Source organism: Aythya fuligula, chromosome 12 (genome assembly GCF_009819795.1).
Source record: "Aythya fuligula isolate bAytFul2 chromosome 12, bAytFul2.pri, whole genome shotgun sequence".
In the NCBI taxonomy this organism is placed as follows: domain Eukaryota; kingdom Metazoa; phylum Chordata; class Aves; order Anseriformes; family Anatidae; genus Aythya; species Aythya fuligula.
The window spans coordinates 17,804,827-17,876,915 of NC_045570.1; the positions used below are offsets into that span (position 1 = coordinate 17,804,827).

At 38.2% G+C, this 72,089-nt stretch overlaps 1 protein-coding gene across 2 annotated transcripts; it reads right to left on the minus strand.

Annotated features, from left to right (window-relative positions):
• Window positions 1–23,751: 23,751 nt before the first annotated feature.
• On the minus strand, window positions 23,752–42,120 carry KCNG4 (potassium voltage-gated channel modifier subfamily G member 4). 2 transcript variants are annotated; one of them, XM_032195911.1, is made up of 4 exons: window positions 41,762–42,120; window positions 41,018–41,148; window positions 40,096–40,895; window positions 23,752–25,250 (listed from the first exon to the last, which is right to left on the minus strand). In XM_032195911.1, exons 3-4 carry the CDS (start codon window positions 40,843–40,845, stop codon window positions 24,465–24,467), a joined length of 1,536 nt encoding a protein of 511 aa, XP_032051802.1. In that variant the 5' UTR covers window positions 40,846–40,895; window positions 41,018–41,148; window positions 41,762–42,120; the 3' UTR covers window positions 23,752–24,464. The 2 variants fall into 2 exon arrangements, with proteins under 2 accessions (XP_032051802.1, XP_032051801.1); XM_032195910.1 differs by lacking the exon at window positions 41,018–41,148.
• Between the last annotated feature and the right edge of the window lie 29,969 nt (window positions 42,121–72,089).

The following is a 72,089-nucleotide window of genomic DNA, read 5'->3' on the forward strand; positions in this document are numbered from 1 at the left end:
TTTTTTTAATGCATTACATGGCAAGTTTAGTTGTCATTACCGATAGTCACCTGTCAGGGCTTTATCTGCTGGGATTTGCTTTCACTCTTTTGCATTCCTGTCTTTGTGCCTGTCAGTGTGTCCTTCAATATCTGTGTCACCCCACCCCACCTTGTGTCACACATGTATGCATTATACTCCTATAAATGCCTGGATTCTCTTGTCATCCTTTGGTCAGAGAATCTCAAATTAATTTCTCAAGGTCCAACCAAGTTTTCTGAGGTTAACAAATTCACCTCAAATGGATGTGGTTTGCATTCAGCTAAACATTCTTGTCCTGACACAGGCTTAAATAGTGTCTCATTTTGGCATAGCATTCCTTGGATGTCTCTTTTTTGGGCCCCCTTTTCCTGAACCTGAATGTGACACTCCATGTCTTAGGTCAGATGATACAGGAGGGTTTGCAGGAAAGATTGCAGCTGGCAGATCTGTTCCCGTTAAAGAAGCTCCTTCGAGAAGAAAGGCTGGGCTGGAAGCATGCACCCCTTGTTGCCACGCAACAGTCAGACAGAACCCTGGGTACCAGACACAGCTCATCCATCATTTGGTGATTTTTCTGTGTCCTTTGCAAATGTGGCTTCCAGAACTGCACGCAGTCTTCCAGTCTGTTTCAGCTGTGATGTAAAATAACTTTATTACTCCTATTTATTAGTCCCCCACACTCATATCTAATGATCTTTTTAGTTTTTTATGCTACCACACTCCATCAATTTGTATCTTAGTTTCAGATTATGACAATGCTGTTCTGTTTATTCATTACAAAGCAACAAGGTATTCTGATGTGAACTTAACTGCAGATGTTTCCTAACATTGGACATATGCCTTTTCTGGGATAAACAAGACTCTAAGAAATCAATGCAGTGAAAGTAATAAACATATTGCTGTGAAAGAGAGCGTCCACTGTTCCAACTTCCTTCTTTTTCTGTTTCAATTAAGCATTTCCTATGGGAAGCTGTGTTCGTGGTGGATTCAGTGTGTTGTTATATCTGTGATACAGCACTAGGAATGTGTTAGAGGGCTATTTCCTTGCCAGATATGAAGACTGGGTTTTACCATCTGCTTGATGTCTTTTCTCCCTTCTGTAGGTAATATGAGTGGCTAATATTGAAGAGAACTAGTTCTTTCTTAGTGTTGATAAAAATTGTATAAAGATGTTCAGAGCATTTGATAAATGCTCTGCAAGTGAGAGAACATATCTGCTCTTGGGGCTCAAAACATTCCCTGGTTTTAGACTGCATCAATAGAATATGATTATTTTCAGTCTACTACTGAAACAATTCCTAGATACAATACATTTCCTTTGATGTTCAGTAAAAAGTGCTTATTTATACAGTGAGATGCATAACAATATGCATCATCAATCTATAAAAGTTTGTTACTCTTTATTTTTATATATATTTTTAAATACTATTTTTATAATTTTGTGTTTATTCTACTCTGCAAAAAAATGTAAATCCTATGCCTAGTGAAAGGTTATTGAAAGGACCATGTAGTCATAGCCCATTTGGATGAAACAACCAGCAAGTTTAAGAAGAAATGAAATTAAACTTTAACAGCACCCTAACTACACGACAATAAAATTCAACTCTTATAATTCTGGTTACATTATCTTAGAAACTCACTTTTATGGTACCTCAAGCTATAAAAGAAATTCATTAGAAACATAAGGAGCACAATGAGGGCATCTTTCATTTCCCTGCTCTAAAGCTACATGGGCTGAAAAACGCCAAGCTATTTATTGTTTCAAAAACTGTATGTGCATGCATGACTGCCAAGGGAAGAGTTAAGGTTATGTACCATGAGTTTCCTACTTTCAGAGGTCAAAATATATAATTTGGGCAGGGTCAGTAATGCGTACTCGTATAAAAGATGGGAACTGTGAGAAAGAATCACATCTTGATAGTAAATTAAAACTGGAAAATGTTCTTAGAAACAATGTGATACATACTTGTGAATCAGTACTTTTCAAAGTGTTAGTTGTGCACATTGTGATTTCATTATTCAGCCTGCTGTGGTATAAACCTCATCTCAAGCTAGCTGCTGTTTTCCTGCACTTTCCATAATCAAAGCCTGCTGAAATTAAACTAGCACAGAGTTAATCATGCATGCTGACTGTTTTAGTTATCGCTTCTTTTCAGATCTGTACCAGTAGTGTCTAGGGAACACAAACAGTAGTAGACCAAGAGCACCTGTAATTATTATTGCAAATTAATAAATTGACCTTGCCAGAAAAAAAAAAAAAAAAAAAGAAAAGAAAAAAAAAAAAAAGGCAAAAGTTTCCTTTTTAATTAATTTTCTCAAATGCTTTTTAAATTTGTACATGTAGCGTGGAGGTAGGCAAGGAAAAAGAAAAAGCAAGCACAGAAAAGATGTACTTAAGGCAGTAAATGATGGGTTATATACTGTTACCAATTTGGGAACTGCTTTTTTACTAGTACTAGATCTGAGGACCACCACAATAATTAGGTGCCAGTGTTTTATGGTAATTAAAATAGACTTATGTCTTCATGACAGTTTGCAAGTGAGTTTTTTTTGGTGGCAAAAAACTTGAGGTGTATTATTGTTTGAACTGGTTCATCTTGGGATAGAGCAGTTTTCCTTTATTTGCCTCTGGCTTGCAGAATGCAATTAGCATCTACAGGTAACACCTGTCCTGTGGGAAACAAACTTCCACTGCTGTGGGCCTCAGGCAGCACAGATAAATGTGAAGGGACAAAAGCTTCACAGCAAAAAATGACACCAGATTGTGCTTCTGACCTGCTGTTCAGCTTCTGTTCTGTTTACAGTTACATATGGAGGGACTGCTGTTGTGCAGGACAGCTTGCAAGGTACTCTGCTGATAAACTGTGAAATCAAATGACTGATAATGTCCTGGGTATGTTTGGAAAGGTCAAAGGTTCAAAGGTTCTTCAGAATCTTTCCATCAGAACAGATAGACTGGTGATATACATTTATATATATATAAAAAATTGACTTTTCTTATAGGCATAGTCACAATGAGCACTATGTCCTGGGGCATCAGGGCAATGGAGCTCTGGCTGGGCGATGGAAAGGGTAAGCACTGGTGCAACTGGAAGGGAGAAGGAAAAGGAAGAGTGCATCTTTCATTCTTTAAATCAAAGCCCATGGTAACCATGTGAATTCATCAGGAAATTACTCTGCTATGGTCAGGAGGAAATCTAGGAACATTCCTTCCCAGAAGGTCCTGTGCTTTTGAAAGATGAAGCAGTTGTTTCATTTCACAAAGGTTCTTGCATTTAGTTTCCTGCTCTCCCTCCATTTCCTCAGAGTAGAGAATGCTGAATTTCTGCCCCTGCCTTTCTGTCCTGCAGTTGCACTGCCTCCTTGGCATGACTAGCAAATGGTGAGATCACCGCAGCCCTGCCTGTTATCTCTGTGGCAGAACCGAGGCAAGGAGCTGCCGAGGTGGATGTTGAAGCTGGTTTGTGCTTGCAGCAGAGCCCACTTCTTGGCAGAGATTTCTAGTGCTTTGTCAAACTGTCTGGCTGCATCAGTTAATTGCCTGTTCCAAAGTCATATCAGAGTGCTTAAAGATCTCCATGAGTTTAATTTGATTCTTTGACTAGTTTAGGGGAACTTGGTTGTGTTGGGGTCGCACAAGAACAGTCTTGTAATGTACCTGCAGCATGCCTGCCTGCCAAAGAGGAGGATAATCTATCAGTCTGTTACCACCACTATTGATGTAGTGTGAGATGGTCTCTGATTTGAAAGATGAAGAGGAAATTAAGCGTAACACAGTGATAATGGAATGATCAATGCTGCTTGCTGCAGACTTTGCCTGTGCACTGAAAAAGCGAGATATTTTGTGAATGCTAGCTGGCGATTTGTAAATGAGATGGTAAGTCTTGCCCGAAATACAAAGCTAACCAGAAGTGACTAATATAGCACTGTCAGCATCGGTGCTTTACCAACAAACTCAAGAATGATGAGGGGATGTCCCAAACCTTCTGCTTCATGAAGGCAGAGTTGTGGTTGTTGTCATGAAATTCTTTTTTCTCGGTCTTTGAATCATGGTTCTGTTTTCTCTTATCATCGAGTGTAAAGAAGGAATTAGTGGAGAAATCATTTTCCTCTAGCAGTTGTGTAGTCTGGGTTGTTATCTAAAAAACTGTCATAAAAGCTCTTTCTTGATATTAAAAGATTGCTTTCAATGGCAATAAACACTCAACAGTTTGGGACAAAATCTTTCCCTTCAATGGCATTTTCTGTGGAAGGAACTTTCAATATCAAAACTTTCTCCAAGTATCATGGGTCTCAGCTTTGTCTACTATGAAGCCTTTAGGTCACCAGAGTGATCCTGAATATTGGCATGCGGAGGAACACATTTGTAAGTGTCCCACCTTGGGAATGCCATGCCATCAATAGGATTGGTCTCTGCTGCAGGCGTGTTTACAAACTTCTCTATGTGTAATGCCAGTTTGAATTTTTTATGTTAATAGTTCCCCTAAGGGAAAACAGGACTTCTGAATGTCCGTTTATAGGATGAAGCATTTATTATTTATTCTATATGCATTTATCGATGGTTCTTGCTAATGAGATGTACTTGTACCCTCGGGTTTTCCAGTGCTTTTATAGAAAGTCAATTTCCTATGAAATCATTAAGGAAATAATTAGGGACTTTCATCTATTTCCCATCTTTCCTTGTATGTTAGAGCTTCAGTGTCACCCCTCCACTGTTATTTTCAGGATTCTGACTTAATGCAAAGACTAAGGACTGGATTTCCATACCCTGGCCCTTTTTCAGAGCCATTGAGGTCCTTATTCAGTGTCTCATCCACCCTCTGCTACTTTCCTCAATAGTACCAGATGATGAAACAGAAAATGGCATTACCATGCCCCAGTCATATGCTTTAAAATATCTTGCTGAGTCAAAATTTCATTATTTTAATATTCCATTGACCACCATATGAACTTTCAATGCTCTGTGTCTTCTCCACAAAATTACATTAAGTAACAGTGGCTTGTATGAAATCTTTTTTAATAGCCTTCATTAGTCAATAACTTTATAATACAAGATTTTGTTTTCAAATTCCTTTTCTGTATAGTAAACATTTATTCCTTGGCACTACTGTCTGTTCAAATTGCAGTGTTGTTTACCTATGTTTTTAATTTCATGTTAGCCTCAGGTTAAACCCAGTCACACATCAATCACCATTGAGCTTGAAATTTATGCAGATACATTCTGTAGAATTTTAAACTGTTTGACCAAATATCCACAGTGAATCATAGCAGTCTCCTAATTCAGGATGACGGTAGCAGTCTGACCACCACCTGAGCAATTCTGTTTCTGGTTCTTCTGGTGACTTTTTCTGGTTTTCTGTTCTGCTCTAGGCAGGGTGGTCTTTGGCAAAACAGGAAGTTTTGAAGCAGTCAGGACAGAACTGCATCCAGATTTGGGGGATCACTTGAATATGGAGGCCAAACTGGTTTCAGAGATTGTTCCAGTTTTAAAAGCCTTGGATGATTGTAGAAGTTTTTCAGATTGTACTATAGTGAAATGAGCATTCATGAGGAAACTCAGCCTTGAGCAAAGTCACAAAGGCTCTTCTCCATCAATGTCCTTCTTTCATGCTGTTTTCAACACACTCTAAATAAATTTCAATCTCCTATTACATGAGTGGATAGTTCTTTGAAATTCATTCATTTCAGAATTAGTATTGTTGTGGAAATTCATCTCTTTCTTTACCTTTGTGAAAAGCTATTTTTAAATATATAAATTTTTGACCTGTATTCAGCCTAAGACAAACCACTGGAGTGTTTTCATCCGGTCTTTGGATTTGGACAAGCACATTATTTTATATATTTCTATTTATATATTCAGATGACAGACACGGTAATTTTAAATCTTCGAGTATATCTTTATATTTTTTTGTTGTTGTTAGAGAGCATGCTTTCCCCAAACTTTTGTTTCTTTCCAGGGCATTTCAGTTGAGCCAAAGCCAGTGCAGAGTCAAATCCATTCTCATAGTCAGCATGATCTTCTCAATGTTGTCCCATGCCAGGTGATGTTTTCTGATAAATTCTAAGCATAGCCAGAAATAGGAATCCCTGCAGCACAGAGAGGCAAGAGTTCACCTTTTCTCCCAGAGTGATCATACCACTGTGCTCTTGCCTTGCATCAACAGATATATGCAGTATCTTGTCTTTGTGAAGGATGTGAGCACCATACCCCCAGTTTTTAGTATACTTTTCCCCTCTTGAATCATCAATGGTAGATAATAAAAAAAAAAATGTCACAGAGCTGCTCTGAAAATCCTGCATCTTTGAAATAAAGTACAGCAGGAATCACAGCAGATAAATGATGTTTTAACTGAGCTGAATCCTTGGAGAACTAGTCTGGTGATTACAGGGAGACTGCAGCTGAGTGTCTTTTTAAATCATGTAATTTGAAATTAACTCTCCCTTCCTTATCTAGTTAGTACAGTCCATTGTTCTGAATTTACGGCTCAAGTTGCTATCTGATGTTTAAAATATAACATTTCCCAGAGTGTCTCCTGATCAGTTTAATGTAATTTGAGAGCCTTTCATTCTTGAATGCTACAATTGCAATGAGATTAGAAATCACAGTGGTTAAAATGAGTTTCTTTTGCTAAAAAAAAAAAAAAATAAAAAATAGATATTGGTAGATAGTTCAGGATAAGGTCTCAAAAGAGAAAAAAATTAAAAGGCTAGAAGGTAAAAAGTAATCCATATTGAGAAACTACCTGCTGTCCAAGGCAAGCATGGACTCCAGCGTCTTCAAGCTGCAGTTCTCTGCTTTCTGATAACGTGCCAGATGTAACTTGAATGTCTCCCAGATCGAGTGTTGCTTGATTAAAATGGGTCACAGAAAAGAAAAGCAGTCAGAGCTTGCCATGTTCTACTCTGCGAGACTCACCCTGCCTGCCAGGCGAATGGGCAGCAGAGCTATTATCATTCAAACCGTAATGAGATGTGTGATTTAGGTTTTTCAGGTCTCTGCCTTTTATACTCTCATAATAGAAATCATTAGGGATCCACTGAAATATTCCATTTATCACAGTAAATTTAGGTGACTGGTGACATTAAGTGCTGTTATGGGTCTGGGTCCTGATTACTGCCAAGCTGAGTCCTGTTCTGGCTGAGTGAGTCTGCATTAACTCAAGTAGCTAGATTATTATCCATCATGGCTGATGATAAGGCCCAGTTTTTCTAGCAGCAGGGTGGTAGGGAAGTGTCCAGGAGAAGTCTCTACTTCTTGGATCTGGGGCTGAATTCAGGATGAAGTTTTCATGCTTTTGGTTGGGTAAATCAGAAGTCTTTAAGCTAATTCAGCCTTTCCAAATTGCACTTCTCTGCTTCTGCGTGTGCAGTGAGGCCAACTACAATTTATGCACTCGAGAAGAGTTATTACCTTTGTGCCTAAGAAAAGGAAAGCAAGAGGCAGGCCTTCCCAGACAATGATGAGGTGACAAGGAGATTACACTGCCAACCACAAACATACAGAATTACTACAAGCCATTAAGTGTTTTTCTCTTCTGTCACAGCAATCTTGCTCTGGAATTTGGTTGAATCTCAGTCTTTGACTTCCATCCTTTCTAGACAGGTTTTTAGCTTGAAAGCCAAAAATCAAGCAGTTTACAACATTAATTCACTATCTTGAGTTCCAAACACTGACTTTACAAATTGCACATTCATTATGTAAAATAAAGCGCTTTGCATCCATTGTCAGTAGATACAATGCTTCAGTGCACACTGTTTGGCTTGATCTGTGTGAAGGCTTGAAATTAGCTGCCTTCCAAATGTACACATCCTTGTACTGCTGCACAGTCCTCGGGTCTGTAAGAACTAGCCTGCTCTTCTAAAATGAAGTAGGTCCATTTTAAATTCTGAGTTTATCCACTTTAACCTGGATAGGATGTGACATTTATTCTAATTAAGATTTTATCTAAGAGAAAAGGCAGGCAACTATAATAGGCAAAAAATGAGGTATCATATTATCTTTAAATAAAACAAAATGGAAGCATGGATAAAAGAAGATAATTTGTTTGTCTTGCTGGTAACCTCAGGGCTCTGTTATTTTAAGACTGCTTATCAGAAATATCAATTCATGCTCTTTTTTTCCTTTGAAACAGTGGCAAGTTATAATTATATTATGACTTATTTTACAATCTCAAGATTTGTAATATTTACTCAGGCAGAATTAGAAACGAAGGAGAGTAATCAGTCATTCACAACTCTAATTCTGTCATTACCCATTTTGTAGACTGAGTACAGAATAACTCTGTTGTTGGAGTCTCTGAAAAATACGGAGCAAGGAATAAAATAAAAAAGAATGGCTATTCACTCTGAGCACTATCAAAGCATCTCAGCCTGAGTAACAGTCCTAAACAGAGGTTCAGTCTTTATCATACCAAGGATACAAGGTATTACTGGAAGTGGTAATAATTTGGGACCCCAATTACCTAGCTAAATGGGAGCATTGGACAAGGCTTTACCATCTCCTTCCACGGAGATGAGATGTTGGTAGGATTTCTCTCACCAGTCAGATCTACTCTGAAAGCTGCTGGTTGTGTAAGGTTGGGTTTTGGGGAGGGATGTGTTTCTGAGTTTTGCCCATGCTGTGCTAGTCACTCTGGAGGGATTGTAATTAGTGTGTATCTGCAAGACACTTAGAACTATCCCTGTTTTCAAAGCTTCATCATCTTGTAACTGTAAATCAGTATCCACAAAATGATTTTTCACGTCTAACATATATGTAGTAGAAATATTATGAAAGTCTCTAGATTCTGCATTCTTTTACTTTCCAGCTGTCTCAGGAAAACTAAGACTTGTCACCATAACTCAAAGTCTTGATGTACATTTAGGGAGTAAAACACTTGGTAATATCACTCCATAAGTCTTGACGTGACCAGTTTAATTTTCAGCTTCTTTATTCAAGTCAATGGTGAACTTAAAATAATAAAATACAATGGAAATGGTGTCAACCAAAATGATTATTGAATAAAAACTTAAATAAATGAGCACAGCTAACCATACCTGAATTGCAGAATGAGGTCAGCTGTGAGTCATCACTGTTTATTTTAATAGTTGCTTAGGGCTCAGTATGTATCCAGTTTAAAAATAATAATAATTCAAGAAATTCTTAGCTGAATATGAAACCGTTAGAAGCAGGTTCTATTTATTTCAGTGGAGGTGTGCTGGCTTACATCAGCTGAGGATAAACAGATATTTCCTTGTTTTCAGAAGATCTTCCACAAAACACTGCAAATATAGTGGTTTGAGAATACAAACTTTTGAATGTGAATAAAAATTTCTGACTGGGTTTTGAGATATCTTGGATTTGGAAGGACTCTAAGCTCTAATTACCAAATATATAGAGTTGTGTTTTGGCCAAAATACCCTGGAAATAATGCTGTTCATACCTTTCTGTTCAAAGTAGAAAGCACACTGAAATCAGAATGATACAAGTAAAATTTTGAACAGCTCTTCTGCCATCTGATTTTGTGTCTGTTAGGAAAGCTATTTTCAGGGGGGAAGGCGGGGGGGATAAAACAACAAACTTCCACCATTTCATCCAGACTAAAGGGCTGTTAAACCTCCCCAATGGCTGTTTGCAAACAGTAATGCTTGCTGTGTTCTTCCTTACCGCTTGTTTCAGCTGACCTGCACAGAATGCTGGTATGGATGTGCTCATCCATTACTCTTTTACAGATGCTACTCTGGCAACTGTCGTTGCAGCAATGTCCATCAAAAATGTCACTCAACACAAACAGTTGCCAGATCTGCCTGACAGCATGAGCTAAATCATCTCACCATGGATCGAATGGAGTTCATCCTTGTCTCTCCCTCTCTAAGAAAATCATTAGGGAGCTGTAGAAGTGCTGATAACTAGCAATGAATGACATGCAACAAATGCTAAATATTGTAACACTGATAACAGATAATTTTTCACTGTGAGATCTGAAAGCTTATTTGTTACTGAAGAGTCATTATTCTAGTTTTAAGGGTTTGGACAGAGGAATTTGTGGGAACAGAACGAGACAGTAAGTAGTATATGAGCTGATTAATAAATGTTCCATACAAGTCCTTAGCCAGGAGTATCTTGAGTTTATAGGTAGCTCACTGTCTGTTCCTACAATGATGCCTAGCACATGGATAGCCAGACAGAACCTCAGTGAAACTATAAGCCAGCCATTTGCTGGGCTCACTGAGCAGCTTTGTTCATGTTTATTGAGAGAGGTACAAGGCAGGTGCCATAAGTGGAGTATGTAAGAGATGGAGATCAAAACACAAAAGAAATAAAAGGAATGAGGACCTTTCAGTTTGTTGTCATATTTCTGATCCTGTTGAGGTGACTGTTTCACATACTTCATTTCTGATAAGTAGTCTGAACACTTTTCTCTTGCAGATTACCAGTATCTGTGGCTTGTCAAATCTACGCTGTTTCAATCTGAAAGGACAGACACTTGTGTGCTGCAAGGCTCATAAGAAATATTAAATTAACTCAGGAAATCAGAGTTGGTCCTTACATTTTCCTGCATAACACAACTGATGGGAACTTTGCAAACCTAAGGCCCCAATCCTGCTGCCATTTCCTTAGCAGATCACGGCATTCATGTCACAACTTGCTTGAAGACAAAAAGTGCTTGCTGCTTACTGCTGGGTCCAGACCTTGCCATGGGAAACATCTGACCCCTGAGCAGATGAGAAGGGACTTCTGAGTTGACCTCTCCAGCTGTCAGAGAGGTGCTCCCACTGCGCTGCCTTTGATCCCAAGGAAAAGCATGAACTGGTACATCACTGCTAGGGTAACTAATTTTAGCATCTGCATCTGTTTAATTGGGACTCTCAGCAGAACATGACTGCAGAGGGAGCCTGGAGGAAAGTAAGATCACTTGGCTATGAATTGCATATGTTTTAAAGCTTAACTGCCCTGTGGATAAATCCTCCCAGGAGCTGTGAGCTTTGTGCTGCTGCCATTCCTGACCAATCTTCTGCATTTGGATGGGAGTTTTTTCCAGTGCTGAAGATATTTGGACATTTCAGATACTTTCCTAGATTATTTTTATAACTTTCTGCATTAGTTGAGTGCTAAACTCCCAGATTTTTGGTTGACGGTTGTCAAAATTCTCTTAAATTATACTTAAAGTCTCCTTAAAATGTCCAGAACCTAAGCTAGCTTTCAAAAATCAACCACAGGGTGGGAGACATGTCAGTTGCTCCCTGTTTGTGTCTTATATTACCAAGAACTGTACCTGTCACTGTTATTTTTTCTTTTTTATCAGTGTCCTAAATGCTACTGATATTTCTAATAGAGGATTGCTGAAAATGTAATAATTAAATACAAAAGGCAAAGCTGATGTAGAATTATATTAGGTTGGCTCTAAATTCACCATCTTTCTCATATATGTATTTGTATTATTTAATTATCCTCCTAAATGTACACTTGTCTGTTTCATTAGTCTCTTGCAGAATGTGCCTGCTGCCTAGTCAAGAACTCCATATAACCCTTTCCATCAATATGCCTCACTGTCTACATTATAATACAATATTCATTCACAATATATACATACAGAACATAGTAAATTGCTTCTGGATTTAGGAGTGCAATGTTAAAAGCTAAGACATGAGCATGCATCTGCTTTGGATTAGTTTTACAGACCATCAAGCAAACACAACAGAAGAATAAAGACACATGGCTTATAACCTTGAATAATTTGAATGCAAAATTCAAATAGTTATTCTCTTCTAAAAATAATTAAAGGTTGGCAGCACTTTTAGTTATGTGAAAGTGACAGTAACCTTTGTAGTGAAGGACTTCTGGTAGAACACAATGTGATCTCATTGTTCTCTTAGAAGAGATCCCACAGTCAGTGATGAGAACCTGGAATATGCTTCATACTGTGCATTCAAGTTTGAAATAAATGTTGAATCTATACCAAGAGTTTTCTTTAAGATATACATAAACTCTTTGCACGGCATTTTGTTTCTTACCAGGAGTTTGCTGAATACCTCTTCAAACTCTGCAGCCTTTTCCATTTGTGTCCAACTCTGGCCACCAGTGCAACAAAAGACTAGCCTGTTTTATAGAGAAATTCATCACTGTTAGGGCTAAACTGTCCAAACCAAAAAAGAACAACACTAGCACTTCCCAATTCCTAACCTTATTGGATGTTGTGTTCCTCTGAAATAGGTGGATGGGCAAGTATTGCTTTGAGAAAAGCTTTTTGTCTTTCCAAGATCAGCTTTTGAGAACCTGCAAGCTGTAAATTCTTTTTTCCTGAAAAAGAAACAAAGGATTTTGTCCTACTTTTCTAGAGATTAGCTTTTGTTTAATCTTCTGGCATACTGAATCACTGACTACTCTAATAACAACATACTGGTTAATCCTTATGAAACATGTAGTGATAATTCAGCCTAAGAAACAATTCATGTTTTACTGGCTGTCAGCTGAAAGATTATGTTAAACTTTCTGCTGTTACAGAAAGAAAAAAAAAAAATAAATGTGTATTTCTCCCCTCAATTATTTTATTTTGCATTGAATGGTGTAATCACATTATTCTCACTTATTTCAGGCATCCTCATCCTAGATAGTCATTTTTTACTGGGTTTCATTTTATATTCTCTTAGAGCAGACCAAAAGTAGGAAAAGAAAACCTACCTTTCAGCTAGAATTTGTGAAAATCTTGTGTGATACTCCCCCAGGATTTGAATCTTAAAATACTGTCAATGACATAATTTTCTTAATGATTTTTCACTGTTCTTGAAGTGGGAAAAATCTACTTGTTAAGTAATACTAATGAACATACTGCTTCTGCTGTTAACATAACCCTACCATAACCTTCCTTTTTTTTTTTTTTTTTCCTGGTGTCACGTGGGGAAATGGTCACTTTGTTGTGTTCATGCCACACAAAATGAAGGCCTGACAGCAGTTCACAGACAAGTCAGCAGCACAGTGAAAATCAGCAAGAGCTACTGATGACTAGCTGTAGGACTACCATTAAAGCCATATTTCAAAATGTGCTTTTATGTCAGTGAGACAATTCTGCCTCAGTACATCTTTCAGCACAGCTCCCTGTGCATGGACTTGCCTTCTTAACTTTGTCCACTGTGCTTCATTTTTCTCTTTTTAATTTGTCTCCTTCAAATCTTCCCCCTGACTCACTTACTTGCACATCCTTCTGAGACGTTTTAAAAATAGATGGCTGAAAATAAGAACATTACATAAAAATGTGAAACCACAGAGACACATGGAAAATGTTCACCATAAATCACTCTCCCTCCTTTACCTTTTGCATTGACTCCGAACTCTTCAGAGCAGACAATTTTCTCTACAGCAATACACTCAGCATACAGTGGTACTGGGCCTACAGATGATTAGCAATGAGTAACCCTGTGCCAGGCTTAGTTTCAGTCCTTTTAATGAGAAGGAAATGTCTATAGAGCAGAATGGATGATCAAAATCATCCCCATTTAATAGGGTCACATTTGTTGGTGCTTATCAATGTATGATCATGCAGTAATAACCACTGTGCTCAAGAATAATTATTTTTAAAATTACATGCTGTACTTTAACTGGCATTAGATATCACTGCTCACTGTAAAAGCAAACCGTTTTAAAATAAATGCCAGTTATAGATTAATAAAATATAAAAACAAGGAATTAAAAATATTTAAAACATGGCATTTAATCTTCTACCAATATAAAGATGTGATTTCATTTTGAATATTCCCTATTTTCCTTTTGATCTTTCATTACTAACATTTCAAGAGAAATTTATCTGCAGAGAAAGGCCTGAGATCTAAGGATGAATGCATTTAGTTAGGTTTTCTTCCCACCCAGCCTTACAAGTGGGAACCAAAACCAATTTGTTTGCTTTTCTTTATATTTATTTGCAAATGACAAAATGCTATGCTGTTGTGTTTTATGTTAATAGTTATGTAACTTGGTCTACTTGCTCTGCTACATTTAAAAAAAAAAAAAAAAAAAAAAGTCATTTGTTTCACCAAGAGCTCCCAGGTAGCTCTTGAGCTGCTAGCTGGAGTTTCCATTCTCAGAAGGTCCACATCAGTAATCAAGTCTGTTTACTTCTTTGAGTACAAACTCTGAAGGAGGGCTGAGCCTGAGACAGGCCTGTGATTGATGCCTCTGAATTGTGAAAGGAGCTAGTGTAAGGGTCTCTGACAAAACCCGCTGCCTTTTTATAATAGGGGTTAAAAAGCTGGAAATTAATTTCCCAGGGTGTGTAACACAGCATCCTTTTGCTGTGCTATATCCTGGGAAGCATCATGTCATTTTCCTCTCAAGAGGTATTACGTTCCACATAAGATGCATGTTTAGAGGTCTGCTAGCCAAAACTCTTCATTTTGTTTGCCTGTGGGACTTTACAAAGAGATGTAGAGCCAGGGTGAGTGAAGAAATGTTTCTGTGTTGATGAACCAGGCTGGGGGGATGAAGGCCAGCTGGGCGTTATTATAGATTGCTATGAACAGCAGTGGTCTGGGCCTTATGGAAAGCTCAGACACCTGGGTCTGGGATGGGAGGTCAGAGTACTGCCAGACAGGAAGAAAGGTATCTTCTTTTTTCTGTAAAGAATTTGGGGTGGAGGAAATGGGGGTAGTGTTCTCTGTCAATCTTTAAAGTTAGAACCAGTAGTTCCTGCATTATTTATTGATGCTAGGGTTTCATGTATCTCTTCCAAATGCTAGAAGAAAACATTGCGTTCAAGTTCCCTACAAAGCACCTCTGCTGGGGAGAAGCTGAGGGATTTAATTAAGCTGGGTACTGAATGTATTGGAAATAAAAGAAAAACAAGGCTGAAGTCTAGGAAGCTGAGACCTGCTGATGTCCTTTTGTTTGTAGCTGACCAGAACTCCGCTTCCTACAGACCCCAGTTGCAGCATCTCTTTCTATCAGGAGCCCTGGGCTCAGTAAGCTGCATGATGCTACTCAGAGGGGAAGAAATGAGCTAATTTGACCAGCTACTCTATTCAGGGCCAAATCATGCTTTTGGCAATGAAGCTTTCCCCTGAACTGTATCAGTCAGTCGACTGTATATTCACCCCTACATGTTCTGCTGAAGGCAAAAAACGGAGGCAGCTAACTTCCCTTTGCATTTTATTTAATATATGGAATAATAATATCTGACTCTGAAAAGTCATGCTGACTCTTTAAATCTTTTTTATTTTAAACTAGTTTTTCCTTCCCTGAACACTGGAATACGTTCTTGCCCTCTGGATAAACCTGAATCAAACTTAACATTAATTTGCAATCTTCTTGCCTTCATGCTAAGCTAGCCAAGGTACTTTACTGCTAATTTCACAGCTCTCAGTACCTCAAGGCAATGCAGCTCCTGTAACGTTTCAAGCCTGGTGAATGATGTCTGTAGTTAGGAATGAGTGCAATGGTCTAGTGAGCTTAGAAATGTGCGCAGCATTACATGGGTTTCTGTTACTTTGTCAAGCAAAACACTTTGCAGATTGGTTCTTCTGGTTCTGGTTGCTTCTGCTGGGGATAGTGGAGGCTGATGGGGTCTGCATGGCTCACATAAAATGTTATGAAAGGGAGGAAAAAGCATGGCAAAGATCTCTAGGTGATTCTGAGGGCAGGTAGTGTAAATCTGAACATTCAGGATGCAAAAAGACATAACTGTCAATAGAGGGAGAAACCAGCAGAGCTCAGCCTGTTTGTTACTGGGGCTAGGAAGTCCTTGGAATCAGCTGTGGTTTACTGTAACAATTAACTTAGTCTGTAGAGGAACTCTGACAATTTCTCTTGTACCTGATGTTAATGGAGTTGCACAAGATGTATGCTTGAAAGCTGGGAGAGGTAAGGGGGGAGCTGGGGAGGAGACATCAGCTAAAGGCTGCTGTCAGGATCATTGCTGTGTGCATTCCATGATGAAAACCTTTTGGTAAGACTTTCCAAGAGGCTGCAGTGGTGCCTTCAGCACGTTTGTGTCCATGGACTATTTTATATAGGACAACTAGAAATAAATAAAGTGATGTGAGTATAGGCTATAAACTCCATCCTACCAGCACAGCTACTAGCTCCAACAGGAGAGGACCATACATCCATCTAGGCTCTGAGTTGTCTGCTCCTTTACCTTGCTGAGTAGTGCAGGTACCACTAGAGGGCTGTCAGGCAGAAGGAGTGAGGACCTCTGCGAGGGCGTCCAGGGCAGAACAGGGTTCAGTGCAGGTCCTCTACAGACTGGTTTTGAGGCAGGGTCCTAACTATCAGAAAGTTTAGGAAGTGGAAAGGGAAGAGTCATCCTGAATTGTGTTTCTATGATGTGAAACATTGATGTTCATTGTAAATGAACCTCCTGAGTCATTTTGGACTTGAAGACATGATTCAGAGGCAGGGTGCTTGTGGTCTGCTATGAGGTTTCAGAGGATGGAGGCATCTCTGTGAGCCACAGTTAGCAGTGTGCGTGAAGTCTTTTTGGGTGATTCATATGTTGAAGAGAGAGAAGTTCTGGAGGTAAAAGGGGCTGAATCTCTGTATGTGTTGTTTGTTTTTTTTTTGTTTGTTTGTTTGTTTTCAACTTGCTGTTCTAATTTGTATAAGTGTATAAGTCTAATTTGTATGGTGTATAAGAGCATTAGAAATGTATCTGAAAGCTGCCTTGCAGTGTTATAAAGTGTTAGTCTAAGAATGCAGTAACAAAATAGAAAAGATACTGAACAAGAAGGGGACCAGCATGGTGACTTGGCAGTGGGGGTCCTGCTTGGCCAGTAGCCTTTGGCTCAGAGTTGTCTAGAGCAGAGCTGGAACACAGCCACCGAAGCGCAAGCACGTTGTCTGTCCATGTGCGCCTCACTTCCTTGATGGGCTGCAAGAGTGGGAGAAGATCCTGAACACTGATGTCTCAATATTGGCTCAATACGCCAAAAGAACACGCCAAAGCAATGTTCCTGCAGATTCAATTACGCTCATCTGGACGTTTGGCACATATGTTGATGTTTCTTCGATAATTTTCTTCAGTCAGTAAAAGTGCACCCAGTGACTGTACTGGGAAGGAGACCAGTGCAGTGTTACAAAGACACATGTAAATCCTCAGATGTGCCACTGCAGGCCACAGCTGGGGAGATATTAGCTTAAAAATTGTCTGCTGTGTTATTCCTTACAGGTAAACAAACAGGTTTTGTGACAAAATACCTCCATTAATACCTGTTCCTCTAGACCTGCTTCCTTGCTATTTCATGAGACCCAGTCATACAAGCACAAGTCATCAGGACGATTCCCATGCATGACTTTGAGCAAAGTTCAGCTCTGTGCAGAGCCTTCAGCTTAGAAGCCACCTGACTTACTTGCCACATTTTAAAAGAAAACTTCTGAAACTGATAAGCTTGATTATTCAAAAGGAAAGTGGATAGGAGAAATGAGTGCTATTGCTGTCTTGTGTGCAGGGTGCTCCAAGACTTTTTGGCTTGTTGCTTTTGCTCTCTGATTAAAACGGGAGAATCGTATAAATATTGGCAGTCCTCAGTGCTGCTTTTTAGCCAAAGTTGAGGAAGCAAACAGCTGTGATTATGGCAGCTTTTCTCAAATGAGCATGCCCTTTAGGAGCAGGTTCAGCATCTCCCCATAGTTCTAATTAGAGTGTGTTCTCTCCCATGTACGTGAACACAACAATTATCTAATAACGATTTACAGGTTGGGATATTCCCTGTGGTGCTATTAGAGGGCCCTTTGTGGCTTCTCTTTGTGTTGGAGACAGGATGAATCAAGACTTGCTTCCCTATTTTTCCAGTTTCCCACCCAGAATGAGCCAGGCTGGAACTCTGGCAGGAGCTTTGAAGGTCCTTTGAAACTTCCTCCCTTTAGGAAAGGCTGGTGTTTGGGAATGCTTGGTGTGGCACTTTCAGAGTGTGTAGTCTGTAATTTTAGGAAGTTCATGGTATATATGAAAAGACAACCAGCAGTACTAAAAGTATAGGTAAGACTGGAAATACAAAGGCTTTTGTTCATGTCTGGTATTGCAATTCATGTTAACAAGGAAGTTGCAGGTGTCACTGTCTAACTAGACTTCTAAAGCCTGAAGTGTTGATCAGTTATTCGTAAACGGAAGGTCAGTCTTCAACTTTCTGATAATCTCTTTTGCATTTCAGAACCACTTGATGAAGCAGGAGAATGACAGCAAACATTTCAGCAATAGAGAAGTCCTTGAAGCCCTGTTCTCAACTGCGGTAAGCTGTTGAAGTCTATGAATTTTAAGAGTGATAGAGATTCACACCGCATCTAGGCTGTTTGTTGTGTTTTTTTTTTTGTATCCCAAGATGAGATACTGAACCTGGCAATGTAAAAAAAAAAATAAAGTCCTTTTAAAAAACAGTCAAAATCTGTGTTCAGTGAAATGGAAGCCTGAACAAATCTGTTTTCTCAATGGAAATCAAGCATAAAATTTAAGAGCTACTTAGAGTTTTAGTATACCGGGTGATTCAAGTTCTCTAGACTTCCACAGGAGCCAGAGGTACTTAGCAGAGCAAAGGAATTATCCAACAACCTGCAAAAACAGGCCCCTAATTTGCTCTTAATTCAACAAACTCTTATTAAAGACCAGCAAGCCCATTATCCTGTAGCGCTGACATACTTTGCTCTTTTGGGACATAATTTGAAACTGATTTATCTTTTGTTCTGTGTAGCGTTCCTTCCAATAATCTTACTCTTGGAATTTCTGTTTGTTTGTTTTTGTTTTTTTTTTTAATGTTACTCATTTAATAACTCAAAGGAACAGACTCTTTGTCACAATTTTACTCAGAAATACAGAACTCTGTAGGATAATGTAATTTTAAATTCTGTTAGAACATTTCACAATCTGCAGATCGCTAATGGCACAAATCTATTTGACCTTCATTTTCCATTAGCTATCTTTGTATTGGTATGAAATTAGCTTAATTTGTTTAAGCATGCATACTTATGCCTTCATGAGCTGATAGCATTATCTTTATCAACTCAGTAAATTACTGAACTAAGTCCCACTTAATATTAGATGCAGACGATATCCTAGGTATGAATCTATGTAACAAAGTTGGAATTATGGATGTTACTATGTTAGTGGTATTAATCAAACTGAAAATTTGGCACTGGGAAAGGCAGAGAACATTTCCAAGGTTTTACCTTCTGATTCCTAGAAATATCCTGTTAAAAACATAGTAATTGCGCTGTACAAGTCTATTCATGTATCTTTGATGAACTGTGTAACTCTTTTCTTTAATCATCAGTAGCTCCTAGCTCTTCCTTTTCTCTGAAGCTTTGAAATTTCCTGGAGTTTGTCTGAGATGATTTTTTTGAAATTCTAATATAAAAGTCTCTCAGAGCCAGAACAGTTCTAACTAATTTGGTGTGAAAGTAGGCAGTTTGGAAAGCTTCAAGATATCTTGGTAAAAGGAAAACACCAGACTAATGAATATTTTTATAATTTGGAGGAAAAGTAGTTCCTCGAGACATAAAGTTTTATCATTGTCATCTACTTTGTTGTTGTGGTGAAGATATTTCAAGAAAATGATTTGCAAGTGAAATTTTAAGAAAATCTGTTAATTTTCTCATTAAAAGACAGCGTTAGACACTTACAGGATGGTACAAGACCCGTTGATCTAAAGAAATAAAAGCACTTCATGTTTGTTTTATTGTCATTCTCTGTTCATGAGTGCAATTCAATTATCTTTGGTATTTGTCACTCTGCACCTTTAAGGTTATAGAATTTTCCTATTGAGATTCATAACGATATGGCTTTTTGTATAGCAAATGAACCGTTCCTGATGTGAGCTTCCAAGAGCAGGAAGACAAAAACAGAAGAAGTTGTGAATCTAGGAACATAACTGTTGAAGTGTAGGGAGTGATGTGTACCCAGATACAGACTTAAAGCCAAGTGGTGGAACATCAGCAAATGATCATTCAATTTGTTTGAATTTAACTGAAAAATCACTGAATGCTCACAAAGGCATTGCAAGCTATTCAATGCTGTGTAAGGTCAATATAAATTGTACTTCATCTACTTTAGGCAGAAGAAAATTTCTGTATCACTCCATTTATTCTTCCTGAGAACTATCAATTTCCTGAAAGGTGATAAAAAGAAATTATTTTGAATAAGTTGAGATGAAACCTGTTGATTTGTAGTTAGTGTCTAACTGACTAATTCTTGGCTGAACACTGGAACTGGCAAGCAAGGAATTTCAGAAGATATGATGACTTTGCCATCTGCATGTATGGTGTTCTATGCTAATATATTAAGTACTAAAAGATTTTTATTGTTTTAAACAAAGTTGTCAGGTATGAAACAGTAAACTGTCTCATTTAAGATTTAAAATTTTAAGTGCCATTAAATGTTGTATCAAGAAGATTACATCTTATTACAAGTTACGATACTTTTTACCAGTGGTATAACAGACTATCTCTTTCAGAAGAGAAGCAAACGGGTATTCTACAGCCCTTCTCTTATAGCTATATACTTTATCTTTACAGCCAGGCAGGAATCAAGTATAAAAATAATGAAATGGAGCTGGATTTTTACCCTTCCCTCTTGCTGAGTCTACTTTAATATTCCGCTAAGGTGGCCCTTAAGCACTCCTACTTGGCGTTGATGACCTAAGTAGTTTTCATTTGAGTTGGTTCCTTGGTCCTTGCTAGAACGCAGCTCTCGTAACGATGTAGCTTAGGGGTAAATTTTACCCAGGGAAGTGGTGAACACGCTGTTTAGCTCAGACAAGCTATTGCTACATAAGCAAAATAATTCACAGAAAGGAATTTTAACACTTTCAGTAAAAATGTGCTGAAATTCAGAAAACAGACTCCATTCAGGATACTTGAGTATTATATTGGCCTTTTATCAGTTTTAATTTTACCATATGGCTAGCTCATCAAAGTGGAAACTTTCTGTTACCCTTTCAGGGAGTGTGCTGTACTTCTCTTTTCCTTGACCTTCTAGGTTTTCATCATTTTTTATAGATAACTGCAATGTATTAGAACAAATTCCTGAAAGGAAAAAAAAAAAAAAAAAAAAAAAAAGGTAAAAAGATTGCATTAAAAATAAAATTAGAGGGGGCATAATCTGTATAACTTTTATCAGCACACATGCTTAATGGTTCATAATAACTGCAGAAATTATATAATTAGCTTTACTGTTTGTGTAAATTTGAAATAAAATATATATATATATTGACCAATATAAATTTAAAATAGCTCAGCTCTAATTTATGTTTAGAATATGCATAATACTTAGGATTAAATTACAGAATAATTCACATAAATAATGTACCATTCTCTCCAATTAATTCGTGACTTAAATAATAAATCTAATCTGAATTATATATGCATGCCAGTGACTGGATGCAAACTTCAGATTGTCAAATACAGATAAAAAGCAACTTTCAGGAGATCTAACAGTAGGCTGAAGTTATAAAATACTGACCCCATGAAAGTAACAGGACTTCATTACTAAAAGAATACATCCATTTTATATAAAGCTTCTCTGCCAGAGGAACTGATGAAAGTCAAAGAGGAGAAACAGCTGGAGAATGGCTGGGAGGTACAAGTGCTACAGAGAGAATTTGAAGTAATTTGCAGAATCCCTGAAGAAATTACAGTTAGGTCAGAGCAAAGGTCTTAGTCCCTCAGTACTATTCCAACATCATAGGAAACTTGCATTTAGTCCATGATCAAAACCAATTCACTGTGTTTTGGTTCTGAGTCAGACTGGCACTTGGAAGGGTCCTGTATTGCATTTCCCTGTGATCCTGTCCCTCTGTTTGGTGTCCCTAGCTGGTTTGCAGAGCAGGATATCTACTGATGGTCCCAGAGAAAGCAATCATTGGGAATTTTGTGGGTCCTTCATTATGCAGCAGATATCTTGTTTATCAGAGTTTCAGTTAGAAGTTTAAGAAGGAATGTAATGCCTTGATAAGGGCTGAGGAATGTGGTTCCCACTGGGTAATGGGTGCTGGTCCCCTGCATCTTCTAGGATTTAGATTCAGGGAAGAGGCTCTGAACTAAGAGAGGAGGCTGGATGCCAGGCACCTAAACTGCTCTTTTAATTAAGTCTAGTTATGAAATGATATGTACTTGGCAACGACAGTATCTGCTAATTGTAACTGCTTGTTCTGAATTTGTTACTCAGTTGAATTATACGGGAACTAAATGTTCCCCTCCACATATTTTTTTTCCTTTCCGAATAACACAGTGAATCATGAAGGACATTTTCTATGAAAGCTGGTGCAGGCCTGACCTAGCAGTAGGAAGAAATTTGGTTAGAAATGGAAATGTGTGGTACGGTCCTGATTCTGCCGAACATACCAGCATTTACTTCACTGTTAAACATTGGTGATTTTTTTTTTATTTTTTTTTTAATTTTACTCCAAGTTTCAGCACATTCTTGCACTGTCTTCAACTCTGCCAGAGCAGAGGGATAGACGTGTGCTGCAGTGGGTGTTTTGGTACTATGCGATGGTTTTTCCTGAGGAGCTGAAACAATCCTAAAGAAATACAAAATCCCTAGGAGAAATGCGGTTGGCATGACATGCCTAGGAGCTTGGAGGGGTCGAGGTCGTGGTCCTCATCTAGGCTGGGTTTTGTTTGGTTTCCTACCTGAGTAGTCCTGTGGTAGAAAATCACTGGCAAAAATAAAAGTTAATAAATAAAAATAAATTATCAGATGGATTTATGCATAAAACAGCAGAAATTCCACCTGTTATGTGACAAATAAAAATTCCTGTCATCTAGAGTCTACTTGCTCCAATTGTGTTGCTACATCCCATCTATAATCTGCTAGAGTTTCCCTGCTTTAGATCAGAGGGTCAATAGCAAGATAAACCCAAGAGATTAATTTGAGTCACGTGCTGCAAACTGTGCCAACAACTGTGGTTTTCTCTACTTAAGCTATAAAGCACAGTGAGGATAGCATCGAAAAACTGAAACTCCCAAATGCCTGCCCGAAGTTGCATAACTCTGCCGGTGACTGCTTGTGTGTCCACGTGGAAGGCTGGTCACATGCCTGGAAGTGTCCCCTGGGCTTTCGGGGACATGCCCTGCCTGAGCGCGGTGCTTGCTGAAAACTGGAACTCAAGGGTCATCTCACTGAGCTCAGCTTTGCTGCAAGGTCATAGGGAACCTGGCAGGATTTAGGAAATGGAATAATGAAAGCTGAAAATCTGATTAAAAAATTAATTAATTGCTTCATCTCAGTACTTAAATGCATGTCAAAGTTCTGCAGATACCACCAGGACTGCTTATAAGCTGAGGACCCATGAGCTGACCAGGTCCTGTACACATAGATGCATGCACAAACCCGATTTTCATGACTTGGCATAGATTTCCACTAACTGCATTCACAGCATCTAAAAGGTAGAATTATAAAATTATATTATAAAATAATATAATATATTATAAAATATCATTGAGAATATCTCAAAAAGTAGCATTTTTTTACTTCTATAGGCCTGTATTTTCTGGCTAGTCTGGTGTACACCAAGAGAGACATCTTCTATTTGCATTAGGAAATCACTCCCACCGCCTCCAGCAATCATTCCTCTCATTTTTGCTATTTATACATTTGAATACTTCTGAGCTGTCATTTTATTTTTGATAACTTTTAAAATTATTTTTCTTCTAGAAAAGCCAACACCATTCAACTAAAGAGAGAAAATAAAAATAAAAACACAAACTCAATTATATGTTCTATAAGTTTGGGGTTTTATTCCTTTTTTTTTTTTTTTTTTTTTTCATTTTTTAAATATATGAAAAAAGTTTGAAAACTTCTGTCTAGTATGAAATGTTTCAGACTGCAACTGTATTTCAAGCAAATTCTCTTGCAAACACTATGTGTCTTACAACAGTAGTGCAATTCGTTGTTTAGAAATTGATCATCTGATTACAGGCAAACTTTGAAAGCTTTCACATACAATGCTTTTATTATAAGCTTATTAGTAGCTTTAGATACAGAGCTCAGATTTATATTGAGGCTTCTTCTGTATGCCTGGCCAATGAGCATTGTATAAATAACACTGATGCATAGCCCTGAAAAAATCCTTTCTAATGCTTGGCTCAAGGTGTTAATTGCAAAGAACATTGGAAACTCAAAGGCAAATAAAATAACAAGTGTTATTTGTGCCAACAGAAGCGGTTTTGTTTGCTATTCATTCGATATTAGTTTTTCAGCAAGATATATAGCTGGCAGAGACAAAGTTGAATCTTACCGTTAGTCCTAGTGAAGAATGAGTATTTATTTATTACCGAATAAACTCTGACTTCTGACATTCTCAAAATCTCCGCCTTCGTAATGATGTGTTGGAGCCAGCTGCATTGGCTTCTACTGCTTTGTTATACCTATCCTGGCAGAGAAAAATAGTGTTGCAACCTAATTTTCTTGCTTTGCGTTATGTATTATGTTGACATACACATATGTATTTCTATTCCTATTCTTGGGAATGTTTTACAGCAAGGCTTAGTTCCCCGTGTAAATGTATTTGATCGGTGATGCTGGCTCTTCCAGGATCAAGCTGTCTGTGTCATTGAAGGTGTCACTTTCACCAGAATGATTGGCATTTTTTACTCTGTTTACCCGAGACTGCAATCGTTCATGTTCCTTCCTCAGCTCTGAGTAGGAATGGGAAAAAGTGTGGAATATTGATGTTGCAGGAAAAGACATGATGAGAATCCCACTGAGGATGCTGCTCAGAGCTACCATCTGGCCCGGGACGCTCCGTGGCACCATATCTCCGTACCCCACAGTGGTCATTGAAATGATGGCCCACCAGTAAGAGGCAGGTATGCTTGTGAATTCAAGCACCTTGCCTGATTCGTTCTCGGCAAGGTAGACCAAAGGAGAAAAGAGAGTGACAGCCACACATAAGAAGAGTAAAAGCAGGCCAAATTCTCTTGTGCATTTCCGAACTGTGAGGCCCAAAGTCTGCAAGCCCAAGGAGTGCCGGGCAAGGCGCATTACATACAAGATCCTCAAGGCACGTAAAACCCGTAGCACCAAACCAACCTTCTCCAAATATGTGTTGCTGCTTGGCCTGTCGTCTGCCTCGTTTGAGTCATCCTCTGCCAAGATGAGGGAAACATAATAGGGTGAAATAGCCAAGAAGTCAATTATATTCAGGGGCCCTTTGAAGAACTGACACTTGCTTCTTGCTTGTATGAATCGGAGGCAGAACTCCAGGGAAAACCAAGCCACACAGATGGTCTCTATGACGAAGATGTAATAGCACTTCTGGGAACACTCACCCTGACGCAAAACAAAAAGAGAATTAAATAAAAGAACAGTCTGTGAGACAGCATCCAAAAATATTAAAGAGGCAGCCATGCATACCTTCTTGAGTCACTAACATCAGAAATAATAAAAATCCCAGCTAGCAGGTTGTATGGTAGCTGTCTTTCAAGAGTGAATAGGAGGTAATAAGCACATGAAATATTTAGATAAACAGATATACTGCCTGCTTATTTTATTATTTTGCTTCTTCCAGTCCAAATGCATGAAACTCTTTTCTGAATATGAGAAAAACTCAACTCCTTCTGAGCATACAGCCTGTAAATTCCAACTTTCAGCTCTCAGACAAATTAATTTAAATTGACTGGTTCATTAACCTATACAAAAAAATGTCTCTTCAAAAGAAAGATTAACATTCAAAAGTCTCTGCAAACTTCTGGTGCTATTCAACGCATGGTGCGTTTGCAAAAGTTGGGTACTCTGGTGCAATTAAAAGTGGTTCAGAGAGATTCAGTAAGTCATCTGGATCCTTCACTCAGTTATCTATATACAAATCATGTTTTTATATTTATACGTGTTTTATAGCTACAGTTGAAAGGAAAATAAATACCCTCCTGTAGGCAGAACTTCTTGCCCTGAAGAATCTTCTCCCAGTATTAAGACCCTATGCTACGAGCAGTTCTTTCCTTGGTTTTGTTATCAAAGGAATTGCTTTAGTTTGCTACCTCAGATTCACACTTACTTTATTTTTTATTCTTTTTCTTTTTTTTTTTTTTTTTTTTTTTTGAGCTTAAATTAAATTTCTTTTGCTCTATTGCAGTGAAATGAGGAGGAAAATGTAAACTAACTCCTGATTAATTGGGTAAATAAGAGAATATGGGAACGGTTCCTTATACACTATTATCCATTGTCAGCCACATTTCACAAGCAATTTTGATGAAAAACACCATGGGAAACACATACCCCTATTATTAATTAAAATTGCTCACAGTGTTCAGTTACACTCTGTATTGAATGTGATGTTGTTTTGAGAGTGTCCTTTTTGATAAAATTACAGCTATTCTTGAGACATAATATTTTTTTGTTGTTCAAGCACTGAACTTGCAAAAGACAATATTATAAATAAACCTATATAAAAAAATATAAACCTGTATAAAAATAGCCTGTAGTTCTGTCATCATTATCACATTATGATCCTTGGTTATCTGAGATTCCACAAGTAAAATCATAATATATCCTGTACTTTTTTTTTTTTTTTTTTTTTTTTTTTTTTTTTTTGACACAGTGTCAGAACAATTCATCTCTCTGGGGATTTAGCACTCTTTGGGGATTTTTTCTCTTTCTGCACAGTAGACAAACGAGATCATAATTTCTTTCAAAATAGACATCTCAAGAGGTAACAAAGACTCAGTTCTGCTAGAGTTATGTGTAGATGATGAGGTTATAGCCCTATTTGAAGTCATTGCAGTGACAGTACCTAGAGTGCATTGATGTTTGCAGAGTTGCTGAGTTGGCTTGATAAGATTGCTTGTGATCAGCAATTGTGTTATGCAGTGTTCACGTTTTTTCTGTTTTAAATTATTTGTACAGCACAGCATGAACTCTTCACAGACCTGCCTGTGGTCACTCCAGTGACGTGGCCTGTGAATTATTCATTGGTCCCATCAAGATTTATTTTATTTTTTGTTAACTGGGCTGAATTTCCACTATATCTGCTATTTATACATTTACAGGTGATGCTGCTCTCAAATCATTGTGTAGCTTTTACTATTCCTTCCTTGGAAAATACAAGAAAAAAATTGTTTGCTGGGAATTTTAACTGTTACGATCTAGGATGTCTTTTGAACAGAGTATATAAGTTAAGGAGTAGTGTGGGAAGAACTGACTGGGAGTTTTTTTCTTCTCTCCAACCTCGGTTGCCTCAGTAATCCCCATGGGAAGTTATTTGTGCATAGAGAAAGCAATTTGTGCAGTCAGCTTCCCAAATGCATATTTCACTTTTCAGAAGAGCATTCTTCAAACCAAACTTTTCAAGAACATAACTGTGCATTTTATTTTTCCTTTGTGCAGAATTGTGAGTATAAAGGATGGTGAGTTCTCCCCTGTTAGCACACTTTGTCTTTTTTATATACTTTGCAAAAGACACTTCAGAAATGTCTGTGTATGATTCAAACCAGCCCCTTTTGCTTCTACTTCTGCAGAAATCAAGAGTTACAGTATCGCAGTCTCTGACACTGATTAATGCAGTGAATTCTGTGCTTGTTTTTTTTCTGTTTTTTTTTCTTTTTTTTCTTTTTTTTTCTTTTTTTTTTTCTTTTTTTTTTCTTTTTTTTTTTCTTTTTTTTTTTTTTTTTTTAAAGAGATGGAAAGAGGACGTGTTTGCCTCAGACATGCCTATGCAGGATGAAAGCATGCGGCAAAACCATCCCTGTTTATCTTGTAGGCAACTGATTTATCCATGCAGCACCATAGCTGTGCATGGAGGTGACTAGGCTGAACCCTAGAAATAACACAACTGGGCAATCATCCCACTGCAGGGCCATTTCACTCCATTCCATAGTGTTGCTATACAATTAGTTAGTCAATCCTTGTGCAATGTCTGCCAGAGATGTCCAGGCCTCCTTCTCTGCCTCTCTGCTTATTTCTCTACTGGCAGTGTCTAGAAAGAGTAAAACATCCTGGATAAGCATATGCTCACAAATTTCACATGGTGAAATAAATTTAATCCAAATAATTTCTATGTGAATGTTTTATGTATTAGGAATATTTGTATTTATTGTGTAATGTATGTCACATGTTTTATATAAGCTATCCCTCTCTAACACCAGTCATTTTGAAAATTCTTGGTCCTTTTGAATATTCCATTCAAAGCAGCAAATATTGTAGTAAGAGGGGAAAGAAGGAAACACCAAATACCATGGCCAATTTCTGTTTCTCCTGGTATTTTTAAGGATTTCAGACCTCGTAGTGCTTTATGTTCCACCTACAATTGTTGTTCAAAGAGCAGGCAGAATAGCACACTGACTTCAAATATTAAGTACTTACCAAAATACAGACACCTCTATGTCAATGGTAGATTTCAGATTTGCTATTGTCACCAACCTCCTATCAGATGTTAGCTACTTTCAGTGAATTGCCCAATTATGAGCCAAATATTCTGATCAATGAGAGGTGTTTTGCAAAAATGTCCAATAAGGGAGTTTCTGTGGATAAACAGCTTCTATATATCTCTTCTTTTGGAACAAAGCAAACACATTTGGGAAATTCTAGTGATCAAAGACTGCCAAAGCAAAACAAAAAACTCCCTCTCTTGCCCTCAATATTAACTAGAGCAGAATTCTAAGCTTTTATTTTTATATCTTTGAGTCAAATCTATCACTGGCTTTTTTCTCCTCCTGACTGTATTTTTATACCCATAGTATCATGGTGTAGTAGAACTTATAAAAGCACCAAACCAATGCAGCATTGATCATGAACATGGAGGGAATATGAGGTTTTATTTATAACTGACCACAAAATGTTTTGGGTGGGATTTTTCCACAAAATCCTCTGAGATGTTTTACACTATCATGACATCAATCAGAATTCATCCTGTCACTGACTCTGATGGGAGAACAGTTAGAACAAAGCTAGCCATGAGTGAGTATCTGACTCTTTATACTTCCTGCAGATTTACTTCTGACTAGTGCAAGAATTTATCAGGATTTATGGAACTAGTCTCTAGCTGAAGTCTACAACGTATGGTGTGAATGTAATAAAAAGTGTGCCTGGTATTGATCTCATGCATGAAAAGAACATTTGGTTGAGCAACAAAGGACACAATGATTTGTATATAAAAAATTGTATACTGAGCCTGATAGTTTGAAATATTGAATGATTTCTTAAATTTATACACCACCTCAAAGAAGTAAAGTGGCTGTTTCAAATTTCTCTGCCACCAGAGATAATGAGCAATTCATACTTCTTTTTCATTATTTCCTTCTGCTGTATAAGGTAATGGCTCATTTTCTGGGTTCTGTTATGTATTGGAACGTTTAGAGTGTTACAGTAAAAAATACTCATTTTACGATGCTTTTATTAGCTTCTCTTTAGATATGAAAGCAATGGGCTCATAATAAAAAGTAGAAATGGTCACAGTGAGTCCTGTTAGCCCAATGCCCTATTCTACCAGCCTGAGAAAGCATGGGTGCCCAAGACAAGTCTCCCGGCTTCTGTTTTCCACTCCAGAGCTTCCTATGCTGGAGGTGGTGTTTGTGTTTTTCATCTATAAAGTTGGGTCATTCTTTTTGTCTGCTGCCTACTGCATGCAGACTTGCTTCTTTCTTTGCTTTGAACTAAGTTCCTGTTGGTTCCATCTAATTCCCCTAAGCTCTCATACTGGAAAGGACACTTAATAGTCAATTGATATTTATTCATTTCCTGCTATTTACAATTTTGTAGACTTCTATCACAGTCCAGGTCATAGCTTGTTCCTGTCCTCAGGAATTCTGCCTACCTTAATGAAGCCATTCCATCCCTTTTGCCTTTCTCTGGCCCTTTTTTCTTGTGAGGTGCAAAGGACTGGGACTACAGTTTTAAAGCCTGGGTGAACCATGGGTTCATCTAGTCAAGTCTATATCCTGTTTATAATCAATAATTCTATATATTTATATATATATATATATTTTTTAATCTACTCTCCTTACAAAAGTTTAAGCAAATTGGATCTACACAGGGACTGTGCTTAGAATGTAGTATTACTACTACGGAAAAATGTTTGAATTCTCATAAGCTTTGCTCCAACTTTCTTGCAGTACATTTTTTGAAAGGATCTGAGGTTCAGGAATTCAGCACCTCTGATGCCAGCACTGGCTAGAGTGATGTGATGCATCTAAATCACAGGACTTAATTGCACAAGTGAGTTTAGAGAAGTGAAATTTATTCCCTAACTGTGAATTCAAGCTAAATGAACTTGGGATATGTGCCGCTCACAAGATAAGATAAATAAGATAAATTTCCTGGCCAAGTGCCCTCTTAGTTTACCAGGAAACATTAATTAAAGCATAATGACATCTAGGTTAATAAACAAAACCAGATCTTAGAATTATGCTGTACTATCCCATCTTACAGCTGATATAAATCTCATCTAGTGAAAATAATATCTGTACATGCATCAATAGCTGTAGCAATGCCCAGGAAAACTGAATCAGAATCTCCCTTGCAGAATATATATCTTGTCTGTCCACCTTGGTTTTCATATGCAATGTACTTGTTTACATTTTCTAGACAAGGAGAAATATTATTATTATAAACTCATTTATAGATAACTAGATAAGAGCACCAAGGAGCTGTTCTCATGTCCTCAGGATCTTCTTTGCACTGGCTAGTTGTGACCTACTTGGTTTCACTCTGAGGCATTTTATAATTAAAATATGCTAGGGAAAACCTGTTCTGAATCATTATCTGACCTGTTGATTAGTTTTCTACTGCTGAAGATTTACCCCAGTTTTTCTGAAGTGGATATTTATACTTTAGAAGGATAAGTAATATTACTTATGGATCTGAGGTGATAAAAGTCTTTAAACCCAGTTAGAAATCATGATTCAATCACTACATGCAAGCATTGCTATTTGCAGGGTGCATTTACGGAAACTAGCTGGCTCATCGACATAAAACAAATAAGTGTTGGACAGAAAGGATCTGAAACCTCTTCCCAGCTAGATCCACCCTTGATGCAGTTTTGATTGCTTCTGAGTAAAGGCTGTTTTGGTGTTCAGTCACCCAGAAAGACACTAAACAAATACAAAGCAAAGCAGAGAACAAACTCAATAAAGCAATATGCTTGACTCTTCTTGATTCAGCCTTCTCTTGGAGCTTTAAACAGTGACAGACAGGACCTGGACCTGCTTAGTACTCTGCAGTTGAGGGACCAGCTGCCAGTCATCTTTCACACCAGAAATGCCTGGAACCGTGATTGGTACAAGGTCACAGTCCACATCTGCTAAACTTACCCTGGCATGTCCCAATTTATTTTGGCACATTCAGATACAGCCAGTTACTGCTCAGATCCTTCTCTCTGGTCCACACACTATATTGTAGATGGAGACCAGTGGCCACAGAAATGACAGCAGATGGGATCAGTCTGTACTGAGGCTACTGACCTGCCCACTGCCTGTTTGCTCAGGCTGACTGCTGCCCACCACCTGGCAGGGAGTCTTATTGTAGCCAGGTGCTCCTGCAGGTTGGCCTTTTGGCCCCCACAGAAAAAAATAAATAAATAAATAAAATTAAAAACAATAAACCCATTCAGCTGTGCATGTATCCTCTCTAAGCCCAAGGTTGACTTATTTCCTGGGCAAAGTGCTGTTTTCCAGCCTTCTGCACTTCTCAAGGTTATATGTGGGCACTGCATCATGGGCTGTAGCTTGTCCCCAGAGAATTCCCTCTGTGGATAAAAATGCACGGTAATGTAGCAGTGAAAAAATCAGCTTCAGCTCTTCTCTCTCAGACAGTGGGTCTACAGAGTGAGTCTACAAGTCTGGAAAGTCATTAAGGTGAAGTGGAACCAAACCAAGACCTTTACATAGATCTTTGTATTACCAAGACACCAAACCATCTCCCAGGTATTCTTATCCCACTCTGTGTCAGGAAATGAACAGACACAGGAGAGAAATTTCTTTTGGCTGTAAAATGACAATTCAGTTAGTAAGTCTTGTACCAGTCTGCGTTCCCTGCCTACCTGGAGCTGTGGGATCCAGCTGCAGTGCTGGAGGTACTGCTGAATCACTGCGACCGCATTGCTGCAATTATTTGAATAATGAAACCATGCTCTGCTGAATCAAATGATGGTCAGGGAGAACTTGAAAACTCCATGTTATGGATCACTTCAAAGCTTGGATTTATGGTTACAGAGCCATGCAATAAAATCAAAAGGTTTACTGCCTGCTGAGGGAGAACTGTAACCTGATTTACAGAATGATGAGCTGGTTAAAGGAGTGCTGTGTATTCTGATCACAGAACGATTTTCCACTCATTTTGCTTTATGGGAAAGAAACCTGGACTTATGAAAACAATTGCTCTAACTAGTAAATTTGAGGAAACTAAACTACTAGTAGGATTATATTAATGTGGGTATTACAAAGAACATAGTGAAGGGGAAATTTTTATCTCTGTATCCAACACAGATCATCCCCTCTGGGGAAGAAATGTAACTGAAATAAAATATTTCAATTAACTCTTAAGCTTGGGTCCTTATTCTGCAAACACTGTGAGAATCATTCTGAAGAATTTCAATTTGATCTAAGCCAATTGGTGACCCCAGAACATTTGTATTCAGAGAGAGATGTGGAGGTATTATCTTTTTCTTAATTTCTCCAGTAAGAAATTTAGCAGACTTCGTTTTGTAACTGTGAGAAAAAATACTCAGAATGACAGGTGTTTATCTGGGACTTAGGAGAAAAACTTTCAATTTCCAGTTTTACTTCTGGTCAATTCTTTTGTACTGTTACTGTTTCTTCTCTGCTTCATCCCACCTGCATCGTAATCTCTTTGCAGCAGAGGTACTTGTTATTGTACCTGTGTACTGCAGGGCGTACAGCAGGGCCCCACATACGGCTGAATCTGTTTTAAGGGAAAATACTGGTGCTGACAGGAGGAGCTGACACTGTGGGAGTAAGCACAGCATATGCAGTTCGTAGCTCTGAAGCTGCAGTGAAATTAGCAATTAGATCTGCTCGTGCATCTTCAGAACTAAAATACCAGATTCTGATTTTGGCTGTAGCAGTAAGCTGAAGAGTCCTCAGAGATTTCTGTCACATTCAAAGAGGAATTTCTACAGCACAGAGAAATTTGGGTGGTTGTTTATTTTTAATGCTTGAAGCATTACTTCTATGAATTTGAAGGATATATTGATTCCAAATAGCATTTTCCAAAGATAGAGTGCCTTCTCCATGGGAGGAAATACCCATCTTCCAAAGAAAGCATTTATTAGGTAATCCTCTGTGCTGAACCCCCTGAGATGACTCAAGTGAGGAAAGTGAACAGGGTTTTTCCCAGTGTGGCTATTGCAAACTTGAAAGCGTAGAAAGGAGAAGAAAGCACGATTCCCAGGGAGGAGCACATGTGCCAGCACATAGAGTTGCATTTGATTGCCTGCCTGTTGTGGAGCAGCTAGAACAGCTGGGGGTCCCCCCAGGATAGCGTGCAGAGCCGGGAGACTTAGTGCTGTTGGGATACAGCCAAAGCTGGATGAACATAAGGCAAACTAATAATGTCTAATTGTGCCTTCTGAACATTGGACCTTGTGCTGGCAGAGACAGCTTCTGAAAACCATGCAGAATCCATTTAGTCACTGAAATGGAGTGTCCAGAGCTTCTAAAGAAAATTGCTCTCTGTGGCAGTGGATGTGAGCTGAGACAGGGATGTTCAGCAGCATCTGTCCCCCAGTGCCCCTCTCCAGTTATGTAGAGCAGGGCTTAAGTAATGTAGGCTTCACCAATGTTGTTGTATATATTATATTTAATGCTGAAATATGCAATGCTGTTTGTAGGCACTTGGACTACAGTTGCTAATAGTGTGCAACTGTTAAATGAGTGTCTTAACATAATGGTCCAATTTTGAGGTCTAAACTGTTGACATTGCTGTATGGATATGCAAGCTGTAAAAATGTAAAAACAGGTATGTCCCATAGTACAACAATATGTATATTTGTATATATCAAAGTATTTCAACATTTCAACATTCAATTTTCTGTTTTTTTTATTTTTTATTTTTTATTTTTATTTTTTTTTATTTTTTTTTTTACAGCTTATGTTTATATCTTTATTCAATTGTAATTTAACTAATTCAACCTGTGCTAAGTGCACCTAGTAGATGTTTTTTTGGTGCCTCAGTGAAACACATTTTCATATCTTATAATGTTGGAATATTTTGTTATTGAAATGGTTAGAAGAAATCAGAGCTGTACTGAACGACTAGATAATTTAGTCACGTGAGTATTCACAATATGTGTTCTGATAAAAAGCCAGAAAAATTCTTGGGCAGATGCAATAAAACCAAAGCGTGTCCAGCTTTATTTTGTTCCAAGTAAATTCAAGTCATATGTATATACCAATATATTTGTAAATAGGCATATACACATGTGCCTTTTTGGTCTTACACTTTGAAATGAGCATTTGAAGTATTTCTGAAAGTCAGAACTTCATTAATCTCTTTGCAGTAGAACAAGTTCTGGGCCATAATTTGTGTGATATATAACTTGTGTTAGAAGATAAATTTGAACATAGAGTTACTGTTAAATACCCCTGCTGGTCAGATATAGTCTAAATAGTGCCCCACTTCATTAATAGTACTCTTAACTACTCATTGAAAAAAAAAAAGTTATTGTTCAGCAAGAATCATTTTGCCCTGGATATTCAGCTAGAAAATTCTTTTTTTTTTTTTGATCAGTGTTTAGACCCTGTTATTTAAAAGCTATAAAGTTAGGAGCCAAGGGTATCTGTCAAAATTCAGCTCTCATATCCTATTTAACAAAGGTTATTGCTTCTACCAGTTGGCCAAATTACACTTTGATGGAGAGTCTTATCTTTGCAGGCTGCAAGCGGTAGGACTGGGTTTGCACACCTCTCAGTGACACTCTCTATATGGCTTATTATCTTCTCCAATCATTCCCAAGTCCTTCAAGTTTTCTTTCAATAAGTGCACTAGCGAGATTTAATGTTATCTGCAGGTTATGGGCAGGGTTGGAGTATAATGTTATAATGTCTTCACAATGGATTTAATAGCTTGAATGCTGAGGATATATCTCTTGCACACATATCTTCACATACTGAACTGGTTAAATGCAAGTCAATGTGATGTTTTTTAATTACCCCATTTAGCTGTGGCGATAGTAACCCTGGTGAAACAAATGTCTTGTCTGATTTTCTTTCTCTTCACAGGAAAACCAATAAATTGCTTTTCCTCCTATAAACCACTGTAACGCCGCTTTTAAAGAAAATGTGTTTCTCGGCAGTTTCCTCTAGGTTACAAGCCAAATAGGCCATTTTCAGAGTGATACAGACAGCAGCAACAACATCAAGTATTGAAAAACCTAAGTCAGGGCCTCCAGAATAGGTGCCCAGAGGAGCTGTGGGTGCCCCATCCCTGGCCCAAGGCCAAGCTGGATGGGGCTGGGGGTAGCCTGGGCTGGTGGGAGGGAGCCCTGCCCATGGCAGGGAGGTGGAATTAGATGGGCTTTAAGGTCCCTTCCAACCCAAACCATTCTGGGATTCACTCTATGATTCTTATAATGATGTAGAATGAAAAAAATATATATATATGTATTTAGAAATGGTTCTGTTTATTATATATCTCTGTGGGTTTTTTCTTCTTTTGTTCATGTTTTCTGGATTCTCAGTATAATCAGTGACCAAAAACATAGTCTTTTAAAATGATTTAGATTCCCATGTAATCAAATGACCTCATGAACTGGAGCTTCAGCAAATTAATATACTAAGTCTCAAGATAAACTCATTAGGCCTGGCAATACTGGTTGTTTTGTATGTTGGTTCTCTTTCATTAGCTTATATACAATACCTAAAGCAATTACAGGCCTATCAAGATCATTTAAGAGCAGACATAAAAATGAATAGTAACAAGGTCGGACCACTCACTTATCACTGGAGAACAGAGGGAGAACTGAAAATAGATGTTTCCTTTTCCTTTAACTGAGATGTCATATAAGTGTAACTTTTTGGAGCCTTCTGCATCAGGAGAAAAAGACGTCATTGTCACCAGTGCTGAGGGAAAGGGAGTGGAAATATCTGGGGTTTCTTTTTCTTTTCTTTTTTTAATATTTTTTTTCCCCTGACCCTAATTTGCTTGCCTTTCCTGAAGAAATGTCCTTGCTGTACCTTTTCTGCTGAGTCATTTCTCCAGAGGATGCCAATTTTAGGGACTCATTAAAAGAAATCTCTTCAAAAAAAAAAAAAAATCCCAAGAGTGCTTCAAAGTAGATAATCTTCCTGCCCTTCTGCATTGGTTTTGTTCCATAATTCACTGGTGTAAAGATTTTTTTTCTCCCTTTGGATTAGATGTGCTGGGCATTGCCTATTTCAGTTATACCCCCTGGATCCTGATTGAATTTTTATGTGGGACTGAGACTTCTGGGGGGACTTTGATGGGACTTTTGCTTGAGCCCTACCGGACTCATCTTAATTCCTTTGTTTGAGGAAAATGTAGATTTTGTTGCTTCAGCTTTCTTATCCTAAATAGGATTCAACTTTGTAGTTCTCTCAGGCTTACAGCTTCTACCTGTTTGGGTCAATAATAAACTATTATTTTCCTTGCTGCCAAGTATGCTTTCTTTTCTACCTCTACTTACATGTGTGCTTTGATTACTACATTTTAGTGATGCTGTATTTGCTTCCTTACTGAAGACAATTTGCCCTCCATAAGGAATAGCTGAAAATATCCTATGCAAAGCTGTATGAATATTGTATATGAAATTTCAGTTGTTTTATGCAGATAGCCTAATTTGTTGTCTTTCCTTAGTAATGTGTATGATAGACTCATCTATACACCTGCGTCACAATCAGGCTTAAACTTGAGATCACTAGAGCCTCACAAATTTACCTCTCTAGAGTTTTCCCAAACTTTTGACCTCCTCTCCCTGAGGCTGTTCCCATCACGTATTTTTATGATATATAGTTACCAAATTGTTTGCTCATCTATCTCTGGTTTTATTTCATATTTCTAAAGAGGAAATTCCTAAATGTCGTCTGAATTATTCTCGGGTATGTGTGTGGTGTCAATTTTAGTAACTTGCTCTATATTTTGCTTTCTGCTGGATGTCTATCTTTAGGCCAGCCCCCCCTCCCCATTCTGCTGCCCATGCGGATGGCTCCTTCCCTCCCCTCGGGTTGCCAGGGTGACTGGGCTGCCCTGGTGCGGATGCTCCTGCCTTGGCTCCTTGCCATCCCTTTCCCAGAGACCATACTTTTCACTTTCCTTCGGGTGGTGAGGACTCCTCTTTGCTCTTCTGCCTGCCTGGGCAGCTCTTCTTCCTCCTAAGCCAGCCCTGGCTTAGCAGCTGCTAAAAGAACAAGTGATTTTGTGATTTCGTGTGCCTGCAGGGTGGGATCAGCCAAGCCTCTGAGTAAAGTGGAAGTCACCTTGTATTATTCTTTTTTCCTTTATTTATTTATTTTTTTAAACCTGATTCTTCTCCTTGAGCTGGAACCCAGCCATTTCTCCCTCTCTTAGTGTGGCAGTGATGATGTGAAAAAGGAGCCTACAGTGGTACATACTCGCCAGAGGTAAAGCCTTTTTTATTTGTATTTCAGAATGGATAAATTCCATTTCCAGTGTTAATGACATTGGAATATGGATCCTTAAAATACTTCAGCACGTTTATGCATAGAGGTTTTGTCAATCTTTACCTCTGAAATGAATAAACCTCAGAATGGGGCATCTTTAGGGTCAGGTGTGGAATTACAAGCTCTGCAGAAACTTGATTGAAGGAGTTTGACTGTTTTTTTGTCTCTGGGCAAAAGGATGTCAGGTGATCTTTAAGTTCAGCCCCCAGTGCCAAAATTTCAGGTGTTGCATGCCTGTCCCAGGTTGCTGGTAAATGTGGCCTCATCTTGTGGGTCATTTTCAGAGGTCAGCCAGTGAACAATTTGAGCACCAAGTCTCAGTACAGAGTTGCAGTTTCCCTGGGTGTGACTTGGTCACAACCAAGTAGTATTTTTTCAAGTTCTGTGAGTTATTTGTTCAGTTATAGCTGGGATGCTCTTTAGAAATCTCTTTAATAAGATCTTAAGTATTGCAGGCTGAGAATGTAGGAATGGGAAATATCTGGCAGCTCATATTCTGTGCTTTTCCACAAGGTGTGAGTATTCTGTCCCACATATTCCACTATATTTTCACTGGCATAGTGTTAAATGGTTCAAATCCTAGGACTTTCAATACTCTTCTCTATGCTTCTGAGACACACTGACAAGGAGCAGTAGTCTGGTGTTGTAAGTATAAATTATGTGATGTTTCTAACTATTTGGACAAGGCTTTTTCTTTGCCCAAGTTCATCCTTCATCCTTTCCCCTGCACATTAAGCAGTCCTACTTTTGAGTTTGTTTTAGTCCAGTCTGCTTGTTTTTAAAGTATATTCATGTCAATATCTAAGGAGTAACGTTGTCAGTGTTTTATAGAAAGTCTAGGGACAGCAACTACACTTCAGCTAGCAGATATACCTGCAAACCTGAACATCCTTCCCTTTCTAAAATGTGGTTAATTATTTTCAAAAACACATAACATATTTCATCTACCTGAGATCTGATTATGTCCTTTTTTTTTTTTTTTTTTTTTTTTTTCATAAAAAGTATTTACAAAAGATTTCTCTACAGTGCTTGGAAAATGAAAATTAAATGCATCAGACTGCTTCCATTAACAAAGTTAGTGAGAAGCACTTCCTAGAGCAGAGTTTGTAATGTTTTTGCATTTAACTCTAAGAATGATATTCTATATTTAAAATATTTCCTTGGAAGAAACATTGGAACAGGGTAACATTTTTTTCTGCCAAAAGTAATAGCTGTGGAAGGCTGCAAGAGCACCAGACTTATCACTAAATGGTAATAGTTTTCCCATGCAAATATAAGTTAATATTTAAAGAGTTAAATAGAACAGGGAATTAAAGCCTTCTGTACAGTCCTTAGCTTTATTGGAAGACATCAAATATCATAACATCCTCACCATGATTATGCTGCTTTGAATTACTACTTGGGAAATAAAATAAATATGTATTGTTGCATATACCATGCTGTTCTACCAATGTAAAAATGATTTTATTCATTAATATACAGTACTTTGGGGAGTGTCTTATCTTAGTGGGGTGAGGAGTTTATTTAATCTGATTTTGCTCACTACTTTTGGAAGAATAGTTTGCAAATGAAGTGAAGGATTCATTAAACAGACTAGCCAAGGTTATTTGATAAATTTGAACATTGCTACATCTGAAATAACTTCTGATTTTTACTTTCCTCCATTTTATTATTAGAATAACAAATATTTATCATGCTGAAATACAACAGTGTTATAGAAAAGATCATTCATGTATGATACAGACATGACTTATTTGCACTGAATTACTATGCATGATTTACTTGAAAAGGCTTTATATGTGCTTAGCAGTTCAGCTAGTATTTGGCATCACTCCTACAATACATACATATATTTGTGGGCAAATATAAAGTTCTATAAGCATGGAATCATGATTTTTGGAGGCCCAGCATCAAGTATTTGTTTATGTGAAAATTGTTCATGTATCTCTTATCCTTTAATCTTTATGCAACTGTTGAAATGTAACATTGTTCTGGGAAGAAAATAATGAATATTTCTTCCTCTTGCAAGATTTGACTTGGTTAACAAAAGGGAAGATATCTGGCTGATTTTAAAAGTAAACCAGTCATAGGAAAACGTTTCTTTTGCTGATGTGTCCAAACAAGAGATTGGTTATAAATGAGAGTAAAGCATGTTGAAAACTCCACAATGTGAGTTTGAATCTCAGTGTAACCAGTTTATAACTTACACTAGCAAATGCTTTTTATGAAGGAAAATCAATGCTGTATTATAGAGCTGCAATATCTGTTCTGTCCAGAAACACTTTGATATATTTTAGCTCACAGTTAGTGAAGTACTTTGTTAACATTATTCTTGAATGTGATTTTGAAACTGATTTTTAGCTATTACCGTGTTTTCTGTTGCAGAGCATTTCATTACTGGGGCAGTTTTGAACCTCATTGCTATGGATTTTCTGTATCTGTTTCATCTTTTTAATGATGCATACCTAGCAAAGCAAACAAATTTCTTCTAATTCTATTTTTAGATCAGTTATAAAGGACTTACTTACCCTGTCTTCTTCAGCTCTTAAATCTGGCATTGTACTAACACAAAGGCTTATAGCTGTGGTGGCCACAAAGAGGATGGAGAGACAAGCAAAGACTTTGCCTGGGAGTCCTGACTGGGGATTTTCTACCATATCTCTGAGTCTGTTCATAAACTGTCCGAATTTGGTTTTCTCATCCAAAACACAAGCAGCTTCTTTACTCCTCCGGAGCTCCTCTTCTTTCCGTACCTCAGCCAACTCCTGCAGTTTTTGAAATAGTTTTCGAAAGCAGCAGTTCTCCAGGTTGGTTTCCTCAATCCCCCAGTATCTCAGCTCCTCCTGAAAAGACAAGGCACACGTGTCTCTTAAGAGCATCAGCTTCCCTGCTGCTAGAAAGCTGACAATCATCCCAAAAGCATTGGGGTTCCTGTCAAAGAAGAATTCGTGCGTGTCTTCATCATAATCGTCACACAGCTGAATAATTTCTTCATAGCTGCTGCAAAGCTTAAGTTTGCTCAGTCTGGTCAGGGGAAACTCATCTAAAGTACTCCAAGGTAGCAGGTACTTGATGCCTCCAACATTTATCATGATCTCTGTCTTTAGATCGACTGCAGAGACTTGATCGGGGTGGTAAATCCTCCTGGCTTTTTGGTAATGAACCCCTTTGACAGAAGGAGTTTCAACGGAGACAGGAAAGAAATGGCTCAAGGAATTACAAGAAGCGTAGCTAATGTTACTATAGTCTTGGTCACTGCCTCCGGAGAGAATAGGCATCTCTAAGAGTTCTCACTGGGACATCCGAAATGGCATCAGACCAGGATTATCTGTCAGCCAAAAGACAGGTGAAGGAGAAAACATAGCAGAAGTTATTGCAAGAGAAAGGGTGCTTCAGGCTACTTTCCTAAACCACAGAATTAGCGAGTGTGTGTGTGTGAGTAAAAGTCACCTCTGTGCTTCTTCCTGAAATCTGCAGCCCGTGAATGCGATTTCCTTGGCAGCCTCATTGGTTGTCTGGCAACACACAGACACGGAGGAGAGCTAAAGCCTCATTCATAATTATCGCAAAGGGTCGGATGCCTGCAAATCCAAACGTGAACAGATCGGTCCCTTCTCCCAACACATCATGGTCACTGCTAGATCACTGCCTTTTCTGGTGGGTGGCACATGGCTCTCGTGCTGCTATAAACCCTTAAATACACACTAACTCAACTAAGCTGCTTAATAGTTATTAGAGTGGTCAATTACCTGCCGTCAGCTGGATGCAAAGTTCTTAATTGCTTTAACTTGAATGCTCAGATTGTAATTCCTCTTCCTTTCACTACTCGCCTGTTTTGCCTGCCTCTCTGGGGCACTGTGAGCATTAACTAGTAGATGTTTGTAAAATGCTTTAAGAGTAAAGTGCTGTTTAAATGACAAGTGTTCTTATCCACCCAGTCACTGCAAATCACTGGTAAAATCTAGGGAATGTTTGCCCACCCTACAGAAAACTTTGTTACATGGACAGAAAGCAAAGTATTCTATCAACTCAGGGAGAAAAGCAATTGAAATACACATTACTAACCTCCCCCCCTTCATTCTTTCAGGAACAAATCCCTGTTTTTTTTCATAATCTCTGAAGATTCACAGGCAGTTATTACCCCAAGTCAGCAAAGTACAAAAATCCCAAGGAAACTTCCCCAAAGTTACTTACCACCGCGCCACGGGCTGCTGCCCACTGCCTGCCTTCGCCGCAGGTGAAGTATACATGCCGTAAACTGATCGGCTGAGTTACAATCCAGCAGAAAGACCTGGGGATATTTTATGGTATTGATTACATAAAAAAATCACTGTAGCACTCTGGAGATCAAAGTCTCTTTTCTCTTTCGCTGCTTCTTCCCTGAAAGGGGAAAATATTTGTATGTGTTGGTATAATGTATGTTGTACTAATAGATCCTTTGCAAAGGAGACAGCGTCCTAAGTGGCAGCTCCTCTCCTGGACTCGTGGGGCTTCCTGGTGAAATATGCTGAGTGAGAGCTGCAGGATCCTGCCCTCTCCCTGTCTCTCCTCTGTTTCCCTTGGGACTGTCAGTGTGGTCCTGAAAGAGGAGGGGAGAGGGAAGGGGGAAGGGCTTAGAAATAATCTCTCCAGCATCCCTCCGTCTATTCAGCAGGCAGCAGGCAGCAACTGAGTAAGAACATGGAGACAGTCTCCGACTAATCAGGTTTAGCAATAAGTAAATTCTGGTGAACCTGCTTAATAAAACAATTTTAATCCTTATTAACTCCTGCCATTGTTGTAGTCATCCTACAATTGCTTGCTCTGGCAGCTCCAGTCAGATTCCTCAGGAGTAGTTTCCATGTCCTGCATCCCTCTTGAAACCGAGTTTTGCTCTTAATTATCCCTATAGGGAAGTTTGTTGGGTCCATGGATGATGGGCCTCAGCATTCCTTTGGCTTTTAAGAAAGTGTTTTCCTCCCAAAAAAGAAAGGGTCTCTGGCTTGCAGAGAATGTTCTGATCACTCTTTGCAGCTCTGTGGTACTTTTCCAACAGCCAGGAACTTTCTCCTCTCTCCTGTACAGATGATGGGAAATCACACAGGACCCTCTTCTCACTTTCTCATACGTGGCTGTGGGGGGCTGAGCTTGCTGTAACTTTTTTGGGTTCCATACTGCTGGTAGGTCTTGGGCTGCCTCAGCCTAAAATTGGGATGGCATGGATTTGACCTGTATTCTGCTTGCTTGGCCTCCGTCAGCAGGTTCAAGAGGCCTATGAGTAGATCTTAATGACAAGTGCCCTCACTAGTATTCCTAAATTCAGTAAGAAATGCCTTAGTTTATACCCAGTGCAGCTGAAACCCCTAAACCCAAATCCTATTTCTGTAGGATTTTCATGTCCCACTGTGTGTATGAAGAAGTGGCTGTGTTTGGCTCACAAAGCTGTGTTTGTGCCATTTGCACAGTGGGTACAAGGTGCAGGTGGTGCCCTTTGCTTGCACTGAGATGTTTGCCCTTGTGATGTGTGTGGGACTTGTGCACGGCTGAACTGAGGCACCTCGGAAGCAAATCCTGCAGCTGTTTATCAGTGCTGAGCGATGCTGTGGCACAGCCTAGGACGGGAAACCTTTGCTAATTGGACCTTTTGGCACATCTCTCTTGGCCCACGTGGTGCCCAGAAGATTAACTTCTTATCAGGCTTCACCACTGGGGTTTACACTCAGGCCCTAATTATGCCATTTACTGAGAAAGACCAGATAGATGCCTGAAGGCAACTGAGTTCTAGGAGCACAGCTCAAAATCACTTAAATCCTACCACCTTTGTGCAAGACGCAGTTTGCTCTGCCTTTCAGTCTTTCTTATGGATTACTTTTGCAAAGAAAAAGCAAACCTATTCTAATTAACTTTGGATGGATTGTTTCACAAAAGGATAAAACCAATTAGCATTTCCTTCTCACCTTGTGAAGCCCTTGTGTGGTTTTGCTAAAGGTTATATTTCTGGAACTGGCTGACAAGAAGGTGAATAAATCCAAATCAACGAGTAAATCTTGTACATAATTCAGTAATTTGAGTGTTATACTTATTTAACAGCAAATACATATTTTTTAATGTTTAATTGTTTAAAACTTCATCTCCAGTACTGTACACCCTAATATTTGTTTTACTGGGACTTGCAGCTGTGTCTGTAGCTAGATCAGGACCTCATTGCCAGAACTAGAACCATATCAGTATCTGCCAGTCAGTCCTTAAGAGCCATCTGTCTTCATAAATGAGACAGAAAGGAAAGAAATATTTTTATCTTAGTTTTATTAGCAGGAAATGAAGACACCAAAAATGGAAATGCTTTATTTGGTGTCTGAGGAAGCCAAGCCCTGAACCCATCTCTGAAGGTCTTAAATATATAACTTACTCCTTGACCCGTCCTTCTTCTCTGGCCAGTCTCTGCCTTCTGCTCTCCCGGATTCTACTACTATATTTATAGGAGATCTTTCTTAATATTTCAGCTTCTAAAACTGTTAATGCCAAGACCATAAAACTGAAGTCTCTCCCCAGGTGAGAAATCATATTTCTGGCTCAATTCAAACCTCTGCTGACTTGCTTTTACATTTATTTATTTTTTCTTTTTCATAACTACGTCTGTAGTTTTCCTGTTAAATTCCCCTTAGATTTGCCTTATTCAGTATGAGCTTTATAATCTTTATTCTCTTTTTCTGTTTGTTATTCCCCTTGCAGTTCCTGGAATTGATCTCTCCTTGCTCCTTAGCCATCTGGTCATATCAACTTCTTTTACACGCCCTTTATGCCTTAAATGCAGTTTCCATATGCTTTTTTTATGTGTTAATATATAAATGACATTCCTGTCTCCTCCGTTGTTTCTCCTTACTGTTTTTGCCATTCTACTGTAGTGTCTTAGACCAGACAAAGCCTAGCCCTATGTAAACCAAGGTTAAAGCCTCAATCTTGGCTGTATGGTATTTGATGGAATTCAAATTTTGAAATGCACAATGGAGATCTAGTACGCTGGCTCGAAACCATGTGGGTATGATGTTGAGGCTGTCATCATGTCCATGTGAAACGCAGAGGAGAATCTCATAAAGATATCCACTGAAGTGAACAGATTTTTCCCATATAGTAGGATAATGAAGTTATTTATGGCATTAGCATTTAGGTATTGATAATGGTTAATTGCTGTAGAAAATAGGAAAGACAGTGAAAGTCACTGGCTCTAATATCTTGCTTACCTGCAATTTTATCTCCTGCTTTTTTTTTTCTTTTTTTTTTTTTTCCTCTGTAATTGTGCCAGAATCCTGGATCAAGCAGCAGATATATAAAGAATCTAGATATACAGAAGCAACATTTTTTTTTCACTAAGGACATAATAAAACTCGAGTTCATTGGCACAGAATATTGTGTACAAAAGTGTAAAGAATTCAGAAAAGGACTGAACAAATTCAAGCAAGGAAGGTCCACCATGTAGATCCAATCTCTGGCATGGAAAATCAGTGAAAAAATTGCCAGGCAGCGGGAAGGTATTTTAGTGGAAATGCCAGAATTGTCACTCTGCTTTTTTCTAGATTTCTGATGATGTACATGGGGGCTGCACAGACCCTGGTGTGACCCCATGGAGAAGTCTTTATGCTAAGAAACCAGAGGAAGGTGCCCTAAGCTCTTCTAGGTTGGTCATGCTTTTCTGGGTTGATCATGCACTAGTTAGTTACTTGACAGTATTTCTCTGTCAGAACAGCAAAAAAAAGAGCTGGATATAAAACTCTGATTATATATGTATGTATATGTATTTTATATATCTATTCAAGATTAATTATGTCTGTTTATAATGGGTAATCTCACAAAAGAGTAGACTGTACACTTGGAAATTGTATGTGCTTTCAGGTATTCCAGTCATTCTGCAGGGAGCAGGCAAATAATTTAATAAAGGCAGTGTGTTGTCAATCTTCCTTTCTTCCCAACCAGGCTTTTTGTAATACTTAAATATAACACAAAGATAATTACTTTCCCTGACATCTATACCAGAAGATGCATTTCAGGCTTTTAAAGTCAGAAAACAAAAGTGTAAATCAAAATAATTATTTTAGGACATATGAATGCACAGAAGAAATAGGCATATAAAGGAGAAAAAAAAAATGAATGAAAGAAATTTTAAAACCTATACTGTCTTCATTCATTGACTTAGGAATTAATACAGTGCTGAATCTTGAGTTGCTGCAATTTCATCACTTAATTATTGTGTGCTGTTTTTTAATATGTTGAGTATGCTGCCTTTTGCCTGTGAAGATTAATTCTTTAAGCCTCAGCTAATGTATAGACCTGTCCCTTCCCAGGTTCTTTTTGTTTATGCCATATGAGTCCCTGTGACAAATATATATATATATTTTTTTCCTTTATTTGCAAAATAATTGGCATGGAATTGAAAAGAGCATTTTAAAACTCAAAATTAGTTTAAATACTTTCCATTGTGTTCACAGGTGGTTAATACCTCTGGAAGTAAATGGATTTAGATAGCCTTGTTACATGAAAATTCAGTGTCTTTTCAGATCCTCATATTATTCATTGGGCATAAAGAAGAGCTTAGCTTTCTTTTCTTAGTTTAATTATCGTATTGCACATTGCAAGGTAAACTTTCAGGATTTATGTCAATATTTTATTCAGTCTAGCAATGTTAGCTTCATGTTCCTGTTTATTCCTTCATAATTTGTCTTTATGGAGCAATAGAAATATCCTTTCTTGCCAAATGCCTAGTTTGTTTGGATAATTAAGTTGACAGTAAAGGGCTGGATTCACCTCTTCATTATTCAAGCCTTAGCGAGTTGCAGAATTATTGATTCCAGTAGAATAATGCTAGCAATTGCCCAGGAGTATGTGGTAAATCAGGCAATGGATGCCCTTGATTTACTGAGTCACGTGTATTGTTGGCAGTGTTTTCTTCCTTCTTTCCATCACTGTGAAAGTAGTTTGTTTTTTCTTTGTTGAGTTTCATGAAAGCCAAACAAGCCTCTTCTCAGTATGCAAAATACCACTAAAGCCAATGAATTATTCTAAGCATTTGTTAGCTATATAAAGGTAATGAAGTTAAAGATATGTAATGCACAAATTTCTGTGTCCTTTCACTCTTCTCCATGCACAAAGACTGAACCTAGGAATTAACTTCTGTTACATTTTCTGAAGTTTTCTCTACTCATCTTCTCTGGACTGCCTAGAAAATTGTACCTGTTAATGGATAGTACCCAGGGAAACTAATTTCAAATGGATAATCATTCCTATGTCAATCCCAAAGCATTTTTCACATGAGAGCTGAATCACTTAGGTTTAAGGGATTACAATGTTGTGTGGCATGGGCAGATGAAACAGAGCTGAATGCCGTGGCTTAGAGCTGAGTGCTATTATCTGTCCACCTAGATTGATTAAGTGAAACATCCAGGTAATCTGAGAGTCGTGCTTCAGAGGAAGACAATCTAAAGTCTTTCATAACCTGATCTGGAGATTAATTCCCTCCAGATATCAGTTCTGGTGATCAGTCTCATCTGAGCACTACACACTAGTTGAGCATTTCAGGAAGATGTTTTTCTACCATCTCTGAGCACAGGTCCCTTAGAGGTGCCAAAATTTTTTATGGGAAACACATGCAACCTTCCCTCCCTTGAGTCTGAATGAAAGGGCACATCTGTCTAACCGCATGCACATCAGGGAAAAAAAAAAAATATATATATATATATATATGCAGACTGCATTTTTGTCCTTACTGAGATCCTAGCAACACAGTCCCTGGTGATAATCAATATGAGATTGTAGTTAATAAATTGAAGATTTCTTTGGGAGAAGCATTTTGTTTTCTCTCTTACTCTGCAGGCAGATTTAGACTGTGGGTCTTGATGTATCTATTGAAGTAGAGAACATCTTGACATCCTAAAACCTTTGGTGAGATAAAAATTGGAAATCATTTAAACTTCTTTATTTTTCACCCAGTGCTTTTCATTTCAAAATTCCAAGGCATTTATGAATCACACCATTTTCATGGCTGATATTAAAGGAATCATTTCAATGGTTGACCTCAGGATCATTGAAATACCACAGATGCCCAGTAGATAGTACAGGATTCAGACATACAGATGTACCTTCTGCTATTTCCAAAAACCCTCCAAAAAACATATATTTGACTGTCATTTGAGTACTGAGGTAGTTTTTATGGTTTGGTTTCGTTTGTTTTTCTTTTACCATTTTCATGCATTTCTGTAGTCAGTAACAAGACACATGATGAGAAAAAGAAACCTTTGCTTCACTGAGAAGCTATCTGCACAGGGGCAGGTAAAAAAAGAAATTGTACTTGTGCCACCATAAGTTAGGGAAAATAACACTCGCTTCAAAATTGGAAGAAAATGGGCAGAAGAAGGTGATGGAAATTGGCTAGGAAGAAAAACTGAAGAAACTTAACTGGAAGTTTCAAGTGGTTTGAATGTTGTTGTTACAGGCTTAAGAGAGTGCTCGCTTGGGAGCGTACATGTATTTATGCCTGCAGATACCATTGATTTTGAGCTCGTGGGATCACAGGTATTTGTGTACATAAACATACACCTGACTTACTGTGCACACTAAAATACCTGCCATCAGGTGATGCAGTATTGAAAGAGAAATTATAATATTGTGGTTACAATACAGAAAAAGTTTCTTTCTTACCTTTGTTAAAATCTTTCCTTGTCATCCCAGACACATCACTTAATATCTGTGTGTCTTTGTTTCCTAGTCATAAGTCAAATAAATATAACTCCTGTGGTCTTTTAAGGAGAACTCTGTTACTAAGACAGAGCAGCAAGCTCCCAGACAGGGAGAAGAACAGGAGGCATTAAGAAGTTGATCTTCAATTAACTGTGCTGGAGAAGACTTTTTTTTAATAGGCGGATAAGTTACTAGTCAGAGTGATTATCTAAAGTCTTATAGCTCGAGAATCAAATACAGCAATGCTTTCAGTTTTCAAATGGAAAACAGAAACGGTGTTAAAATTACATTAGCTACTGTGACGAACTGCCAGATTAAAATGTGAATCACTAAGCAGGTGAGGTGGGTTTGAATACTGAATGTCGTTGATTTTTTTTTCCTCTCTCCTGTTAGGATTTATTTCTCAAATCATTTAAAAGTAACAAAGGAAGGTCTGAAAATATTTTTAACGTTGTTACTGTTGAGATTGATTACTTCATCTAGTTTTTCCTAATACAATACTGCTCAACTGAATTACCATACAAATCCAGCTCTGCATTTACAATGCATTACATTAAAAAAAAAATAAAAAATAAAAAATCTTTCTATTTTTTTTTCCTAAGGCTTCAGGCCTTGCATTAAAAAGCAATATACATAAAATGCATTGTTGTGCATATAGTACCTTGCACTTGTTAAAAAGTACCCTTAAGCTCTTTTTTAATAATTTAGCTTGTTCCTCATTGAGATCTGTATCTATTTTAATCAATGAAATGTTAGCTTCATCCAGGCTAAATACAAAGATATTATGATTTGATTGTAGTATAAAACTAATTGAAAAAGGCTATGTGCTTGCATTTTGGCCTCTTCAAACCCGTGGGAAGATCCCCATCCAGTGGGCTCTGAATAGTTGTTTAACTTTTCTGTTTGAGAGGAAAAGAGAGAATTTTCACTCCTTGCAATGGAGTTCCTTCATTTCCTTTGGTGAGAAAATTATCAGACCAACACTGAATATTTTTTTTAAACCCACCTTTGGGTGAGAACCCAAGCTTAATCCTCAAGCCCCCATTTCAGACCCATCTTTCATTCTACCTGACAACAACTACTCTTTGTTATTCATGGTGCAGGTTCCTATTTCAAAAGTGAATTAGGAGCTGAATTAGAACCATTTTCAAAAGTAAGCCCTTGGTTTGAATTTTATTCCCTACAAGCTCTTTCTCTATTTATTTATTTAATTATTTATTAAGGAAATTTGCATTAGCGAGCCCTCTCAGCCTGCAGAACTACAAGGTTTCAGTAATAAAAAGCTTCAGTAGTACAAAACCTATATCATTGCTCAGGTTCCTGTCCAGCTGACAAAAGATGGACACTTTCCACTAAAATGGTATTTTTCACTTTTCCCTGATTTCTGGCTGTTTTGTCAGCTCTTCATGTAGAGGAACTTTTTAATTACTCTAAGGTACATTAGGGGGCTGTCTTGACATGCAACTGCACAAGGATTAGGAACGTACAAGTGCCCCTTGTGAGCTTTCCCACACAACATTGACATTCTGGGCCATTACCTCTTGCAAACTGGTCACTCTGTTTTCAATCTGTATTCTCTACCTTCTTCTCTCCTGGAAAGTCAGAGGATTTGTCATCTGCAAGTGCTGAAATACTGGAGAGGAAAAATAATCAGAAAAATGTTTCATTTATTGTAATGTTAAAATTGTCAGTACAATGATTTGGAAAATGTCTGACTCTCGGTGGCTGGGCAATGAATGGATAAGTGATTCACATTTATAACCCAACTTTTGTTGTAAACACTACAGATATGCATTAACTAATGATAAAATCAAGGGAAAAGTCTGGGAGGATAGAAAGAGAGACAGTGATAGATCTAGGGAGATTACAGAAAATGGTAGGCATTAATAAAATTAGACTGAACACGGGGAAAAACAGACTAATATGTCCAGTGTAGGGGGATAATCTAAAGGAAAATAGCCATAAAGTATGAAGAGAGATCAATGCAGAGATAAACAAATGTCTGGAAAGCAGAAATGCTGTTTGGTTTTCTAATATGATGGGGCAGCTAGCATAAAGCAAAACATAAAGTGACCCATTCATGTAGTCCATCCACCAAGAAGTCAAAAGATGCTTGTACAGACATTTTAAAAGATGATGGATTGTGGATTGAATTGAAGTAGTGTTAAGTTTTCAGTTCATGTTGCTTTACATTTCATTATCTGAAGAAGATATGTAGAATGTGAAAAGGGTGGTGTTTGCAGAATTATTTAAAGACATTAAATTTTGGTCTTTCAGGCCAAAATTTGAAAAAGAAATAAAAACAGAGCTTAAGAGACTATGAATGACATGATAACCATCCACAGTTGTTATATGGGTGTTAACATGAAGCAAAAGAAAATAATTGCTTTGAATGATTCAGGTAAAGCCACAAAGAGTCAGCCTATATGTTCAGGATAGGTGACAGAAAACATCTTAACTAAAACATCTTAAATAAATAAATGAATACTTCAGCTCCTGAGTGGAGGGGAACTTTTCCAGTGAAGCTGCTCTTATGTCCCAAGGCCTTGCCCAGCCAGGAGTTGTTAGCAGCCAGAAGCTGACCTCGATGTGTGAAAGCCCTTGGGGTAAGCAGGAGAGAATGTTGACCCAGATTTTACCCTTGGGTTAACAAAGGGCAGGATGCACTGCACTGAAATAATGGTGCTGAAGGGCTGGTCAGACAGAGGGGAGTTGGCAAATGCCAGGGTCCCACAGTCCTCTCCTGAGGTCCCTCCTGAAGCCATGACAACACGACAAAGCTGTGTAGAAACCAGGAGTGCCTGTTGGGTACTGTTAGGCATTGCCCCCATGTTGGATCTCCCCATGGTGCAGAGAGGAAAGCTGAGCAGGAGCTCAAACACCCCCTACTCTCTGTTGAGCAGTACAAACACCAGTCAGAGCATTTTCACATTCACTTCTCTCATTTGTTCTTTAAGGCCTCTTATGCAGAGCTTGAATGACAGATACTCCTGTTTCTGCAGTGCTTTCTTCCTAGTCTCTTTCAATAATTCATATTCATCTACACCTCATTCCTGTTCTCCTTTTCATTGCTCCTTTGATAATTAAACAATAGGACATGAAAGGTATGTGAGATGCTGAGATATTACCGTGGCTCAAAATACACCTGACGTTCAAGTGAGGTAACTTAATTACCACTTGGTCTCTTATTGCCTGCCAGGGAAATAACTAGGCAGTTGTGTTACATATAAATGTATGGCAGCGAGTGAGAGGGAAAAGGGAATTTGAAGGCTCATTGTGGCTGTGATATTTCTTCATGTACTGAAGTCAGAATTCTTGTAGTTCATTTTAACCATTTCACAGAAAAAAATAAAAATAAAATAAAATACAATAAGCATGTCTCCAAGCACCCTTTTTCTTGGGGAAAACAGATATTATCATTGTATTTTGTTGAAATGCTTTCTTACCTCTGGTAAGTTCTTGTTTTATACACGGGCTGTAGAAACTTCAGTTCCTTGGTAACTTTACATTAGTGCAGACATTTTATTTATGGACTGAACAGGACAAATTCTGCCTCCAAGATTTTGCTGTTTAGAACTTACCTTTCTAAAAGTGTTGCAGAGAGACTTGAGTAGATAGCAGCACTTGGCTCAGCCATCTCTGTTAAGAAAGGAGAGTGATTTGAAATGTGGTCATTCCAGGCTATTTATTTGGATAGCAGAAAACAAGAAGCTACTTAGAGGGTGATAGAAAAAGGATATCAGGCTCAGAAAGCCTGACTCCCTCCTGTTCTTTGCCCTTCTCTTCTGACTATATAGCTAGCCAAAAGGGACAATCTTTCAACCCTGACAACCTCAATTAGATAACTAAACTCAATGGTTGCATCCAGGCTTTGTGTAGGGATGAAAATTTTCCTTCTAACAACATTTAATCTGCTGAAGGGATTAGAAATATGAAAAGATTTTTATCTATAATATAAAATAACTCAAATTGGCATAAGCTCATCAAGTAAAACAGGCAGCAGAAATATCAGCCAAGTTGCTTGAGTATCATTCTCGATGGCCTACTTCAACTCCCTGCTTCCTAATCTTATACATAACGAGATTTCATAGCCCTGCAACTCTCCGATTGTTGCTGTGGTTTCTTGGTGTTGCCATTTTGTACTACTTCTGCAGCAGTTTTCCTTTCGACAAGAACTTCCACCAGCCTGTTTTCCTCTCAGGCCTCATTTCAATGTATCAGTCCATGTTGATGGATCCAGGTAATATAGTACATCTTTTTATTCATTTGGTGATAGTATGGTGTATTATTGCCTGTGTTCTCCTCCAGGCTTTGCTGATCATATGCTACTGCAAAAGATTGAAAAATCAATACAGATGCTTACTTGTTTCATCTTTAAATGCATCAGCAGATAAAAACAAGGAGAGCACTTGAGGTGATGTGATCTAAACACAAGATTATCTGAGGGCATCAATTGAAAGCAGAGTCTACTCTAAACAATGACTAAGGTAAAAATTGTTCCACTTTACTCAGCATCTCTGACTCGTAGCTTGAACTTCGAACTGCTGCTGTTATTGGCAATGCTGCTCTCCTCCAGCTTTGCAGAAGCAATCCTGCTAGGAGAAAAGCAGCTAAATCACCTTCCTTTTTGTGCATTGTCAACAGAATTGGTCACCAAGTTCAGGCAGAGTTCTGTGATGATACCCAAGGATATGGAGAGCACTGCAAGTACTTCATTACTGGTGGTATGAGAAAGAAAGAACTAAATCTGATTGGAGAAAGGAAAAATGGTATGATGTTTTCCTGGTTTTAGGATGAGATCATAATTTTAAGAAATAACCTTGTAAAGCTTCATTTTCCAACATATTTTGGCTGGCTGCAGGACTTTGCCAGGACTCATAGATTCCAGATTCACATTTGTGAAGGGCAGATAATTATTTTACTGTTACGGAAGTGTTATTATTTTCATGTAAATTATTATCTCATAATTTGCCATGTTCTTTCTGTGATACTTTTGCTACATTATAGTTCAATAATTTCCAGAAAAAAAATGTGTTTTGTTACATGAGAATTGTCTAGAAATCAATGCTGGTTCTCTGGTATATAAGACAAGATTGTTTTTGCTATTGCTCAGTCATTAGTGGTGTTACAGCAGAGCTTAAGAATCCAAGGAATAGACTTGAACACCCTCTTATTTGGTAGAAACACAGGACAAACAGATGGTTGTTGTCTCAGAAAGCTTGCCCTTGAAATACATGCAAGAGACTAAGCCAGGCACTGTGGGTTTGTTTGGACTTCAGCAGTGTTTGAAAACATTTACCACTTTCAAGGCAAAACTGGGTCTCTGGTTTCACCGAGAGACTCTGAGTGAATTCCCACAGTTGTCATTAACTGGCCAATTGCCCAATACATGCAATGTAAAGGCCAGATCCTGTTCACCTCTGTCCCAGGATCATTCTGTTCATTTTACTCATGCAGGATGCTGTCCTGTTAGTTATTAGAACATGTTCATATGGACAGGACAAGAAAAATCTGTTAGTACTTGTTCAAGAAAGAGAAGGACCATATGTTTTCAGGCCAGGGCCAAAGCTGAATATTTTAGACTACAACAAGGTAATGCTGGGCTTTAGATGCTGTGCAAAAAAGCCTGTAGGGAGGGAGTGTTAATATCATTACCATGTATTTTGAACATTTTCATTTCATGACATTCACAAGTCTAATAAAAAGTTATGCACAACACTTAGTGTTTGTTTGATAAATGTTATGATTTTATATGCCTGGTATATGGAAGTTGGAGTGAATTTGCGATAAGGGGAAATCTCTTCTGTTTGAAGATGCAATATGAAGATAGGAGTGGGACTATTATCTTTGCATTTCCACTACATTCAAGGTTTTAAAAATCAATTTTTAATTACCGATCCCAGGCATTCCGAGCATACAGAGTGCTGACTTACTAGTGGCCCTTTTAGAGCTCTTCTGGTTGCATCAAAGCAATTGTGACCATCTCAGCCAGTTGCCAGGGCCCTGCACGCTCCTGAATTCACGGCTGTCCTTTTGTCATACCCTTCACAGGACAAGGTCATGGGGAACCTGTCACAATATCAGCAACTCTTCTCCTTTTTTGCTACAGGTACACTTGGCCACAGTGAAGTTAGTTTAGGCTGTCTTAAGGATAAAAATATAATCTATCCATCTTGTTGATTTTATTATGTTACATCCTCTGTTAACATGAAGGAGGACTATAAAAATCCTTTCTCATGTCTAACTCACTTTAGGTGCTATATTCATGAGAAAGCCCCCAAAATTCCAGTTGACTTATTATTTACAAGACATTGTTCATAAGGAAAAAGAAAAAAAATCCAGAGCAAGTTTTTTTATTATCATTATTGTTATGTTTGATTTTTATACAGAAACCCTAACCTGCTCAGTTAGCAGCCTCACAGTTCAATATATAATTGTCAGTAAAGTGATTTTATTGCTGTTCTTTGTAGCACTCATTTCAGATAAAAACACAAGGGAAAAGAAAGTTGAACTAATTTTTGGATAGTTTAGTTTTGAGAGTACATGAGGCTATTGCCATAGTTTCACCTTTGTGAAGCAGTTACCTGCTGTGCTGTTTATTTGTCCTATCAGGTGTGTTCAAAGAAACTTAATTTTAATCCTTTAATGCTTAATCTATGCATAGCTTTCCATTGTTACCCGAGGATATCAAATAACATGTTTGAGTTTAGCCTCATTTTGCTTCCTGCTCCCCCAGGCATGCACTTAAATGAAAATCCGACCCTTTGTGTTTTGGCCTTTCATCTGTAGAATAATGACGGTACTTATGCTCTGACTTTCTTCTCTCTGTAGGTTAAAACCCTTGGGAGATGATCCATCTCTCAGTACATGTCTGCACAAGACCTGTACATAAGGGGGTTAGTTCTGCTGGGAAGCTCTAGGAGTTCCTCAACAAAGAAATAATAAATAAATAAATAAATAAAAAGTAACTTTTGGAGGATGCTCTGCAGTGTTTATGAAGCAGAGAGAACTTTGAACTTGTCTGAGAAAGCATTGCAGTAAACCAATTAAAGTGATATGCTGTGAGTTCAATACAAGTACCCTAAAGCAATCAGGTGTTAGGGAAGTTTTCTTTTGATATATGCATAAAAACCAATAAAATTTGGTGCAGATGCACTCACCCTGCAGTCCAAGGTAGTTTTATTGTGTAAGTTGCACCTTACTTCTCCCACATCAAACTTTGTCCATAGTGGAGCAGAAAATACTGAGTTTACACCACTGACACTAGTATTTGATTTTTATGCTAGTATTCACTGCTGATACTTTCCATCAAGAATATGAAGTTGTGGAGTCAGGAATATCTACCCCATGCTAGAAGTAAAATGAATACACATACTGAAGAATAGTGAACCATGACTTCTTGTCTGTGTACTTCTGGATTTTGGATGTTAATTTCTTGATCATTTCTGTCTGGGAGTATTTTAAATGATGTTGTCAAATGTTAATTAACTTGATATTTGCTTTTTGCCTAATACTTTGTCTTCCTATCTAGATGGAAATAGAGATACATGATTTCTTCCACTTTCTGACTTTCTCTGACACCTTGCAAAAGGTAGCAAGTTGTGACTTTTTGGAATCATTTCGAGTTGTAACTTCATTTCTACATCTGACATATCCCCTGATGATCAAAGCTATTATATGCCATAACGTTATACCAACTAAAAGAGACTGAAGTGAAACCAGGCCAGAGATGCTCAAATGTATTTATTGCATTGAAGTATTTTTATTAAATTGTATATTTAATGTTTTTTCAATTGTTCATAACACTTGTACAAAGTAATGTCACTGCAAAACAAATGAATACATCATATTCATGAAAAAGCGTTTAGCTGTATTTCTGCCTTTAATGCTGTTACTGATAGCATCTAAAGAATATGCTACTGCCAATCTTATTATCTTTTATTACTTCAGCTTTTTGCAGTTTGGTTCTACTGTTGCTCATCTTGCTGTTTTTAAGGAAAAGCTGTTAGTTACTTATGTGTTATTTGTTATTAAATCAGTCAACTTCTGAGCCATACCTGGTATCTACATTTGGGTTATTTCAGCTGTGGACAGGTATCTTCCCTGGAAATGGATAGTGCTCATCTCTTTAGCAAAAAAAAAAAAAAAGAAAAAGAAAAAGAAAAAAAGAGGGGACAAGGCATGAATTTTGGGGATCACCTCAAAGACCTTTTCCTATTTCCTATTCTGCAGAATACTCCTTTTTTTTTTTTTTTTTTTTTTTTTAATTAGTAGAACCACATGACACAGGTATTGGTTTTGCATAGTTTTTTGGAACTGTTCTCCTTTGACATTTAATGAAGGAAAATACCTCCCTTCTCAAAGACTGTTTATCATCCTTCTGATATACAGTCCTGCTCATGTTGAATTCCTTATTAATGGTTTAAACAAAGAGCAGTGGTTCGATTGAGATCTCCTGGATCAGGAGCAGCAAGAGATCAGTGTTAAAACTAGTGACTCAGTCATGGAAAGTACTGTTCCAGAAGGAGGTTGTCTGTCATCAGAGAGCCCAACTCTTCAATAGTATCGTGTTTGCTTTAAATCAGCCTGCTTGGTGTTGTTTGCCTAGCAGATGATCTTGCTCTTCTGCCTTGCCCTTGAATCCTCCTTCCTGCCCTTGTCAGCTAACAATGCAGAAACCTGAGGCTGGGGTTTTCTTCACACCGTGTCAGCACAATAACATCAGGAGGTGCCAACCACCTCTTGGTTTGCAGGCTAGTAGCACTGTTTTTTGGTTACAGGCATAAACTATATTCAAAGAAAACACGTGAAGGAACATTTTGTTAAGAATGAAAGTATTTTTTCTTTCACTGGCAAGGACCCGTGTTCAATGTTCCTTGCAAAATTATATCTGAACTTGACTAGTTTAGACATGCTATGACTTGCTATGCTAATATTAATTTCTCATTCAGTAATTATCTTATGAAACAGACAGATTAAGCAGTCATATGGCCACACAGATGCAGAACACTGTCATGTGGGTGACATTGGCAGATTGTGCTCGTATTAAACATTTAGTCGAAGGGAAGATGAGGAAAGAGAGCAGTGTAATATGGCTCCTCATCCAATTTGCTTTCCTGTGCTAAGTATCTCTGGGGCAGAATTGTAGAAAGATTTGCAAAATTGCTTAGAAAGTCCTAGTGAATGAGCTGTCTATATAAAGGCTGAAGATTATCTTTGATAGCAAAGGAAGGAAAGACAGTTTGTTGTCTAGAAATGACATTCTTCCAATCTGAGGTGCTTGTGTGGGTCTGTTATGACAGGATCTGAGCATCTCTCCAGCTTCAGTGTAATACCTTTGCAATCTCAGGAAGTGTAAAGAACTCTTATCCCCATTTCTCCTGTAGAGGTGCATTGCAGCTTTTCTTCCTTACTGGAGTGATCCATGGTACTCACCGGGATTCTTGTCCCCTCACTGAACGCTGCTTATTGTACCTCCTGCACACAAGGGTTTCCTTCCTTGGGAGCCAATGTGTGAGAAGCCCTCCACATGGCAGATGTTGCTGCAGTGCAAGATCCCAGTGCACCTGGACCAAGGAATGTGGAAGTGCTCCTGCACTCTGTTCAATGGGCAGAGCCAGAGCAAGAAAGGATGATTCTGATGCTCAAGATAAGACTGAAGCAGTTGGATGGGTGGTGGGTGGTGGAAGTTAGGGACTTAAACCAGAATTACAGTCCTAAAAACCACATTCAGTGTTCATCCCCATTTGGAGGTAGCTGCCCTCTGTAGGTACCTGAGCTCGTTAAGCTCCCAAGGAGCCCAGTGCTTTGCTTCTGCTTCTTTACCCCATGCCCAAGTCCAGTGGGGATTGAAAAATAAGATGCACCTTCCACACGCATCTGTAGAGAGTTCCTGGATTCAAAACTCAGTTTAAACTCAGCACAAGGAGTAAGGATGAGAATGACTTTGTTTTGTTCTACAATAGAAAATATTTGACCATTCCTCTTTGTTCTCAAATTGACTCGGAGCAAAATATGCAGCTGAGTAGAAGTCAGCTGAATCTTCCATCCCTGACTTAGTCTCTGTCTCTTTACAATTCTCATTAGTTCACTCCCTAAATACGGTATGGGAGTCTGGTCCATATGGAAAGGAGTTGGTTCAGTAAACAAGGTCAAATGAATGAATTTTATTTTTAGCAGACAGAAGAAAAAGATACGAATGAAAATGAAGTTTTAAATTGTTATTACTGATAATCTTTTTGTTTGTGCAAACTAGCTGTGTTGAGAAACAAAGCCACATCTGGTGGTTCAGGTTCCTGCCATCATGTTTCGGTAGGGTCAGAGCTGAACATGTGCCACAATCAGAGCTGCTTTTCAGGATATTACTTATGCCAACAGCTTTTTGGAAAATCAGTCTGTTGTTTGGCAAAAACTGATTTCCTGCCTACGCCCTACTGGTCAGAACAAAATCAGTTCCAGCATCCAAAATTAGGCAAAAGAACAAAAAGCCTCATGCAAGCATGAATACTGCTCACTCTGGTGCAAAGGTCAGTCCTCCCTCCTGCCACAGCTCCCACTGAGTGTGTGATCTATTGGTGTATGGGTGCAAATGTGAAGCACGTGGCAGCATGGGGTTGTGAAGAGAAAAAAAAGAATCACAATATTTGAAGTAGTTGAGTCTATATATGTTTTACATATCTTGAAATGTTGTTTACATTTTGTACTCTAAATATTTCATAAAATACTTCATTTTAAAAAATCAATATTTAAATTTAAAAGCGTGACATGAAAATTCCAAGAACCATATATTGGGTTCATATCAAATACTGAAAATGAAATTATCTCTGAAATTTCATCACTTGGGGCATTTTACCCTGTCAGTTCAAATTCCAAGAATAGTATTTCTAAACCATTCTACGAGATGTTTTGCTCTTAACTAATACCTCCCTAAGAGCTCCGAACTCTTGTTGTTGATCACTGTGTAATGAGAATAACATATTCTGGTATTGCAATAAGTGACCCAATGAAGAGGTTGCAGCTATATCAAGGCGAATAAAACCTTGGATATCTAAAGGACTAGAAGTACCTCATATATCCCAGGATTGTGGAAGAGAGTCGGAGAAAGAAAGAAGAATATAATATTATATTCAAAAGCCTAATATTGGAGCAAGGCTTTCAAATGTGACCTATATATTAATTCAGCATCATTCATATGTCTGGAAATGTAAGAAATGCTTCACTGAAACTGCCAAGGTTAAACTAGCCTCTTATTTGCTTGGCTTTTTGTTGGCTTGTTTCTTTATGTTTGCAGAGTTGGATAAACTTTATTGCTTTCATTTTAATAATATATCTGAAGGATGTTTGCTCATGTGTTTTTCATATTCAGCATACTGAAATGAACATTTTTTCATGGATTTGCGGATAATTTTGGCTCATGTTTTTGGAAAACATAAAGGCTGACCAGTAAAAACTGCAAGTGCAAGAAGATTTGGATGCCCTATGTAATAAGTTTCTAAAGAGAAGAGAGAATTTAGGACTCAGACTAGTGGTTCTTAAAATGTATTTCATAAAGTAATTGTTCCCTCATACAAGGTCTTAATATCCTTAACACCAAGGATAAATATCTTAACACCAGTACTTAATATCCTTCTCCCATCTGTTTGGAGGGGAGTAGATCCTTTCATAAGCAGGTGCTCCTTCGTTTGCAACCCTGCAAAGTCTCCAAAATCTGGTTTGAGGCCTGCTCCTGGGACATGGCAGTCACCAGCGCTTGGCTTGAAAATTCCCATCAGGCAGTTTCCTATGTCTGTGTTTTCTGATATTATCTATTTTTAATGCACTGTCTTATACCTCTCTCTTACATTTCTACATTCTGTGAATAAGATGTTTAAAAAAATAAAAATAAATAGGAAATCTGTCTCACCTGAGGTTCTGTAGCTTTATATTTTCAATACATCAAACCCAAATGTGACAGGCTGGTTGCCCATTTGTGAGTTTTACTAATGACTTCCATCCCTGGCTTGGATGTTGCAAGAAAGAAAAGTATGTGTTAATAAAGTGTAGCAGGCCTGTGGTGTATGACTCAGAAGTATGAAGAGCTCTAAAATCAAATCTGGATCCAAATTTTAAATCTAACAGTTCAAGTTTGTGAAATGAGCTGACTCTGACACTCAGTTCTCTTTGAGTTACTGTACAATGAAAAAAGTTGTTTATCCTTGTCAGGCCTTTGTAATATTCATCTCCAATTCATATGGAATACTTTATCACCATTTGACTAAAGCTATTATTTCCCAAATATCTCTGTTTTCTGAACACATTTTTTGTGTTTAACTTTTTACATAGGTTAGAACTTTTTTTTTTTTTTTTTTTCCCATTGCCTATTTTGTTGAATGTAGAAGTATCCAGGACAGCAGGGTGGAAGAATTAAATATTTAGTATCATAAATATTTAACATCTTCAGGATTATATTTGAGTCTGAAAAGAATAAGAAGGAACATGTACTTCTGCCCATCTCTCAGACTGTCATGAGCCTGGGTCCAGCAGCTACAAAATTGCTCAGCAAAACGACCACAACATTCTAGCAGTTATATTATTAGGTGGTATTTGTTTAACTGTAGGGACTTTGAGTCATGCAAGTCTTAGTGTCTAAGTTTATGTGACACTGTACCTGTCACATATGTGCATGTATTACATGTATATTATCTTTTACAGAATAGTTGCAGTAAATCTAACAAAAAACATTGACTGCAGGACCACTTAAAAACTGGAGATGACTGTGGTACTTCTTGGATGGGCTATCCTGAACAGGGCACATTTGTGGTTTGTACTTGTGTTTCTGGTATTTCACACCCTGCTGCCCAAAAGGTAAGGATGGTATTTCACCATCTAGACCTCCCACCCACCACAGTTATCAGTAACCTAGGGCTCCTCTAGGCTGAAGCTGTGCTTTTTAGTGTGTTCCTCTTGCCCCATCCCTACCAGGGGCCTCTCTGGAGCTGCTCTCCACTACACCCACATCCCACATCAAAACAAAAGACATTTTAAGGATTTTTAGAACATTCCCAGTGTTACTTATTATGCATTTTTTTTTTGTAGCTATCCTTTAAGACTCATGGCAAATTAGTCACAGGTTTTAAAACTGAAAATAATTTCATTAACTTGTTTATTAGAAAAGTGTCATCTGGTATATCATTATTTTCACAGCTAGAAGAAAGTTAATTGCTGTGTGGTCCAATATAAAATTAGTAATCTCTGCTCATCTAAAGCTGTTGTTCAATGCAAGAAAGACTCTGATAAGACACTTCAGAGTGAGGTTATTGTTCCAGTGGAGTTTTCTAAGTGTTCATAGTAAAAGTGAACTTTATTGATGGGTTTATTCTCATTTCTAGTGCTTTAATTTCTAATGATGGTGTCTGAGGAGCAGCAAAATAGTGATCAAGGCAAAAGTTAATAAATTAAATTACTCTGTTTGACACATTCATCAAGTTGGTACAACTGGCACGCATCTCCTACAACACGTGATATAATGACACCCAATTTCTGGTCTGAATTCAGAGTTCTGAGCAGTATTGCAGTTCATTTAAGTAGCAATTATAATATGTTGCCTTTGGAGTCACTTAAGAACATATTTTTTTCCTTAGTGCTATTTTTTCTTTGAACTTGGGAGAGAGATTTATATTTTTAACCATTATAGTGTGCTTAAGAAAAGATCTGTGAGGGAAATGTACAAGCAAACTCTAGCTATTTAGGCAGGAGACAAGACAAACTGAGATGGCACTGTTAAGTACTAAAAGCTGCTCAGCTACTAAAACTGATGCTCTTTGCAGGGCAGTGTGCTGTCTGCAGGTTACTTGCTAACACAGGTGACCTGGACTGTGTGATCTGTATTGGTTTTCTGTATGCCTGGCTCTGGCAACACAGTGCCCTTAAAGCTGAAAGAAACTACTGCTTATTTTTCTCTGTTTCTGACGAGTTCTTCTGACTGTTCTTTGCCATAATTAAATATAAAAGCGTTTGTTTCAACGACTAGGAATAATAAGGTGCCCAGGCATTCATTTGCCATTCAGTACGTCCACAGGCAACACTTAGTGTAGTTGTTGAATGAGGTAGGTAGTTGTGTGAGTACGGCTGCCTCCAGAAGTATAATTATATCTGATACGTGATTATTCTTCTCTTACTTTTCAAAAGGCTTCTGCGGAGCGTGATTCAACCAACATTTTTCATCTTGAATACACAGTATTCTTGCAGTATACTAGAATTTAAGTACTTACAACACAGAGTATGTGACAGTCTCCCAGCATTGCTACTATTCTGGTCACATAACTGATCCCGTCGGTCTTGTATCAATCCCACTACCTTGTGGTTTCCTAAAGCATGTGCTTCTTTCACTGTGAGTTGGCTCAGAGGTTAGTTTCCTCACCATAACAAATCTCCCACAGGAATTTATATCAATTCATGTATTATATTAAGAGTAAATAATGAAATTGTAAAGCAGATAGAAGCAGGTATATCAAGAGCACGTTATCTGCATCAGTGATATTCTCCAAACTACTATATATATATATAGGTTTTTCGTTTTGTTTTGTTTTAATCCTTCTTTGAAGGTCTTTCTAAAATACATGACATAACAGAGCAAAATGAAATACCTGGATTATAATTCCAGCATAACACAAGTACCTCAGAGAGAACAAGGGGACATGTGATAAATTTTGAAACACCAGCAGTCTGGCAAGCACCCAGTTCATAAGCTACATGCTGGTAAAAAATACACATGCTGCAGAAAAATGTGCATGTACAGTAGTTGTTTTCTTTAGGATGGAGGACAATGTGACTGTGGTGGTTTATAAACATCAGGTGGGATTGGGAATTGTTTATGGATTGAAATAAATAGGAAAAAAATCTCATTGTAAAACATTTTAGTTTTAGACCGTCCCATAGACATCTGAGTAGCTAACAGTATGCTTTTATTACAACCGTTTTTGTTAAGAAACCGAGGGAGGAGATGCTTAATGCTGCACTTTAAATGAATTACTTCCTTGGTGCTCAGAAGGAGAGTTAGCACAGCCCATACATCCTCTGTTGCTGGGTGAGATTCCTTGGGAGAAATGCTGTTGCCTTCGGTCACAGAATCATCTCCACCTGGAAGGACTGCAGAAATCTTCCAGTTATACTTAACACAGAATAATAAAAAAATAGAGTGGGAGGGTACTTCTAGAGGCCACATATCACGATCCCACAGCAGGCTTAATTATTTTTATGCCATTTCTAGCAGCTATTTGCCTACGTTGCTCCCTTGCTGTCCACTCCCCCTCTACGGCCATAAGGGTAAACTCAGAAGTTCCCCTATTGATCTATTTCAGTGCTGCTGGAGCTCCAACAGCAGAAAGGCAGTTGTTGGCTTTGCTCTTATTTTCAGTTCTTGTAGTTCAAGACCATTCTTTCTTGTCCATCACCAGTGGATATGGAGAACTGCAAGGAGGAAAGCAGTCAGCAAAATCATCTTGTGTAGCTTAAGGCTTTTATAACTTCTTTTAGTGTCTGGATGAAACATTCCCAGATCCAGACTTTCCTTGTAAGTGATGCTTTCCAGACCTCCTGTCAGTGTTATTGCTGTGCTCTTATTTCAAGAGATAGGCCATAATATTCTTTACAACCCCGGGCTACAATGTTTTTGGGTTTCTCTTGTTTGTTTTTGTTTTGATTTGTTTTGGTTTGTGGGTCTGTTTTTTTTTCCAAAGACACCAAAATAATTCAGGCTGTGGTGTTGTGCAGCACCTCGCACAGAAGTCTGGGGGTCCAAAACCAGCAAAATAGAGCTTTATCCTGCACTTTTAGAAGTAATGGAAATTTCAGTACCATTCTAAGGAAGGATCAAACCATTGAGGATGTTTGTGTAGTGTTTGCAACAGTTCGAGCAACCCAGTAACATGCGGAGTCTGCAAAGCAGAGACTGGTTTGCATAACATATTACCGTGGCTAGGAATAGATGTAATCATTTTTGAACACAGAATAGCTGGCAGAAAAACATCTGGATTGTAAATGATCTTTATAAAATTAACTGACCCAGGTCCTACTGAGGCTGTATGTTATGACTATATCTGTAAGCATTCACAGGAGAACTCTTACTTCTCACTTTCCCAGCCACGGAGGCATTAAGCTGCATATTGTTGCCAAGTATCATGTATGAGAGGTAGCATAAAGCACCCTCCAGTCATTTCATATGTCGACACAGCTTTAATGTGAGCAATGGAGCAAGATTTAGAGTCATCCCTTCTAGAAGTATAGGAGAAACTTAACTTCTAACTAAAGCTTTTAGTTTGAAGTGTACAATTGGGTGAATATGGGTCAAAATCAGCAATGAAAATTAACCAAATGTGTGTGATTTCAGCCACATATCAGAGAAGGTTATTGTGTTAGAAATAGACACATTTTTCCTTTATAATAGAAGAAATTAATGCAGCCACAAATTTAAGATTTCTTTTCTCAAAGATGCTGAAAGGTCTTGGGATGGTTCTGTTACTGATCAGAGATGCTAAATCACAAAGTTAAGGCAGGGCCAAATTTATTCTTCTGTCTTTTAATTTCAATAATATGAAAGTTAGGAGAAAACTTGGCTCTTTGCCTTTACTTAATGATAGGCACTGCAGTCTTGACACCTGATTGACTGTCTAGATATTGTTTCTTTATATGTAAACCTATCTAAAGCTTCTCATCTACAAAATTAGATGCAAGAAACCTTTTACATCTATTTATATATATTAGAAGTTTACTATCACTTGTTGCTACTTATATAATACCGCTTCCTTGTACAGAGAGTATTGGTTATTTTGTCATGGAGCAGAATGTGTTGACTCACTGCCAATGCTGATAGGAATGCCCTTCAATATTAAATTAAAGAGATGTGTCTCTTTTGTAATCTGTCTACACTTTCATCCTTATGTTGTCTGCTGCATCATGACAGTTTTTACATCTTTGTGAAACTTCATCTCCATTTTAGGTATGAGCAGCAGCACACATGGCAACCAGAAATAGCCTCACTATTCCAGCAAAATGTCAGTCAACCGATAAAGCTAATGAAAAGCCCAGTACCTCACTTTTCCTGTACTGCAGTTTCCATCTCTCATGTCAGGAGAATGTACGTCCAAGGCTGTAGGACTGGCCATCTGTTCTGCTTACACAGTGCTAGTACTTGAGAGAACTGAATTACTCAGATGCTCTAATTTTTATAGACATCTGGAATGGGGGACCATCTATTAAGAAAAATGCAATAACAACAGCAACAAAATATATATATTTATGTATAAATTGTGCTGAGTGCCCTTGCCATGGGATTGCGAGGAACTGCAGGACCAGTATCTGCCTGGTGGTACGATAAACATGCAGCATAGTCACTGTGGTATTCTTTGTTATAAAGACTAACAAATCTGGTATAGTAGAACAGTTTAATCCCATAGTCTACTCCAAGGCATCTTCCAAAAAGCATCTTCCAAAGGCATCTTCTTCATTTCAAAGTTATTAAATATAAATTGAATTTTAAGCAGGTGAGGATGACAGCAAAGTTAGCAGGTCTTGCCAGTTTATTTTCTTAATGATGCCATAAAGCACATGTTGAAGCAGCAGAAGACAATCAAGAGACTTATGAGTGCTGAAAGTCAATGAAATCAAATTGTGTGTCCATGGGTCAGGTTGACAAAGCCTTTATAATGAAAATATTATAAATACTTTTTAATATTGTAGAATTAGTACAGAAGAACCCTACAGATTGTCTGACATATTAGATAGTTTTGTATTTTGTGTGGATTTATCAGTGAGCCAAGGGGATTTTAGCCCATCCCAGTAGCCAAAGAAAAATGTTGCATGGCATGGTAATTCAGCTGCCAACCTTCCTCTCCCTTACTCTGCTGGGATCAGCTGTCCCTGGGTTGGAACACAAATGGCTTTTTGCAAATACAGAAATCTCTACTACAGTGAACAGAAGCAGTTTGTCCTTGATGAGCAGTGAAGGAGCAAGCAGCTGGTGTGGACTCACCATGAAATATATCCTTCAACAATCATCAAGTCAAAGCTTCATTCGGAAGCATGGCAGAGAGAGGGACCTCTGTAGGCAAGTAGAGAAGGGAATTTTGCCAGAGAAATTTGGAGACCCGTTATCTTAAAATTTAGTCTTGCTGGGAAATACCCCACCAGCAGCTCTGGTTCATGTACAAGTCATTTGGATCAACAGGGTTTCACATGGAGGGATCAGGTGCTTAACAGAATTAAGCCAACACCTGCCATTAAATCACAAATTGAACCTCCTGAATTATTACTGTTTTTAAAAAAGAGAAAAAGATTCTCCAACTTGTATCTCCTGTTGGGTTCAGAAAGGCATATTTAGGCTACATTTTAAATACTTCCATTGCAATCATGAAGTTTTAACATTGCTTGATATTGTTTTTAATTTTTGTTTTTATTTTAATATTAACTGAAGTTATCAGAACCAACAAATTCCTGGACCTGGAACTTAATGAAAGAGAGAAAAGCACCAAAAAAAAATGGAAAATAAAATTGAAGAGACTGACTGCACAGTTTTATCTTGTGATTAGCTGCTGTGAAACATTAAAGCATATATTCTGTCCTGTGGTGCTGCAATGAAAATGTTACTTGCAGGCCTGAGAGGTAGTTCACACCTGTGGAGCTGCCAGTTTTTGGCTTTTTTCCTTATTTAGCAGCAATGGCTTTAGCTGAAACATTTTCACACAAAGGTGCCTCTTGTGGAAAGAGCTTGAACACCTGGGTTGTAACCTGTGAGACCTCAAGATGTTGGATTTTATGTTTCAGAACTGACGTTCTTCAGCTACGTTTCTGGTGAGAGCAAATGCTTACACGGGAACTTGTGAACCTCAGGAATGTGAAATTGCCCTGTATGAGAAACATTGCTTGTGGGGTCTGCTAAAGTTATCATATTAGACATTCACATCCTTTTGTCTTTTTTATTTTCTTTCTGAATTAACATAATTTTAATGCTTTGGGTTTAAATATTAACTGCTGTAAAGCAGTATGGACTATCTCTATCTACTGCAAGAGAAATAGTGATTTCATTCCTAATAGCTCAAACTTGAAGTGAGCCGGCACTTGTTTTATTTAAAGAGGCACTCGTTCATACACATATATATTAAATGTTCAGTAGTATTTTCTGGCTTCATAGTAGCAAAGTTGATAAATACTCAGGCTTAATGTTCAGTATGTGGGCTGTTCCTTGTGCTTCATTGGTACTACAGATGCTTAAAACAAATCACTCACTCACATGCTTTGCTGGATCCGAGCTAGGGCTCTCAGTGCCTTTGAAGACAGAGCCCTCAGTGAGCAAGCCACAGATGGCAATTTGTGCCAGAATACATGGCTTTCTTATTTAACATCTCAGATGGCTATTTAATTTGTTACCACTTTTGGCTAGAAAACTGGCTGTTAATGTAATCAGACGCCTGCTTTCTGTCAGGCCTGAGGCATTTATTTTCATTACTGCGGTTGCCTCAAACAAACGAGAGGACGGGTGTTGGAATTAACATCTTTGGAGAGCTGTGTGTCCATCTGGTGTGTCAGTTGGAATAAATCACTTCTCCATTGTGGAAACAGGGCCTGACACATCCTTCAGGAGGTGCACAAGCTGGATACTTAATAATAGTCAGTGGGCAAGTTGCTGGCCTGAAGACCACAAGATTTAATACAACTTGAAGTGATCTAAAGGAGTGAGAAGTCCAGGCAATACTGCAATTAAATGGAAGTTTTGACCCTCAGCCCCCTCAGTTTCTCCAGTTGTCATTTTTAGCTATATTTTCTGGTTACATCCACAGTGTATTGGTCCCTCACCGACCTTGGTCAGTTTGGCCACCTCTGGCTCCTGGCTTCCCTCTCGCTCCCCAGCACACAACCCTCTGGCCTCTCCTCACTCCTGCTTTCTTCCTGGCTGGGATTTGAAAACCAAAAGCAGTTGGAAGGACAGGGGTGTTGCGGGGCACCTACAGCTCAGAACAAAGCGAAAGGATAAAGAAGACAGAAAATCAAAGGAAAATGAGAAAACAAGAACAGGAGGAGGAGAGAATAATGTGGGATAGAGAAAAGCAAAGGCAAAGCAAAAATACCATTGAATGTGTCAGAGGGAAGCAGGAACCCTTCTGCAACATCTACTCCATAAGACACTGAGTGAGGTACTGCTGATCAGGGAATGAAAAGCAAGACAAGGGAGACAAAACCTGGTAAAATACTTGCTATTTCTCGGCTGAAGGCTGATTCTGTGCCATTACACTAAATAACTCAGTCAAAAATCATTTTAAAAAAATAGTTTGGATAGAAATGGGAGAGATCTGCTAAGGCTGCAAAACCATCCAGAACCATCTCTCACTAAAGTACGTTTTATTATTTTTATTATTTTTTTTTCCTTTCATCCAAACATTCTGGAGGCTTTGGACAGTTGAATGTTCTTTTCTCACTTAGAACAGTGACTATAATGCACAGGTAGATAACCTGACAATTGCCCATTTGTTTGTAAATCTGAACTGCAGAAGTGCCTGCTCGTCTAGTATTTCACTAAGTTATTTAGAAGAGAGGGAAAGGTAAGTAGCATTTTCTGGGGCTGGCCCCTGACTGTTGTGGACAAGGAGGTTGAATTGCATGACACTACCAGCCCTACATTTAATCATCTACACAAAACAGATGTCTTCCACAGGGCTTGGGGAGCCTGTGCTAATGCAGAGAGGATTTCTGTGATGTGAAATTTGAAACAAGTAAAACATTGTGGTCTGTTTTTCCGCTGCTATTAAGAGAAAGTATATACCAGGGAGAAGAGTCTTGTGTCCATGGCTTCCTGAACAGGAAGGGAAACAGCTCAATATCAAGACACTGGTCTTGCATGTCCTAGGGATGTGCTAGCTTTATGCCACAGGTCAGAGATCTGTAACGTATGTAAGCAGACCTTATTTTAAAAAGAATCATTCTCCAAGAAAAATAGAAAGAAAAATGCCCTCCTTCCACAACTGCTCCACTTAACAACCAAAGAAATAAGTAATGAGAGATGAAATAGAGATGAACAATTCTCTGTTGCCACCAAAATCTTTCTGCAAGACTGGTACCAATGTTGTATTTCCTTTTTCTCTAACCACTGATATTAAAGAAGATTAGACCCAAGCTGGACAAGCCAAGCATTGTATGAGAATAGAGATCAAACCATTCCGTGGCATAGTTCACTACATTATTGCTATTTGTTGACATTTCTGTGTAATTCAAGAATCCAACTGGATTCTCTGTAGTAAAGTCATACGGGTGTCTGTGATTTTCTGTCCTGTACTTGATTATTTCTTCTCTCTCCGCAGAAAGAGTACAATCTGTCACTGGATTATGTAAATTTAGTTAACAGAGAGATTTTAAGACTGAAACAACCATGTGATTGTGCACTGAGAACTGTCTGCTGAACCTGTAAGCCCTTAGGTCTGTGAGAATTTTGTTGGGGGGATTGTGTGTGTTTGAATAATATATTCTGCACAGCATAGCCAAACAGCAGAATCTGAACAGCAAAGGGAAGTCATTCATGACTTTCTCTCTTCCTCTATTACATGTATTTTGTTTTTAAGTGTATAGACAACAGGACTTTTTCTAGTAGAGAATTTGCCAAGGAGTCTTTCCAAGTTGTTGGGCTTTTTTACAGGGTAATGCTCACTATTACTGCTTGTTGTCTAACAGGCAAAAGTCCCTGGAGAATGGGAACACTGGGATCCAGAACTGAGTATCCAAGTTTGAAATAAAAAGCCAAGGAAAAATTTGGCTGGTCAGAGCAAAGGGTCTTCCATAACCACACAAGTGGTCTACAGTGCTGCCCGCTGCTCTTGCCCACAAGTTTCACTTGGGCTGGAGCATGACTGAGAGAGTCAGGAAATACCGTACATTCTCCAAATCCTCAATATTTATAAAAGCACAGCTGGAAGCAGCCAGAATAAAGCTGCTGATGGATCTCCTGTAGTTTATTTTCTTTCATGGTAGAAAAATATGTGAGAAAATGACATGAACATACCCATATATGCAATGACTGGGATTGCTTATATTTCTGTTTCATAGTACAGATTCACAGGCAGTCTTCTCATTCCCCTCTTAGCTCAGGAACATCAATTAGCTTCCTCCAAACACAACCCATATTACCACAGCCCTCTGGAGGATGAAGTGCAGCAAATAGCACAGATGCTTGTGGGATGACTCCACAGCCAGAGCTCCTCCAAGTACACTCATGTATTTGGGGGAGTGGGTGGGTAGCTGTGAGTGACTGCATGGTTGTTTTGACCTGCTCTGCAATGTGACATCTTCCACTGAGCCCCGGTCTCTGAGCCCTGCTCTGCCATTGAGTCATTCTGCAGATTTTATTGCTCCTGGAGGTTGTTGTTAGAGGCCCAGAGGATGGAAGGGACAAGAAGTTCAGAAACAGATGGTGGCTTCTCCATCGCAATACACCCAGGTGTTTGGTAAAGCCAACCTGGACGTTGGTGCAGCAGACATTTATGGCTATTTCTCTTTTAAAAACAGATTATAGTGACGCAGTCATCCAGTCCATTAGGGACTGAAGTAATGAGGGGTATTGCATGTGATGCCCCAGTCAGAGAGCACCATAACAAGCGTCATGGTGTCTGCTTCCAGCCCTTCCCAAGCCAGACACGCTAAGCAGGCACTGATTGCACACCCTTAATCTCTTGCTGCATCTCATAATTGTTTGTTCCAGCCTTTATCCAAGTGATATTAAATGAAAAACATGGGAAAATGTTATACCCAACACTTCAAAATTAATCAAGTATTTTTTAAAATGCATAAGATGAAAAAATCTACAACTTGGCAATTGAGAGACAATCAAGAACAAAACATATAAAGCAATCACATTGCATTTAGCTGGGTAACTAATTTGTGGTAGCTGGTACAAACACAACATGGATTTGCAATGCTTCGCAATCATTGAAACATGATAATGACAAAGGCTGAACTTCCAACTAGGACCACAGATTTTACGAAAAATATCTCAAAGTTAATTATCTGTAGAAAGGTTAAAGCACAACTCTAGAAGGTCAGGAGATGGAAGGTCAGCCTCCAGTTCTGCCAGCAGCCTCTCTTGTATCATCACACAAATCCTATGAACTATTTGAGATATAGTTTTAAAAATTAAGATAAAAATAAAATTACTTTTTTTTTTCTTCTTAAAGAGTCAAAATTAAAAAAAAAAAAAAAAGTAATTGAAACCAAATTAAGTCTAGAGAAAGTATTTGAATCACTGACTGAACTCTTTTCATCAGGCAATGTTACATTTTGAGGATTTTCTGGTTTCCTAGGCAACATATTTTTGCAATCACCCAGCCTGTGTCCCCCAGCTGGCTGATTGAGCCCACTGATTGAGTTACAAAGATTGCACAGCAACTCTGGATGGCAAGGGCATGTGTCAAACATCTGCAGGCTCTGTTTTGGGGCTGGCATCAGCAATGTGCAGGTCACTACAGGACAGAATGGAAAGGCATGAGGAAAAGACATCGTACAGATGTAGTCTAGAAATCACTCATTGTATTATCTGTTACAAAAGTTAAATCCAGACATATAAATTTTGGTAATGTTTTTGCTTATGAAATCCTTTGTTTGTTAGACTTTTGACTATCTACTGAATGGGTTTTTAACATTTTTTCTTTCATGTAAATTAAAAAAAAAAAAAAAAAAAAAAAAAAAACTTTTTTTTTTTTAATTGAAATTATAGGAAAAAAAAAAAAAACACTGCAGTCTTACAGTCAAAGTTTTGGCCAATGTAAACTTGTAATTTCTGTAAATTAAAACAATATTTTCC

What these genes read in the sequence shown, in the direction of transcription:
- KCNG4 (XM_032195910.1), bottom strand. Translation starts at nt 40,845, where the DNA reads ATGCCTATTCTCTCCGGAGGCAGTGACCAAGACTATAGTAACATTAGC. An exon ending in TAAGAGCTGAAGAAGACAGG is followed by an intron (nt 25,251 to 40,095) that starts GTAAGTAAGTCC and finishes GTTTTGCGTCAG; the next exon opens with GGTGAGTGTTCCCAGAAGTG.